At 45.4% G+C, this 70,503-nt stretch overlaps 2 protein-coding genes across 15 annotated transcripts; one reads left to right on the top strand and one right to left on the bottom strand.

Moving 5' to 3' along the window:
* Nucleotides 1–19,480: 19,480 nt before the first annotated feature.
* HNRNPF (heterogeneous nuclear ribonucleoprotein F) lies at nt 19,481–38,059 on the top strand. Of its 12 annotated transcripts, none has more exons than XM_025284581.3 (5): nt 19,551–19,575; nt 19,899–19,966; nt 21,623–21,679; nt 33,225–33,284; nt 36,124–38,059. In XM_025284581.3, the coding sequence occupies exon 5, from the start codon at nt 36,193–36,195 to the stop codon at nt 37,435–37,437; it is 1,245 nt and encodes a 414-aa protein (XP_025140366.1). In that variant the 5' UTR covers nt 19,551–19,575; nt 19,899–19,966; nt 21,623–21,679; nt 33,225–33,284; nt 36,124–36,192; the 3' UTR covers nt 37,438–38,059. The 12 variants fall into 12 exon arrangements, with proteins under 12 accessions (XP_006050793.1, XP_006050801.1, XP_006050800.1 ...); XM_006050732.4 differs by having other exon boundaries at nt 19,558–19,575; nt 36,142–38,059; XM_006050731.4 differs by lacking the exon at nt 19,899–19,966 and having other exon boundaries at nt 19,481–19,575; nt 36,142–38,059.
* Nucleotides 38,060–46,530: 8,471 nt separating this feature from the next.
* Nucleotides 46,531–52,202, bottom strand: FXYD4 (FXYD domain containing ion transport regulator 4). 3 transcript variants are annotated; one of them, XM_044942090.2, is made up of 9 exons: nt 52,159–52,202; nt 51,960–52,067; nt 48,952–49,018; nt 48,236–48,268; nt 48,099–48,122; nt 47,340–47,414; nt 47,199–47,235; nt 46,903–46,940; nt 46,531–46,721 (listed from the first exon to the last, which is right to left on the bottom strand). In XM_044942090.2, the coding sequence occupies exons 3-9, from the start codon at nt 48,989–48,991 to the stop codon at nt 46,702–46,704; spliced, it is 267 nt and encodes an 88-aa protein (XP_044798025.2). In that variant the 5' UTR covers nt 48,992–49,018; nt 51,960–52,067; nt 52,159–52,202; the 3' UTR covers nt 46,531–46,701. The 3 variants fall into 3 exon arrangements, with proteins under 3 accessions (XP_044798025.2, XP_025140364.2, XP_025140363.2); XM_025284579.3 differs by lacking the exons at nt 51,960–52,067; nt 52,159–52,202 and adding an exon at nt 50,672–50,797 and having other exon boundaries at nt 48,952–49,100; XM_025284578.3 differs by lacking the exons at nt 51,960–52,067; nt 52,159–52,202 and adding an exon at nt 50,672–50,791.
* Between the last annotated feature and the right edge of the window lie 18,301 nt (nt 52,203–70,503).

Genomic DNA, 70,503 nt, shown 5'->3' with positions numbered 1-70,503 from the left:
AGGGACTTGTTCAAAAGCATCAATTCTTTGGTGTTCAGCCTTCTTCACAGTCCAACTCTCACATCCATACATGACCACAGGAAAAACCATAGCCTTGACTAGACAAACCTTTGTTGGCAAAGTAATGTCTCTGCTTTTGAATATGCTATCTAGGTTGGTCATAACTTTCCTTCCAAGGAGTAAGCATCTTTTAATTTCATGGCTGCAGTCACCATCTGCAGAGATTTTGGAGCCCCAAAAAATAAAGTCTGACACTGTTTCCACTGTTTCCCCATCTATTTCCCATGAAGTGATGGGACCGAATGCCATGATCTTAGTTTTCTGAATGTTGAGCTTTAAGCCAACTTTTTCACTCTCCACTTTCACCTTCATCAAGAGGCTTTTGAGTTCCTCTTCACTCTGCCATAAGGGTGGTGTCATCTGCATATCTGAGGTTATTGATATTTCTCCCGGCAATCTTGATTCCAGCTTGTGTTTCTTCCAGTCCAGCGTTTCTCATGATATACTCTGCATATAAGTTAAATACGCAGGGTGACAATATACAGCCTTGACGAACTCCTTTTCCTATTTGGAACCAGTCTTTTGTTCCATGTCCAGTTCTAACTGTTGCTTCCTGACCTGCATACAGATTTCTCAAGAGGCAGATCAGGTGGTCTGGTATTCCCATCTCTTTCAGAATTTTCCACAGTTTATTGTGATCCACACAAGGGCTTTGGCATAGTCAATAAAGCAGAAATAGATGTTTTTCTGGAACTCTCTTGCTTTTTCCATGATCCAGCGGATGTTGGCAATTTGATCTCTGGTTCCTCTGCCTTTTCTAAAACCAGCTTGAACATCAGGAAGTTTACAGTTCACATATAGCTGAAGCCTGGCTTGGAGAATTTTGAGCATTACTTTACTAGCATGAGATGAGTGTAATTGTGCGGTAGTTTGAGCATTCTTTGGCATTGCCTTTCTTTGGGATAGGAATGAAGACTGACCTTTTCCAGTCCTGTGGCCACTGCTGAGTTTTCCAAATTTGCTGGCATATTGAGTGCAGCACTTTCACAGCATCAGAAACTGATAAAAATAATTTTTAGAGTATTGTACAAATTATTAAATGTTACTATCTCAATAAAAGACCACTAAAAGTTGAAAGTTTAAGCCAAAAGCAGATCAAAGGATTATGGCTCGTCAGTGAAATTTGTTGTAGCCAATATGCTTGTTCCCTAATTTTATGTATAGGCATACCTCATTTTATTGCACTTCATTTTATTATGCTTTGTAGATATTGAGGTTTGGGGGGGGTACTTTTTGTTTTCACTTTTACAGAATGAAGGTTTATGGCAACTCTGAATTGAGCAAGTCTGCTGGCACCATTTTTCTAACAGCATTTGCTCCCTCTGTGTCTCTATATCACATTCTGGTAATTCTCACAATATTTCAAACTCTCCACCAGCAAAAGGATTGTGACTTGCCAAAGGCTCAGATGATGGTTGGCATTCTTTTACAATAAAATGTTTTTCAATCAAGGTATGTACATTGGTTTTTCAGTCAGTGTATAACTAATATACTACAGCATGGTATAAGCATAACTTTTACATGCACTGGGAAATCAAAATTTATGAAACTTGTTTTACCGTAATATTTATTTTATTGTGGTTGTTGAGAACCAACCCAAAATATATCTAAGGTATACCAGTGGAGTCTCTACTTCTCTAGAGGAATTTATCCATGCACAGTAGGTGGCATTTGCATTCGTACAAATGCTAGGTAATCGAGAGCTACTCAATTATCCAAAATTACTTTGGCCAGTGAGTCAAGTAGTTGTTCTTGGGCTGCTGTTGTCTTAATGGTAGGATTGGCAAGTTTGCCATGAATAAGTGCTCTTCCAATGGAAGCAAATCTAGTCATGTATATTACCTCCTGGGAATTCCCATTTAAAGTGGCAATGTGGTTTAATGGAGAAGACAAATAACAAGACCAATGGGAGAATTCAGATTTATTGTGAACGTCCATGGGGACAGTTAGAAATCCTAGTAAGCACTGGCCTTCAATCCACCAGCTGTACAAACATTCATAAACTCATCAAGAGGCCCATTCATTACAGATATAAGAACAGGTGGTATACATAAGATACCTGCTGGGTTTGATTATTATTAGTGCCATTAATTGGAATTATTCTATTGGCCCTTTCAAGCCAAGGGTCAGTGGTGTCTGGTGAACAATTAGGGAGAAACCATCCTGTTATATGGACTTTGTTCTCAAAGGCCATACAGAAGGGAGTTGTTTTGCCATGACAAGCAGACCTAATCTACTGGTAAGAACTAGTATATATAGGCAGAATAGGTATGATTAGCTGGATTAAGAGTTACAACACAGGAGAGGTCAAAGCAAGGTACAGGAAAATCTGGTTGCAGAAGTTTGACTCGATAAATATCCAAAGGGGTGCAGCTACAACTAGCTGTAACAATGCTGCTGCTGCTGCTAAGTCGCTTCAGTCGTGTCCGACTCTGTGTGACCCCATAGACGGCAGCCCACCAGGCTCCCCCGTCCCTGGGATTCTCCAGGCAAGAACACTGGAGTGGGTTGCCATTTCCTTCTCCAATGCATGAAAGTGAAAAGTGAGAGTGAAGTCGCTCAGTCGTGTCTGACTCTTAGTGACCCCATGGACTGCAGCCCTCCAGGCTGCCCTGTCCATGGGATTCTCCAGGCTTAGCAGAGGTCAAACCACTGGGGATCATTCTGGGTTACAGATAGTCATGGGGATCTGGGTCACAGGGACTTCTAAGGTTTTCAGGCATGGTGTGGAAATTGTAATGTTCTTTGATATAATGTTGAGGTGTCTTGTGTGGTGCATGGATGAGGCAGGAGATCAATTATCAATTATCAGGAGGTCCTCAAAGGGAGGGGGGCTGCTGGGAATGGGCTTCAGGACAAACATGCGGCTATAAGATGATTCAGCCATCCATGGTTGAATCCCCAACCCCACCCCAGCTGAGGGGCCTGGATTTTCCTGAGCAAGATTGTCCGACCCTCAGCGACCTGACCCCATGGACTGCAGGCCATTAGGCTCCTCCATCCATGGGATTTTCCAAGCAAGAACACTGGAGTGGGGTGCCACTGCCTTCTCCGAGCTGTCACAACAGAGATGGCTAAAGGGTCATGGCTGTCATAGACAGATTAGGTTTTCTAATGACAGATCCAACAATCAGAAGTATCCAAGTTCCTCTAGACTATGATCCTTTGAGGGCAGCATTTTGTTTGTGGAGGGGAGGGGGAAGTGGGAAACGGGCCTGTGTTGTGTGGCATGTGGGATTTTAGTTCTTCGAACAAGGATCAAACCTTTGCTCCCTGCATTGGGAATGCAAAGTCTTAACCACGGGAGTGCCAGGGAAGTCCCAAAAGGGTAGCATTTTTTTGTAGAAATATCAACAAGGTAACTTCTTTTAGCTTCTAAAGAGTCGAGCTTAGTATGCCCCAGAACTTTAATAGCAAAGTAGCAAGTAAGAATATGGCATTTAATAATTCTTGAACAAAAAGGCTGTTTTTAATTTGATCTCTCCTGGAAGTAAGGAAGCCATGTTGTTTCCATCACATTCCAAAATCGTGAGCCATGCCAAAGACAAAGCTACTGTCAGTGTAAATGTTGTCCATTTTGCCCTTGACTAGGCTATAGGCCCACATGAGTACATATATTTGGCTTATTGGGCTAAAGTAGCCCAAGGCAAAATTGTCACTTCAGTTTCTTTTTTTTTTTTCACTTCACTTTCTTAAAGAAGAATGGACATTGCATGTCCAGCACAATAGTTACCATGTTCATCTTTCAAAGAAAAACCATCAGTGAACCATAAAAGGTCAATTATCTAAGGGCATTTCCTATAAGCAGTCATGGCGGTGTCGGGGGGGTGGTGCATGAGGGGCACAGTTCAACTGTGAGAGAAGAGTAGCAGGGTTAAAGTTATTACACTGGGCAAGAGTGATTTATGGGGCAGTTCATTAAGGAGAATTTCATAGAAAGTGAGGTGGCTTACTGCAAGATGTTGAGTATGATAAGGGTTAAGAGCCTCATCAGCATGTGGCACAAAATGGTTAAAGAAGATCCCATGACTATTCTTCAGTGATTTTTACAAGAAGGGCAGTTTCAGGTACAGCTTTGAGCTGGGGTTAAGATGTATCCCAGGCTCCAGGTTCTCGTTGACTATAAAACCCTATGGGTCAGTCGTGATCCACATACTCTTGGGTGAGTACCCCAAGGGAATTCCCTTCTTTTTCATGTACAAAAAGAAAAGGAATTGATAATTGGGGTGTTCAAGGGCAGGAGTGATTATAAAACTTTCCTTTAAGATTGTAAAAGTCATGTCACCTGAATATTCCAAAGTGATAAGAGATTTATTAGTTTTTAACAAGAATGTAAGGGTTGGGCCATTGGGGAAGTTTAAGGGATCTGGTTGAGAAAATAGCCTGCCAATCTAAGAAAACTTTGCAGCTTGCATTTGGTTTGGGGCTTTGAGAAGTTCAAGATGCCGTGAAGTCTGTCTGATCTAGGTGCATCCTTGTTCTGAGAACAGATGTGCTAAACAAACTTGAGTTTGAACAAATTGCAATTTTTCCTTAAAGACTTTATGCTCCTTTTTGGCTAGGAGTTTGAGTAAATGGAGACTCTCTTCTTGTGAGGAGGCTTAGGAAGCGGAGCAGAGAAGTAAGTCATCCACACATTCTATTAAAGTGGAGCCTCCAGGGATTTCCCTGGTGGTCCACTGGCTAAGACTGCACTCCCCATGTAGGGGGCCTGGGTTTGATCCTTGATCGGGGAACTAAATCCCACAAGCCACAACTAAGACTCGGTGCAGTCAAATAAATGACTTTTTCAAGGTGGAGCTTCCAGAGAACTGGATGTCTTCTAGATCAGCCTTCAAAGTTTATGAGGGGAATTTTCTAGTTTCCCAGTAATTAGAACCCTGTGCTTCCACTACAGCAGGTATGGGTTCAATCCCTGGTCAGGGAGCTAAAGTGCCACAAGACGAGAGGCCATAAATAAAGTTTGTGAGAAATAAGAAGGGCAGAGGTGACTGCAGTCATTCAATTAAAAGATGCTTGCTCCTTGGAAGAAAAGCTATGACAAATCTATAGTATAGTATATTATAGTGTAGTGAAGTTGCTCAGTCATGTCCAACTCTTTGCGACCCCATGGACTGTAGCCTACCAGGCTTCTCCGTCCATGGGATTCTTCAGGCAAGAATACTAGAGTGGGTTACCATTTCCTTCTCCAGGGGATCTTCCCAACCCAGGGATCAAACCCAGGTCTCCTGCATTGGAGGTAGACGCTTTAACCTCTGAGCCACAGCGTATTAAAATACATCACTTTGCTGACAAAGGTCTGTATAGTCAAAGCTATGGTTTTTCTAGTAGTCATATACAGATGTGAGTGCTGGTCCATAAAAAAGGCTGAGCACTGAAGAATCGACACTTTGAATTGTGATGCTGGAGAAGATTCTTGAGAGTCTCTTGGACTGCAAGGAGACCAAACCAACCAATCCTAAAGGAAGAATACTCATTGGAAGGACTGATGCTGAAGCTAAAGCTCCAAAACTTTGGCCACCTGATATGAAGAGCTGACACACTGGGAAAGACCCTGATGCTGGGAAAGACTGAAAACAAAAGGAGAAGTGGGTGGCAGAGGATGAGATAGTTAGATAGCACCACCAACCTAATGGACATGAATCTGAGAGATAGTAGAGGACAGAGTAGCCTGGCATGCTGCAATCTGTGGGGTCAGACATGACTGAGAACTGAGCAACAAAAGAAGAGCTTTCACTGGGGCATTACTATAAAGGAATATTGCTGACCTTCCCCAGTAAAGACAAAAAGATACTATATTGTCTTGCTTTATATTCTGGGAACTTCTAAAACACACACTACATAAATTAATTCACATCAAAAAACTTGCTTTCAGTTGGGATGGAGGCTAATGAAGTGTAGGGGCTGGGGTAACAGGTGACAATATTGTTTATGGCTCGAAGGTCCTGGACAAGTCTCCATCCACAACCATTTGGTTTCTTCACAGGTAAAATAGGAGTGCTGCACTAACTGGTGCAGAGGATAATGAGGCCCTGGGCCTTTGTTATTGGCTTAATGCCTTGAAGGCATTATTTGTAGGGTATTGATTAATCCTGAGGGAAGTTTTGAGGGTCATACTTGGATCTTAATAAGGGGTGCACATGGGTACTTCAGGTATCAGTTGAGGATTTTGCCCATAAGGAGAAAGTGAAAGTGTCCGTCGCTCATTCATGTCTGACTCTTTGCGACTCCCTGGACTGTAGCCTGTCAGGCTTCTCTGCGCATGGGACTCTCCAGGCAAGATTACTGGAGTGGGTTGCCATTCCCTTCTCCAGGGGATCTTCCCGACCCAGGGACTGACCCCGGGTCTCCTGCATTGCAGGCAGATTCTTTACCATCTGAGCCACAGGGAAGAGTGGTAGCTAATCCAATGGAGACAAATGATCAGTGTTCTCAGAATTAGCGCTTGTGCCATTAGAGATGGAGAAATTAGAAGATGCTGAAGGGCCATTTGATTTACCTAATTGGTTATTTTGGTTGCTACTGTCAGGTTCCAGAATTATTTCCCCCTTTTGGGAGAAAGAAATTCCAGTGGTTATTTTTCTAATGTATTTTAGCTCAATAAATAAATAGAAGTGGAGGAAGTAAGGAGAAAAGGATAAGTATGTCTTAGAGAGCCTAAGCAAAAGGGGACAGGTTTAGTGATAACCTGTTGAGGTTTACTAGAGATCCCCACCACTTGAATCATTTTAGTAGTCTGATGCAAGAGCTTTTTAATGGTAGTGGGGCTGAGCACCAAGAGTGTAGCTCTTACAAAAAGGACAAAAACAGATTTGTTTCCAGTCTAATGAGTAGTTTCTTCAAGTTTATTAAGAGAAAGGATTGGGGAAATTCTCTGTAATTCCTCAGAGTCCTGGACATTAGGAGGACATTAGTAAGGCTAGTTAGAGGACTAAAGGTGCTTGGAGTACTTAAGCTTATAGAAATTTTTCTTCCAGTGTTCTAGCTTTTAGAAATTTTGATGGAGACTAGGAAGGTTTGTTTAAAGGCTTCCTTTTTTGGAGTTGAAAATTAAGAATTTTAGTGGTCTTCATTTTAGTTGCATCATCGAGGGTATGGTTGAGATGGACATAATTTTCCATTATATTCTTTTAACTAGAAGAGAGATCTCAGTTCAGCCTGTTAATGTACATAGCTCAAAGGCAACTTGAGTGGATTCAGCATTCAAAGGAAGACCAAAATTTTCCTTAAGGACAATTTGGGGGAATTCCCTGGTGGTCCAGTGTTAAGACTCAGCACTTTCATTTCAAGGGCCCAGGTTCAATCCCTGGTCAGGGAAGAAAGATTCTGCAAGTCTCATGCCATACTAAAAAAAAGAAAACAAGTAAAGACAATTTGGAGCTGTCTTTACTTGCATGAGCTAATCAGTTTTCTGGATACAGGCATGAATCCTATTCCAATCAACTGACTTTAGAAACCCTTAGGTTTGCCAAATGGGTTACTTGGTGATTCCATTACTCTGAGTGTATAATAAGACAGCAAGGGTTTCTTCGTCCCCAGGATGTAATTCCAAAGACTTGTATTGATAGCTTACGGTGAACCATTTTGGATGCGTGATCTCTGAAGAAGATGATTTAGGACCAGACACCAGACTTGATCAGAGCTTTTGTGTGGCAGAAATTTTATTACAGTGAAAACGGACTGAGAAAGCTTCTGACATAGACATCAGAATCGGGACGGAGAATGGCCCACTTGCTAGTCTTATCAAGGCCTTATATACTTTTACCAGACCCACTTCCACAACACAAATCTTAAATTAACAAGATTCAGTTCAGTCGCTCAGTCATGTCCAAATCTTTGTGACCCCATGGATTGCATCATGCCAGGCCTCTCTGCCATCACCAACTCCCAGAGTTTACCCAAACTCATATCCATTGAGTCAGTGATGCCATCCAACCATCTCATCCTCTGTCATCCCCTCTCCTCCCGCCTTCAATCTTTCCCAGAATCAGGGTCTTTTCAAATGAGTCAGTTCTTCGCATCAGGGAGCCCAAGTATTGCAGTTTCAGCTTCAACATCAGTCCTTCCAATGAACACCCAGGACTGATCTCCTTTAGGATGGACTGGTTGGATCTCCTTGCTGTCCAGGGGACTCTCAAGAGTCTTCTCCAACACCACAGTTCAAAAGCATCAACTCTTCAGCGCTCAGCTTTCTTTATAGTCCAATTCTCACATCCATACATGACTACTGGAGAAACCATAGCCTTGACTAGATGGACCTTTGTTGACAAAGTAATGTCTCTGCTTTTTAATATGCTGTCAGAGAAGGCAATGGCAACCCACTCCAATATTCTTGCCTGGAAAATCCCATGGACGGAGGAGCCTGGTAGGCTGCAGTCCATGGGGTCGCTAAGAGTCGGACACGACTGAGCGACTTCACTTTCACTTTTCACTTTCATGCATTGGAGGAGGAAATGGCAACCCACTCCAGTGTTCTTGCCTGGAGAATCCCAGGGATGGGGGAGCCTGGTGGGCTGCCGTCTATGGGGTCACACAGACTCGGACACGACTGAAGCAACTTAGCAGCAGCAGCAGCAGCAGCTAGGTTGGTCATAACTTTTCTTCTGAGCAGTAAGCGTCTTTTAATTTCATGGCTGCAGTCACCATCTGCAGAGATTTTGGAGCCCCTCAAAATAAAGTCTGCTACTGTTTCTCCATCTATTTGCCATGAAGTGGTGGGACCAGATGCCATGATCTTTGTTTTCTGAATGTTGAGCTTTAAGACAACTTTTTTACTCTCCACTTTCACTTTCATCAAGAGGCTCTTTAGTTCTTCGCTTTCTGCCATAAGGGTGGTGTCATCTGCATATCTGAGGTTATTGATATTTCTCCCGGCAATCTTGATTCAAGCTTGTGCTTCATCCAGCCCAGTGTTTCTCATGATGTACTCTGCATATAAGTTAAATAAGCAGGGTGACAATATACAGCCCTGATGTACTCATTTTCCTATTTGGAACCAGTCTGTTGTTCCATGTCCAGTTCTAACTGTTGCTTCCTGACCTGCATACAGATTTCTCAAAAGGCAGGTCAGGTGGTCTTGTATTCCCATCTCTTGAAGAATTTTCCACAGTTTATTGTGATCCACACTGTCAAAGGTTTTGGCATAGTCAATAACGCAGAAATAAATGTTTTTCTGGAACTCGTTTGCTTTTTCAATGATCCAGCGGATGTTGGCAATTTGATTTCTGGTTCCTCTGCCTTTTCTAAAACCAGCTTGAACATCTGGACGTTCACAGTTCATGTATTGTTGAAGCTTGGCTTGGAGAATTTTGAGCATTACTTTACTAGCGTGTGAGATAAGTGTAATTGTGTGGTAGTTTGAGCATTCTTTGGCCTTGTCTTTCTTTGGGATTGGAATGAAAACTGACCTTTTCCAGTTCTGTGGCCACTGCTGAGTTTTCCAAATTTGTTGGCATATTGAGTGCAGCACTTTCACAGCATCATCTTTCAGGATTTGAAATAGCTCCACTGGAATTCCATCACCTCCACTAACTTTGTTCATAGTGATGTTTCCTAAGGCCCACTTGACTTCGCATTTCAGGATGTCTGGCTCTAGGTGAGAGATCATACAATCATGATTATCTGGGTCATGAAGATCTTTTTTGTACATTTCTTCTGTGTATTCTTGCCACCTCTTCTTAATCTCTTCTGCTTCTGTTAGGTCCATACCATTTCTGTCCTATACTGTGCCCATCTTTCCATGAAATGTTCCCTTGGTATCTCTAATTTTCTTGACGAGATCTCTAATCTTTCCCATTCTATTGTTTTTCTTTATTTTCTTTGCATTGATCACTGAGGAAGGCTTTTATATCTCTCCTTGCTATTCTTTGGAACTATGCATTCAAATGGGTATATCTTTCTTTTTCTCCTTTGCTTTTTGCTTGTCTTCTTTTCTCAGCTATTTGTAAGGCCTCCTCAGACAGCCATTTTGCTTTTTTGCATTTCTTTTTCTTGGGGATGGTCTTGCTTCCTGTCTCCTGTACAATGTCACAAACCTTAGGGGGACAGGTTTTAATAAATTCAGGAGAGAAGCAGAAATGGAGAGGTTCAGAGAAAAAGGAAAATTCAGTGAAAGGATGAGAATCAGGAAGTTGAGGGAATAGAGGAGATGGGGACAGTGCAGAAGAGAAAGAGGAAGCTGGCTGCAGAGACAGAGTGGGGAAGAGGGAAAAGAAGTCCCAGAAGCTTTTTATGGTCTTCTTTTTTTTTTCACCTTGGTTAATTTAGAAATGGTATTTTCTAAAGAGGCAATTTTGAATCTTGGATACATTTGGAAGTCTCCATGTACCAATTAAAATAGTTATTCCATCAATCTGTTTAATTTTAATCAATTAGTTTTTTTAGCCACAGCACTCAGCATGCAGAAAGTCCCTACCCAGGGATTGAACCCATGCTCCCTGCATTGAAAGTGCAGAGTCTTAAGCACTGGACCACCAAGGAAGTCCCACTCTTTTTAATTTTAGAGCCGCAGTCTTTTAATTTGGTTCTGAGAAAAATCTGTTTGGGGAGGTCAGAAATTTCTCTTAATGGCCACTGGAGTTCTAAATTATCTTTGATCTATTAAGTTAATATTGTGCAGAAGTAGGGGACCGTAGTTTTTTGTTTTTTTTGTTTGTTTGTTTGTTTGTTTGTTTAACATAAAACAGGCCAGGGGCCCCAGGAGTACCCTCCTGAGAGAATTTAGGGGATTACATCATACATACATCAAAATCAGAGGCTCGGAAACCAATGAGTGCTCACCAAAAGGAAGATATCTTTAAGAGAACAGATCCCAAGTAAAGTTAGAAAGCTCAACCAAAAGAAGGGAACTTGGATCTCAGAGGAGACTTACTGAACCAAAAGGGAGATAATAACTTATTAAATTGAAGGGCACAGGGGGCTTAAGTGAGTACCACATACAGATCTGGGGGTGTTTCATTACCTTCGATCCCACTTCTGACACCATGGTATGTCAATTTTTTTCAAAGAAAAAGGTAAGCAGTTTAGCCAGCAAAATCAAGTTAAGTCAGAAATAGCAAAGGAATTACAATTCAGGACAATCAAACTATGGGGAACCAAAGGCAAGTCTGGAGAACAAAAGAGGAGAGTGTTTTTTTATAGAAGAAAGGAGGGAGCTGGGAGAAGTTGGGGTTATTTTAAATACAAGTTCATTGGAGGAAAATGAGAGTTCAAAGTGGTGGTGGCTTCTCATTGGCTGCAGGCAATCAGTGTGGTAGCACTGGCTACAGGTGAGGGCAGCTTACTGTTGCTAGGTACCTGCAGCTCGCTATTGCAAGGCTGAGAGGAAGTCGTCCTTCTTCTTGCTCTATTATACACACTGAGATGAGTAATGTGTGTGAGAGCTCTCTCTTTGTGGCTTCCCAACTACAGATGTTTCCTTAAAATATTTTCACAGTGTATATATGTCAGTATAGATATATTGGTAAGTCATACGCATTAAAGATTACAAGGTAGATGTAAACTTATAGTCTTTATAAGCATTCCCCCCCACACCCTCTCCTATGAAATGGTTTTTCAGAAAGGAAATGTAACATTTCCTTTGATGAGATTGCTCCTCAGATTCTGTTTTTAGTCAATGAAATTACAGTTGAGACCTGTAAGAGCAAAGAGAGATAACTTGTTTCAGGAGTGCAGCCAGATACCTGCAAGTGAATTTGCTATAGTGAGGCACCATAAGCTTGGAGAAACATTAGAGAAAGGATGAAGGGGTAGAATAATAGAAATAGGCAGCTGTCCCAATATTCAGAAGAGAGGGAGAGTGGAGGAAACCACTGTTAACACATTTAGCTACATCCTTCTGGAACATTTTTTTTTTGGCTGCACTGGTTCTTCATTGTGGCACAAGGGCTTCTCTAGCTGCTTGGGTGCACTGGGGAATGTGGGATCTTAGTTTCCCAACCAGGGAACAAGCATGCCTTGGAAAGTGGATTCTTAACCACTGGACCACCAAGGAAGTCTCATAGAACTTCTTAATGTATATAAATATATTTTAATCACAACACCAGAATATACCATTTAAGGAAAGTATATACTGGACTCCTTTAAAAAAAAAAAAAAGAATCCAAGGTATCACATGTCAGAAAGACAGAATAGTTAACTGCCTGTCAGATCAGGTGATTTATATTTCCCATGTATGATAAGAAGGAACACTAAGAACTCAGCCACGTCACTAAGTACCAATATATTGTATGCTGCTGCTGCTGCTAAGTCGCTTCAGTCGTGTCCGACTCTGTGCGACCCCATAGACGGCAGCCTACCAGGCTCCCCCGTCCCTGGGATTCTCCAGGCAAGAAGACTGGAGTGGGGTGCCATTTCCTCCTCCAATGCATGAAAGTGAAAAGTGAAAGTGAAGTCGCTCAGTCGTGTCCAACTCTTAGCGACCCCATGGACTGCAGCCTACCAGGCTCCTCTGTCCCTGGGACTCTCCAGGCAAGAGTACTGGAGTGGGGTGCCATTGCCTTCTCCAAGTACAACTAAAAATTCCTTTATCTGTCAAGGTTCAAAGAGAAGAACAGAACCATCAGGAAACGTGCATATATAATTTGTTATATATGGGATTTGACAGTTATGCCACTGTGGGAGCTGGTTAAGCAGCCTCTGTCAGGAAGGGAAGATGGATGTAAAGAGGGGGATAGCAGGAACAAGCTGGAAGTCACATATCCAAGCTGGGGTTGAAATTCACTTCAGTTCTCTTTATGTTTCCTGCCTTGGAAGTGTGGGTGTTCAGTAGGAGACCCTTTACTGCCATGCTAAACTCATACCTGGCCCAGGAGTCAGTGAAGTTAAGGAAGATCTGGTAGGGGGATGGTCTAGTGGCTAAGACTCCTCACTTCCAATGCAGCAGGCCTGAGTTCAATCCCAGGGTTTGAATCCTATCTGCTGCAACTAAGAGCTTGCAAGCCACAACTAAAAAAAAAAAAAATTCCCACATGCTGCAATGAAGATTGAAGGTCCTGTGTCCACAACTAAGACCTGGAACAGTCAAATAAATATTAAGAGAGAGAGAGAAAAAGAGGATGCAGGGGAAATGGAGCAGCTGCAAGGCCAGCCACTGCCACCCACTGCCACCCACTAAGGAAGATAAGCTATGGCAGGTTCCACCCCCAGATCTCACAGAAGAATCTTATAGTCCCTTAGTCATTCAGAAAGACTCAGGGAAGGGAATTCTGAGCAATGTTTTGCTTAGAAGGTCGCTACAGCATGAAGCCACCCCCCTGGTTTCTTTATAGCACCCCACGTGGCCTGCCTCTTGGGATGCTCTGACAAGAGCAAGAGTTTAGGTAGCTTTAATGACTCCTGATATGAGGCTGTCTGTGATGCAGAAAAGTTTTGGTTTCTCCTTACACTTAAGAGGCATAAGTCCTATCCTTTCCTTCTGTGTCCACTCACCGCCCCCCCACCCCTGTCTCTCATTACCACTTACACACTAAACCACTCCAACTGATTCTTAACTTATAAACTCTAATCCCCCTTTTTCATCTGTTGTAGTTCAGAAACTTGCAAAGTCAACATTGTTAAGCACTCCTATTATGAGGATAAAGGTCTCAAATTTATTCCAATTTTCCAGGATAAAACTGGGGACTTATTTTTTATAAATGAAGTGGTCAAAATGAAAATGTTAGGACACATCACTGCTTAATAAATCCCAAGTGATAGAGAACTTCTGACAAAATCATGGATAATGAAAATGCTTAGGGACATTCCTGGTGGTCCAGTTGCTAAGGCTTTGCACTCCCAATGTAGGGGGCCCAGATTCCATCCCTGGTCAGAGAACTAGATTCCACATGCCACAGCTAAGATCAAGGGCAGCCAAGTAAATAATTATTTTTTTTTTAAGAGAAAGAAAATTTTAGCATGTAGTGAGCTCTCAAAAGGAGATGCAACCCACATGGCCTGGGCCCACACTTCTGTCTTGTCACTTCTTTGCCATATGAATTGAGGCTCAAAAATCGCTGGCCAATCCTGGCCTCCTAGCTCACTGGCCCATGGGGAGCACAAACTGCTATGAAGAACCAGAGACAGGAGTCTGCACCCAAGATGGAGCTAGTATGGATGCACGGAACTTACTGCCAGACTCTTTTCCACCTATCCAGTCATGATAGTTTTGAACTAGAAGCTGCAGTGGGAAGGAATTGTTTTAACCATATTATCTCGGCTCGGGTATCACCAAGTCTGATGCAGATCAACAGAGAAAAACCGGAAAGAATTTTACAGTGTTTTGTACTCACACCTCTTGGGGGAGAACACAGCATGCCACCCAGGGCTTCTTAGGGGAAGCACTAGGTCAGTCACACTGAAGAGCAAAGGGAAGTGTGGGCAAGCACTTTTATTGTGGTTTTGCTGGAGTGAAAGAGAGCAAACGGGTGTGGGGTTGGCTAATTTGAATAATTTCAGCAGGTTCTTCGGCACAGGGACTGTCCCTCGTTGTTTGATATCTGGCCCAGGGCAATTAGGGTGAGCATATGTTGGTTCCAGAGTGTGAGGGCCTGATAAGAGTGGTGTTTGATGATATGGACTTAATCATCTAAAGAAGAGAAACTGACCAGCTTCTAGTTAGGACCTCAAAACTGGATCAAGATAGCACACACCTACCCACTCAAACTGGGCTTCCCAGGTGGCTCAGTGGTAAAGAATGTGCCTGCCAATGAAGGAGACAAAAGGAGACTCGGATTTGATCCCTGGGTTGGGAAAATTCCCTGGAGAAGGAAATGGCAATTCACTCCAGTATTCTTGCCTGGAGAATCCAATGGACAGAGGAGCCTGGCTGGCTACAGTCCAGAGAGTCGCAAAGAGTTGAACAGGTCTGAGCATGCACACCCACATAAACTATACTATAGGAAGCAATATTCTTTAAAAAATTTTGTTATGCAAATGGAATACATATTTTGTTACCTTTCTGCTTTCAAAGCTTTAATATTCCCCACTGACTTTATGTACATATTATCTTCAATTTTTTTCTCAAATTTTGAAATATATCATCATCCAAAAATTGTATTCTAGTGGTTCCAAATAGGAAAAGGAGTTCGTCAAGGCTGTATATTGTCACCCTGTTTATTTAACTTATATGCAGAGTACATCATGAGAAACGCTGGACTGGAAGAAACACACGTTGGACTGGAAGAAACACAAGCTGGAGTCAAGATTGCCGGGAGAAATATCAATTAACCTCAGATATGCAGATGACACCACCCTTATGGCAGAAAGTGAAGAGGAACTCAAAAGCTTCTTGATGAAAGTGCAAGTGGAGAGTGAAAAAGTTGGCTTAAAGCTCAACATTCAGAAAACGAAGATCATGGCATCCGGTCCCACCACTTTATGGGAAATAGATGGGGAAACAGTGGAAACAGTGTCAGACTTTATTTTTCTGGGCTCCAAAATCACTACAGATGGTGACTGCAGCCATAAAATTAAAAGACGCTTACTCCTTGGAAGGAAAGTTATGACCAACCTAGATAGCATATTCAAAAGCAGAGACATTACTTTGCCAACAAAGGTCCGTCTAGTCAAGGCTATGGTTTTTCCAGTGGTCATGTATGGATGTGAGAGTTGGACTCTGAAGAAGGCTGAGTGCCAAACAATTGATGGCTTTGAACTGTGGTGTTGGAGAAGACTCTTAAGAGTCCCTTGGACTGCAAGGAGATCCAACCAGTCCATTTTGAAGGAGATCAGCCCTGGGATTTCTTTGGAGGGAATGATGCTAAGGCTGAAACTCCAGTACTTTGGCCACCTGATGCGAAGAGCTGACTCATTGGAAAAGACTCTGATGCTGGGAGGGATTGGGGGCAGGAGGAGAAGGGGACGACAGAGGATGAGATGGCCGGATGGCATCACTGACTCGATGGACGTGAGTCTCAGCGAACTCCGGGAGTTGGTGGTGGACAGGGAGGCCTGGCGTGCTGCAATTCATGGGGTCGCAAAGAGTTGGACATGACTGAGCGACTGATCTGATCTGATTTGCTTTTTAGAGTAATTACTTTTTGAAAAGCATCTCCGACACTGGTTTATCTGTAATTTTTGGTGTAAAAAACAATGAAAGGAAGTAGTATGTCAAAATCTCTTAGATTTTTACAATACCTATAATTTTCTGTATGTTTTAAATATTCCATAATTTCTAAAAAGTGGAGGTTACTGAGAGAGAAAGAGAAAAGCTGCAAGCTGCCCTGTATCCAGCAAATTTTTTTTCTAGTTATATTGAGATCTAATTGGCAGATAATAGCACATCTTGACACAGATGAAGTTTTCTGACTTCTGAGGCCCCACAGAAGTGAAAGAGTCTAACTGTACATATTTTAGGGTGGGGAAAAGACCATGATGAGGCTAAAGGGGGACAACACAGAATGGTGACAGAACTAGGGCCAGCTTAAGTTAGGCTTTGTTGATGGCCAGGCCTGCTGTGGAAACAAAGGGCAGCCACACAGCACTGCCCAGGACCACACAGCCCCACTGCAGTCTCTGGTGAGACAAAAAAATCAATTCAAGCAAGTAACCCTCAAGCTCATGGGGTGCCATAACCCCAATTTTACTATTTCACACAAAGTACTGTTTGAAATAACTGTAAACTATCCCCAAAGAACTGCAAATAACCTAGGGATCCAGTCTTCTGTGGTGGTACTGCTGCTTCAAAGATGCATTTTTTTCTATGTTGGTCAAAAAGATTAACCAGACAAGGCTGTGACTGCTGAGCCTGCTGGTGTCCCACCTGCGTTATCTTACCCTTCTTCTCTGACTACTACAGCAGCTGGGCTCAATGAAAAACATCCCATTTGGACTGGACCTATACTGTAGCTGGGCAGTTCAGTACTTTATTTCATTCTTTCCTTCCTTCACATGGGAAAGGGAGGCAGAGAAGGCACTTGGGAACTAACCCAGAAAGACCTATCTCTCACTGGGCTTGAGAGTGCAGTACTTAAGAGTGGAGACTCTGAAACCAGAGTGTCTAAGTGCTGCACTCTGAAACCAGAGTGCCTTAGTGCAATGCCCAGACCTGCTATCTACAAGCCAAGTAATTTTAGGAAAGTCACCTAACAATTCTATACCTCAGTTTCCTTCTACTAAGCAGTTATAGGAACATCCTGGTGAGTTGCTATGATGCTTAAATGAGATTAAGTACTCAAAATAGTGGAAAGCACAGTAAGGCTGCAATACATGCTTGCAAAGACTCTTCAGTCATGTCCGACTGTTTATGATCCTATGGACTGTAGCCTACCAGCCAGGCTTCTCTGTCCATGGGATTCTCCAGGCAAGAGTAATGGAGTGGGTTGCCATGCCCTCCTCCAGGTGATCTTCCTGATCCAGGGATCAAACCCTTGTCTCAGGCATCTAACTCCATTGACAGGTGGGTTCCTCACCAGTATCGCCACCTGGGAAGCCCAAAGATGCAATACAGGTCCACTGTTGCTATCACCACTGCCATTTGACAGATAATGTGACTGTGAGTAAGAACCTTCTCCGAATCTCCTTGATCCTGCCTATACAGATGCTCTCCTGGGAAAGAAGGGGCGAGAAGGTGTCAAAGCTTAATGGGTAAAGTGTTCTTTCAAGGGGTACCAACTGGAAAATTCTAGACAAAACTCTATACTATTTGCTAGTGGTTTCCAGACATGAGCTTATTTTAAACATTCAAAATAAAACTTATTAAAAAGTATTAAATTTGTGATAATAATCCACTTACATAAACATCAGGAAGTAAACAGGCAGGTCAGTTTGTAAGAGGATACATCTTGGGGTGATTTTCATTTGTGGTGAATTCAACTGTTTATAAATCAGATGGTAGAGGTGCACTTGTGCAGACACTCTCAAGAATCAAAAAAGATGTCTTTTGACTTCAGAGCCTGGGTGAAACACTTTCGTGGACACAAACGTGAAAAGAAAAGGTGGAGACCTCTAAGGCCCTACAGCTGAGGAGGCAGTCCATGTAGACTAGCCGTGGGCAAGCCTCTTCCAGTTAATGAGATGAGATGTACATCTGTTGAAAAGGTCTGGGATCTGTGGCACCAGTCTGAGCTTTCTGTGGAAGGAAATCCACACATGACTGTGCTGGTGCTCACCTGCAAAAGATATCGTAGTGGACACCTGCGATGACTCCCGAGGAGCAGGGGAGGCTCAGCATCAGGCCAAGGCCCCAGTCTTTCATTTACAGAAGGCCTCAAAGATTACTGCATCATGGATGAATGCTGGAGAACCGTCAAACTTGATGAGGGGATCAAAAAGCCCCCATGGCTCAGGGGCCTGCTTAGTGCTTTGTAGGAACATGTCTTATTGGACCTGATTTCAGTCTCTAAATTCTGAAGCTTTTGTGTGTGTGTGTGTGTGTGTGTAATTTGAATATTTGCCTCAGGTTAGGTACTTGGATTTTCTCTCCGGAGTCAGACTTTTCTATAGCCTGACCTGTGATGGAGTCATTGGATTTCTTACAAATAACTTATTTGATTTTTGAAGAACCTGTTTTCTGTAATTGTGCCTCATCAGTTTTCTCTTAATTTTCAAGTCCTCTTGTTTTTACTTTTCTTTTCCCCTTAGAATCAACTTCTGGTGACAAATTGTGCTCTTTCCTTTTCTATAGTAACTACTCATAATGGCAACCCACTACAGTATTCTTGCCTGGAGAATTCCAGGGACAGAAGATCCTGGCGGGCTATGGTCCACAGGGTCGCAGAGTTGGACACGACTGAACCACTAACACATCACTTTCACTCATAATCTGACCCTATTCCAAGCACCCCCTTATTAAGTGGTGGTTTTTAAAATAATCTTCTACTTAAGCAGTGATGAGTGCCTTTATATCTTCCTCTTTATGGAAGCTCCAAAAATAAAACAGTAATGATTATTAACCCCAGAACACATTAAAGAATCTGCTCCACTGCCTCAGGCAGGGTAGCCATTTCAGTTACCGTCTTGCCAGTCTGCTCAGGGGCTCTGACTGAAAACTAATTTTCCTCAGGGTCCTGAGGGCCACCTTTAGCAATCTTGGGGCTTCTCAGCCTGAGAGAGAATCAGTTGAGCAACCCCAGGTCAATTTGCTAATCCCTCTCTAAACCCTGCCCTCGGAGCCGCCTTTATAGGTTTCCGGTGTTCTCGGTTCCCTCTTTCTTCATTCTCAGCAGGAAATAACTGTTTTCTTCTGTTGCCCTGGCCTTCAATCCAGGCGTCCTTTGGGCTCAATATCTGGGGGACTCTCCCAGTCAGTATCTATTGCGGCTCAAAAGGGCCCCACTAACCATCCTAGAGAGCTCGCCCCCCGCTCGTAGCTCCCCTCCCAGCAGCGTCCCCGCTCTACGCGCCCACGCTCCGTACGCCCCTGCCCCGCCCTACTACTAGCTAGCCAATCCCCGGCTCCGCTCCGGGAGCGTCACAATGGCGCCCCCGCGGCTCCGCCCCCGGACGCCCGCCTTGGAGACCCCGCCCCTCCGCGGTCTTTGCGTCTTTCCGGCTCCGTCTTGGAAGTGAGACTGCGCCGCGTCTTGTTGGGAGAAGCAGGTGGGATTCTGTGGGGAAGCCGGCCAGCGGTTACACCGGGAGCCGGGAGCGGGGCGGGGGCGTGAGTTCCTGGGGCTTTTGTTCCTGGGTGCTTGGGCGTGGGGCCGAGGAGGGGTAGGGCACTCCGAGAGCTTTAGGGCTTCCGGAAGCGCCGAGTGCGCACAACGGGCGGGGGTTGTGGACTCGGGCCTGCCGCGTGCCTGAACCCGCCCCTCGGGGCCCCCTCCCGGGGCGCGCTGCCAGGGGTTTCCATGGTGATGGTAAACAAGCCTCAACTGCCTCAGCCACAACTGCCAAGTCCCTAGCGTTCCACCCTCCTCTAGGTGCTTAGAGGGACGACCAAGGTGCCGGATGTGAAGAAAAGCGGGGGCGTGGAGACTCGGAGCCCGAGGTGAGGGGTGGGACAGGCAGCGTCTGAGGCTCGCACACCAGGGACCGGCTGGGGACTGGGCCACTTGGCATTGAGGGCCGAGGAACTGAGATTTGGGGGTCACGGAGGCGGGATCTGGGGTGAAGGCCCTCACACCCGGGACCGACTGGGGTCTGGGCCTACGGGGGGAGTTGGGGACCGCGGGGCTGAGGTTTGGAGTCGGAGGAAATGGAATCTGAGGTCAGGGGCTGTGTATTCGGGGACGGACAGAGTACTGAAAGGGGACCCGGCCCACTGAGGGCGGGGACCGCGGGACTGAGATTTGGGCTTGGGGGAGGTGGATTTGAGGTCAGGGGCCTTATATTCCCGGCACTAGACCGCGGGGCTGAGGTTTGGACTTGGGGAAGTAGGGAGGGGGAAGGAGAGCCTCGTGCGGACTCCAGAGGGAGCAGAGCCCTAGCGCCCCTGGCAGGAGTAGGGTGGGAAGACCAGGCAACCGCTCGAGGAGGGTCATTTTAAAATGAAAGCGGTACTCGCACGTGGCTGAACGCGTCCGCGAGTTGAACTAGACAGGTTGGGACCTGACTCCTCCCCCCTCCCACGTTCCCGCTCGCCGAGCCTCGGCTTTGGAGCGTTGCGGCCTTTTCTTCCTCTCCGTGCGGCGTGTGTGCCCTAAGCCCCGTCTGCATTCGTCTCCTGCTCTTGAGGTATCCTGCCTGTATTTTGGTTGAAACTCTGGTTCTCGTTGTCTTGGCCTGGTGACCACACTTCTGCTGAGCTATCTTAATTTGGCCGTTTCTTTTTTTTGTTCTGTACTACTTTTATCTTTGAATGTACTTTGTGCCCGTTCTTGCCTGCGCCCGAGAAACTTCTGGACGCTGCTCGCGCTGCGCCTCCACCTCCATGTTCCCGCGTGGCTCACGGAAGGCGGCGCTGGGCGACCCGGGGCGGGGCTCCGCGAGTCGCGGGGACCCGACCGGCCTTGGACCCCGGTCTTTTACCTGAACGGTTGGAGGGGCCGTGGGCCTCTCCCCTTTAATATGTACTCTAAAGGGGCTCTCAGAGGCTCCCAACAAATAACCCCAGGCCCTGGAGAGCCGCCCTACCCCCCACATCGCCGGGCACCAGCGAGTCCCGTGTCCTTTGGGATGCCTTCGGCAGTTTTCTAACCCTGGAGGTCCTAAGACGAACCACCATGTTTCACAACTGTTTTCGAGGTTGCGGGGAGCGGGCCTGTCTGTCAGTGCGGAGGGTGCTCGGAGGGAGAGCGGCCCGCGAGCGGCCATACTCTGAGGGGGGCGGTGGGCCGCGGCGGCTTCCGGAAACCGCCGGCTGGGAGGCGGGGGGAGGGGCCCAGGCGGTCGGGGTTGGGGGCGGGCCTCGCGTGGTCCGACCCTTAAGGAACTCGAAGGGTTGAAGGCGGCAAATCTTTTAAAAACAAATTCGAAACTATTGATTTTACTATAATTGTCAGTATTTCAGTCACGTTTTTAAAAGTTGACTGTTTCTGAATTTCTAGTAAAAATGAAAATAATTTGGGGTTCTCCGGTCAGATAAAAACCTGTTAGGGCCTATCAGTGACAAGTGATGTTTTCAGTGCTAATTTTTAGGCAATTTTTCTTTTTTCATTTTAATTTCTGCACTTAATGAATATTGAGAGAGAATGTTTTATTACAGGTGTTAAGCAGATTCATCCTTTGCCTTGAGGATCTCATCTTCCTGTGTGCATTCTCTGTAAGTTGATTCGGTTTTTTATTTCCGTTTTACGGTGTCTCTGTTTTTTAATCGTTTATTTTAGTAACGTTCTTTTTGTATTATTTGCTTTTTGTTGCTTTTCTCTTTACCTGGCAAGTGACTGGTTTTCGCTTGAGTAGTGTTGTTACAGAGCTCCCTTTAAACATAAAATAACTGAAAAATGTGAGTTGATGTGAGGAGAGTTAGTCCTTGTTGTGACCGAAACTGAGGGAGAGTGTGGAGACAAGGGGTGCGTGCCCTTTGGAGACGGTGCCTGGAGAGACGACGGAAACGGGAGGGGGCCACCTTCCACAGAGCTGACTTTACCACCAACCTGCCGTCTCCAATCTGAGTTCTGGTTTTCAGATTCTTTATAGAAACACATTAAGTGACCCTTAACTGGATCCACACACAGAGCTAGATGTTTTTCCACATTTTCTAATCGCATGCTCATGACCAGTTTGCAGGAAAGTATTACTGTGTTGTCATCATAGAGATGTGTCTTAAGGGATATAGGTGGGACTGGGACGCAGGTCCGCCTGACGGCTTCAGTCTTCTAACCAGGGCCCCTGCCCCTAATTAGCTGCCACAGAGGTTCTTGAGGAGGACAGAAAACGGGGCAGAGGAGAGCCAGGCTCATCCAAGACCAGCCTGGCTTATTTTACAACAAATCCCGGGCCTAGTAAGATTTTTATTCATAACTTTGTATTTCTAAAGACTTTTAAAATATAACTGCAATACCATTATCACACCTAAAAAAATAATAATTCCTTGATATCATCTAATACTCAGTGTTCACATGTACCTGATTGTGTAATATTTTTATATAGCTGGTTGGTTTGATTTGGGATCCAAACAAGTTCATTATATATTTGTTAGATAACTATCCTTTGAGTTTATGTTTTTTTTTTAATTGTTTGGCTGTGCTGGGGTGCTGCATGCAGGATCTAGTTTTCTTACCAGTAATGGAACCTGGTCCCCCTGCATTGGTAGCACCACGTCTTAGCCACTGGACCACTAAGGAAGTTCCCTCTTAAGTTATATTTTAAGCTAGAACAGCACTGTCCAATAGAAATACAATGCAAGTCACATAATTTAACATTTTCTGATGAAAAGAAACATACAGTTCACTTTAGTAATTTAGTTTAATGTGATATATATGTACCTTAAATAAGAGATCCAAAATATCACTTCATCATGTAATAAATTTTCATGCTTTTTTCCTGGACTAAACTTTCAGAATCCAATGCGTGCTTATTTTATAGCACATCTCAATTTGCACCAGCCACAGTTCACTTGTGACAAAGAGGCTCCCTTATTAGTGAGGATCTAAAGGTTTTCTATTCTTAAAGTTTCTTCTTATGTAGAAGTCAGGTTTTGTGTCTCATGTAGAATTCTTTTCCCACACTCTGGGTTTTTCTGACTACATTCCCATGGAGGGAGTTGTTTGAGTCTCTGTCCTCTGCATTTCCTTTTAAAATGTTAGTTAACCTCTATATGCTGTTCTGATTCCCTTGAGATGTTTAAAAATATTGCATTGGAGGTGTTTTGTACTCCTGCCAGGGGCACATATTGGTTGGTGTCCCTTGTGATGTTAGCAGCTATTGATTGTTCTCTAGATGCATTGTTCTGTTAATTATTTCCATATCTGTGATATTTTAATTCAGTATTCCTCATTTATTAGCAGGAGTACTCCTATAAGGAAGAAATTTTCTTTATTATTTGATTACTCTAAGATGTACTTTTATAAAAGGTTAAGGTTTTGATTTCTTGTGTATATTTATCAATACTAGTGTAATGAACTGAATCTTTAGTATGTGCCAAAATCAGTAATTTTTCTGGTATCATTTTGAAGTCATGGATTTTATCATGATGTGTTTTAATCCGTTGTAGCTTTTATTCTCTGATGCTCACGTTATTCAGTTTTTGGCTAATGGGAGTGCACTTAAGATTGGTTCCTGACTTTCTTGACTCAACTTCATGGTCTTTGGCTTACTGAGTTTAAGATATAATACTTTCTTAAGTGGATCCATCAAAGTTCATTCAACTGGACCTCTGCTACTGCTAAGTCGCTTCAGTCATGTCAGACTCTCTGCAACCCCATAGACGGCAGCCCACTAGGCTGCTCTGTCCCTGGGATTCTCCAGGCAAGAATACTGGAGTGGGTTGCCTTTTCCTTCTCCAGTGCATGAAAGCGAAAAGTAAAAGTGAAGTCGCTCAGTCGTGTCCGACTCATAGCGACCCCATGGACTGCAGCCTACCAGGCTCCTCCATCCATGAGATTTTCAGGCAAGAGTACTGGAGTCGGGTGCCATTGCCTAGTGATGGGCAATTGGGTTGTTCTAGTCTTTTCCTATTAGAAATAGTGCTGCAATGCTTCATTTACAATTCTAATTTATCTTACATGGTGATGAGCATCTTTTCATGTTTAAGGGCATTTCTTTTTCTATCAATTGTCAATATCTCTAGCCTTTTAAAAATTTTTTTGGACCGTTAGACTTTGTTTCTCTTTTCAGAAGCTCTCTATATGTTTAAAGATATTAACACTTTGGGGAATAAATTGCAGATGTCTTTCCCATTTCATCAGTGGTATTTTTGCATAGCTTATGCTATTTTTAGCCATGCATAAGATGTTTAGGTTGGGTTGTTTGTTTGTTTTTTGATGTGTGTATATATGTAACCCTATATGTGATTCATAATCAGGCATGTTCTCTACTTCCAGTGTGAAGAGGAATTTTGTAATTTAGGATATTTCTTAGCATTTCTTAGAAATATGAAAAATTTTAGCTAACTCCTATTTTACCTTCATTAAGACGCTAATGTGACATCATCAGTGATTGACTTGGAAATGATGAATTACAGTGGGATTCTTGGAATAAATCCAACTTGATCATGACATATTAAGTAGCTTTGTGTATTGTTGGATTTGGTTGTCTTATGTTTATGTAGGAATTTTTCATGTGAGTTCTGGTGTGAAATTAGCATGTGCAACTGGATAAACTAATTCTAAAACTCTTGAAAAAATCAATTCCAAGTTTATTGTAGATTAAAATGTTTAAAAATGTAGATGAAAACAACAGAGCCTTTAAGTTTAAAAAATGTCCGTATGGCCTTGGGCCAGGAGAAAGATCTCTGAAATAACACAAAAATCGATATTCATTTAAGAGAAAAATGACAAGAATGAAAAAATTCTAAACTATTATGTTTCTCTTACAGTATGCCTTTTCAAAAGTCCTGACTATATAAATATTAGAAATTCCGACCACATTCTCTCCTTTTAAGTTTATCTGCATGCAGGGATGATCCACAATTCACACTTCCAGTCTTCATCTTCACCCTAACTGAGGTCTTTTCTGCTTTACTACAAATATTTGGTTAGAATAGTGCTGTCCAATAGAATTATGATATAAATGCTTTTTTTTTTCCCATTTTTATATAATTCACATACCATACAGTTCACCTTTTTAAAGAGTACAATTCAGAGGGTGTTTTTTTAATTTGCAAAGTTGTAAAAAGCCATCACCACTAATTCCAGTATATTTTTGTTTGGTTAAAGTATAGTTGATTTCTAATATGTTAATTTCAGGTGTAAGCACAGTGATTCAGTTATTCATGTGTATATTCTTTTTCCTTCAAGGTGATTACAAAATACTGAGTATAGTTCCCTGTGCTATGTAGTTAGGTCCTTGTTGTTTATCTATTTCATGTATGTGTATGTTAATTCCAACCTCCTAATTTACACCCCCTCCTTTTGCTATAAGTTTATTTTCTGTCTGTGAGCCTTCTTTCTGCTTTGTAAGTGTGTTTTGTTTTTAGTGTCTATCTATAAGCAGTATCATATTTGTCTTTGGTTTCACTTAGTATGATAGTCTCTAGGTCTATCTATGTGGCAGCAAATGGCCCGGTACATATTATGTTGAAACATTCTTGGAATAAATTCCACTTCATTATGGTGTATAACCCATTTTATAGGTTGCTAGATTCATTTTATTAGTATTTTGATGGAATTTTGCATTTATGCTCTTAGGGGTTATCTTGTGATATCTGTCTGGTTTTGCCATCTACAAGTGTATTAATTTGCTAGGGCTGCCATAAGAAAGTCCTACAGACTTGGTGGCTTAAACAGAAATTTATTGTGCCATAATACTGAAGGCTAGAAGTCCTGCATTATGATATCAGCAGGTTTGGTTCCTTCTTGAGAAGCTTGAAGGATATATGAAGGATATGTTCCAGACCTCTCTGGTTTTTAGGTGGGTGTCTTCCCTCTGCTTTCTGTGTCCAAATTGCCCCTTCTTCATTTTGGAATACAGACAACATTAATTATGTCATTTTTAATTTAGCTATCTCTATAAATATATCCAAGTCTGGTCACATGCTGAGGTACTGGGGGTATCTTTAACATAAGAATTTTGGGGGCATAATGTTCAGCCCATAACAGACGTAATTAATACTGGTCTTGTAGAATGAATTGAGAAATTTTTTAATAGTTTATTTTAGTATATTGATTAGTTCAAAACATCCAAAATATCACTTCAGTACATAATGAAAAAATTGAAAGTGAAGTTGTTCAGTCGTGTCAGACTCATTGTGACCCCATGGACTGTAGCCTGCCAGGCTCCTCTGTCCATGGGACTTTCCAGGCAAGAATACTGGAGTGGATTGCGGTTTGCTTCTCCAGGGGAATCTTCCCAACTCAGGGATCAAACCTGGGTCTCTCACATTGCAGAAATATGTAATAAGTATTTTAATTTTTTTTTTTCTTTTTTGGCTGCACTGCAAGACTTCTGAGATCTTAATTTTCCAACTAGTGATTGAACCCTCACCCTCAGCAAGTGAGCAAGCAAGTGGGATCCTAACCACTGGACCACCAGGGAATTCCCTGCAATTCTTTGTATATGTACAAAATTTTATCACTTGGGGCACATCTCAATTTGTTCTTGCCACATTTCAAGCTCTACGGGCTACTCTATTTTTATCCTTTGTACCTAACCTGTTTTTTTCAAAGCAGTTTTCCTTTGTACTTTAAATTTAGTTTACCAACATATGTTTGATTTGTGTGTTTTTAAAGTATCTGTGGGGAACTACACACAACAGTGTTTATCTTAAGCCAGGAAGGTTTCCTTCCATTCTTTATCTGTTCTCCTGCCTCCATTTTGTCTTTTTATTCTCGAATACCTATCATTCACATGTTTCTCCTGTCCTGTCTCTTATTATATGAGTCCTCTGAATTTCATCTCTTCCCCCTTGTTTTTTTTTTTTTCCTCCTTTGTTTTGAGCTTATTTCTTCTACTTGGTTTTCCAAGCCACTAACCTTTCTTTCATTATTAACTATAAATCAAAACTCAGTTTTTAGCACTGGAAAATGTTTCATTCTGTAATCAGGTCTGTTAAAATATTTACTAAAGTTTAGTGCAGTATTTCTTTTTCCTAGAAAACTGTTCTGTGCTGTTGTCCGGCTTGTATTACTGTTGCTAGAGCCCCTCTCAAGTACATAGTCCTGTTCCTTTGCTGCTCTTGGCTCTGTTCTCCACTCCCCTGGCATAGTGTGCTTGTGGTCCTGAGCAGTGAACAATGAGCACCAGGAGCTATAACTGCCTCCATTCCTATGGCAGCTGCAGGGGATCTGACAAGGTGTCAGCTTTCCACCTGGTCCCATTGAGGAAGTTCCAGGCCTCCTGAATGGACTGGGCATTTGTTAATACAGGTGACAGATACTTCCCTCTGTTGAGAACTGATTTTAGCACTAGAGATCTAGTGTTTCTTTTTTATGAACTGCCACACCTGATATTTTTTCTGTTCTAACTTTAGATATTGATTCTTGAGTCACCAACAAAATGCAGTCAATATCATGGAACGACTTCTTGGTTTATGTTGGCTAAAAAATTGTTCCTTGTGTTCATTTCAAAACAGACATTATAGATATCATTTCAACACAAACTTTACAGATATGATTTACCTAACAGTATATTACACTGTTTTTGCTTTTTAGTTAACACAGCTTTTGAGAAATGAACACTGGGGAAAACAGAGTATTATTCCCCCAGGCTTAGCTACAGTAAGGTAAAGAGCCTAATTGTCTAAAGATAATGGCCTTCCTGTTGCTTTCAAATTATGACATATCTTCTTTGACATATGAAAATATAATGGCAAACATTTAAAGTGTCAATGTATTTTAATCCTTCATCTATAGCTTTTCTCTTTTTTAATTGAAGTTAATTTACAATATTGTGTTAGTTTCTGGTGTATAGAAAAGTCACTCAGCTCTCTATATATACCTTTTCATATTCCTTCCCATTATAATTTATTACAGAATATTGAGTGTACTTCCTTGTGCTGTACAGTAGGACCTTATTATTTCATATTAGTTTGTATCTTAAACATTTTTCTTCTCATTTTTGAATTTAGTAAGAACTAAATATAGTGATTAAAAGGATTCACTACAAATTAAAAATATTTTTACAAAGCATATCCTAACAAATGACTACATTTTAAAATCTTACCTGTATACCAGGGTAAAAATGTTTTAACATTTCCACCCGTTCATACTTCTGATCGGTTTAAATGTCACTTCCTCAGAATCCCTATGTCACTTCCTCAGAATCCCTATATGAGTTAGCCCCAATTTTCTAATTTGGGGTTATTTCAGAATTTGTCATCACGTGTTTATTCTTTATTGATTCCTAGTCCACTGTTCTGTGGACTTAGCACAGTACCTGCATCTTGTTAGTGCACAATATTTCTGGGTTAATGAATGACTTGAGATTGAGTAAATTTTATCCTGCTGCATATCACTCAAATCCTTTGACACGCTTGAGTTTGCACCACAATGTTTTTGTTGCAGAGTATCATCAATTCTTCCAAAATTTGACTTATTTCTTCCCATCTAGTTTCCATGCATCTGTTCCCATCATTCATTTTCCAGAGAGCAGCTAGACTGTTCTGTTGGAAAGCAAAACTCGTTTCCATTGGTCTTAGAATAAATAAAGTCTAAAATACGGTATCAGGCCTTCAGGGCCTTGGGGGAATCTTGCTCTGCTTTCTTCATTGATCTCAGTCCTGGCTGCAGGTGTTTTTGGGTGTTTTCTGTCCCAATACTTTCCCCTGTGTATTCTGTACATGTTGTTCCTTCACTGGGCAGGAACCCTATCGTGACTGATCAATTATTAACACTAAGCTAGCCAGTGTCATCAACCAGTTAAGCCAAGAAAGCATATATAACGTTACTAAACTGAAACAAATACATTGAAAAAAGTGAGGAAATGGATGTCAGTCGTGTAAATTACCAAGAATATGTTTTGACAAGGTTTTTAGGAAGTGAGAAAAGTGAAATAAATGCTCAGGAAGCAGTCAGGGTACTCATTTCTGTAGATAACTCTTTACCAAAACAAGCCAATTTCATGGCTTAATTTTTCTTCAGAATATTCTTTCTTGAATGTATGAGTTTTTAGTGTCTTTGTCATTTCCGTGGGATAGCTGCATTTTAAATCCTATCACCCAGCTTCAATAGCTACCAGTTGTGGCCAATTTTTCTTTACATCTCCCATTTTTTGAAGCAGATCCCAGCCATCACACCAATTCACTCACAAATATTTAAAAATGTATCTCTAAAAATGCCTTTCGTTTTAGCATAACTAATTCTGTTACCTAAGTAAATATAATACTTTAATATCAAATTTCTAGTCAATGTTCAGGTATTTCCTAAATTGTCCTATAAATGTTTACCAATTTGTTTGAATCAAGATCCATATATTTCCCATGTATCATGAATCCCTGATAATTCTTGTTTCTTTTATTCATTAAGTGCTCCCTTGAAGTTATTTTGTTGAAGGACCGGCTATTGTGCTTGTCCAGTTTCCCAGGGTCTTTGCAGACTGCATTATTACATTCTCACTTAGTACAGTTCCTTTTCCCTATAAATTCTGTAATTAAGTAGATTCTTACAGACTTTTCAAGATAAAAACTTTATTACTAAAAGTATTAAACATACACAAAAGTAAAGACAACAGTATAAAACTCCATGTACACATCCCTCAGCTTCAATAATTACTAAATCATGGCCCATGTACTGACTCCCACCACTCAAGATTATTTAGAAACAGATTCTAGATAATACGAATCTCGAACGACTTAAAAAAAAACACAGCAACAAAGCTACAACTAAAATTTTATAGTTTCTTCATATGAATTCAAGTCACTGCTAATATTACTGCAATTGCCTTATAATTGTTTTCCAGTTCATTTGAATTAATATTCAGGTGTTCATAAAATGTAATTGCTTGCTAGGTTGTAAAGTTAAAGAATTGAGAGTTTTAAAATTAATCTTTTTAAACTGAAAAAAGTTATATGACTGCTCAAATCTACAAAACAAGGTACTGTATATACAAAGAGGATTCTACCTTTTGTACATTAGTTTTCATTCGGAATTCTTTCCTGCCTTAAAGAGTTTGTTGTTGTTTTTATTTTACGGTTTCTCCTTCCTTAAGAGTTGTGACGGCTAACTCCTCTCCTCCTCTCCTTCCGTACTCTGGACTTTTCTCTACCCTGGCACCTCTCCTGAGAGCTCACTCAGAACGATCTTCCTCGTTGCTTTCCTTCCCTCCTCCCACTTCCTGCCTTGGCCGACCGCGCGGGCCGCACCTGCAGGGCGCGTTTCCATTGGTGACATCTTGGCGGGCCCGCCAGTGGCACTTCCTCCTTTACACCCCGTGACCCACGTCCGGCTCGCCGCCCTCCCAGTCACGCGGCCTCTGCCTCCGGGACGCAGCCCCGTGCGCCGGCCTTCCGCACTCCAGGCCCCGGACCCGTCGTGGTGAGCCGCCGCGAGCGGACGACCCCCGCCCGCACTTCCCTCAGCCCCCGTGGGTCCCGGGAACTCCCCTACCTCCTCCCGCGCAGCCGCCCCCTACCCCCAGGAACTCTTTCTGCCCCTCTCGTGCCCCAGGAACTCCCCCTCCCCCACCTACCCTGCGTCCCCAGGAAGTCCCCCCGACCCGACCCGAGAGCTCCGCCCCCAGCCTCGGGAGCCGCCCGCCCCCCTCGGGTACCGGGAACTCTTCCTCGCGGCTCCACGGAGCCCCTCGGATTCGGGAGCTCCGCCTTCCCTCCCCCGCGGCTCCGGGAAGCCCGGGCCTGAGAACTCTTTCCCACTTCGCCGCGAACACTTTTCGCCTCTCTCCGCGGCCTGAAAACTCTGCCACCCTAGTGAGTCCCCGCTGCCCTGGGAGCCCCCCCGCCCCACCTCGGGCCCCGGGAGCCTACGTCTCGTGACCTTCCCCTCCCCCCAGCTCGCGCGGCCCGGGAAGCCTCTCCCTCCCCCCACCCGTAGTTCGCCCCGCCCCGGAAGCTCCCGCTGACCCCGCCCAGGCCCGTGGATGGGGCCCCCTGTCGTCGGGCCTTCCTGTAGGGCTTTGCCGACCGAAGGCTGTCGGATCGGCGGTTGGAGGCCGAGCGAACCCCTTCACGTCCCAGTGCCCCCGCCAGGAGCCTAGCGTCCGGGACTGATACCGCGCTTCCCGCCGAAATCGCTCAGACGCGCCCCTGGCGGCCCGCGGCCGCGAGCTTGAGAGCGCACTTTGAAGCCTGGTACGAAGCGTTTGCCCCCAGCCAGTTGAGTTTCAATTTCAGGTTGATAACAAAAGGAGGTGCACCTGGCCTTTCCGCGGAATCTTCTGCGTTTTTAAGCTTCGGGTGGAGTTGGGGGTCCTTTGGCTGTAAACTGCGCTTGCTGGTTGAAAATAGAAATCGGTCCTGCTCTCTTCAGCGGTAAGTTTTAGGGCAGAGTCAACTGCGTAATCCTGAGGCGGCGTCTCCCGTGGACTGGGATTTAAGAGGTAGAACTTTCTGATTAATTAAGACAACCTACCAGTCTGTGCGTGCTGCCAGCTGTAGGTTAAAATTCATTTACAAGTAAGGGCGAAAATGCTTTTCAGGCCCCATTGGGACGCGGATAAAGCAGGGTGAAGCCAGGGAGCTGCTGAGTTCCAGTCCCTGAGTAGAAACGGTGGGGGCGCAGTTTGAGCCGCCCTGTGTACTTCGTAGATAAACCTAATCAGTCGGGCGCTGGAGGTGCGCTCTTTTTATCTCGATGGGTCTACCTAGATCTGAACTAAATCTTGCCTAACCAGAATAGTAGAGTGAGGTCGAACTCACTCCTGGGAGCAGTTAGATATGTTGAATCTCGGCCCCGGCCCAGATCTATTGTTTTAGAATCTGCCTTTTAACAAGATTCTTGGGTGGTCCGTGTGCTCACTTACGTCATAGACCAGTTGCGGGCAGAGGGGTGGAGTTGTGCAAAATGAGTCTCCAGGTGCTGGACCCAAGAGGAGTGTTTTGTAACACTTGGCCCCAGTGGTGTCGACGGGCTGTCAGGGAGCCGGGTGGGAGACCAGTGTATATCCCTAACGCTTGAACATGTGTGCGCCATAGTTCAGCCACGTGGGAATCGGTTTCCTCGTGTCTGACCGCCCTTGGGTTTGCGTGTCCGAGCAGGGGCTTTTGGTCTGCGGAACACACCGGAATGAGCAGGTAGCAGGGTGATAAACCCAGGCCAAGAATTCGGACCACTAAGATGACGGGGCTCTCTACCCTTTAGATTCTACTCTTTTCTGAGGGTAGAGGAGAGGGACAGTTGATGAAGCTTCTTGAAAACCCTCGTCTAGAGAATTTGAAACTGTTAACTTCTTAAATTGTAGTACTTTATATAGGTTTTCCTCCCCAAAGTAGTATTTCATGTAATAGAGGGTGCTAATAAGGCAAGACAGGTACTGTGTCTACGGCAACAGGCTCAGAGAAACTGACTTTCTTCAATTCTGTGGTTCTAAAACTAAGAATGTGCTTTAGTTCTCAAACGAATTCGCTGGACATACCAAAGTCTAATGCGACAGCTTTATTCTGTGGCTGTGGTTGATGGTAGATTGATGTTTTTCCTATTTTAAAACGTTTCAACACTACCTTCCCTCATTCTCAGTTAAAAGAGCAATGTTATATAAATACAAGTCTCAAGAAATGAAATTATTAAAAACAGGGAAGGAAAATCTTTTTTAATATCTCCACCCAGAGCTCCAGGGGATGTTTGCAAATTGTAAATACTGTTACGACAGTTTATAGCAAACTACTTTTGCCTGGAGCACAGGCCTCCTCTCCCCCCTGTTCGGCCCGCCTTCTGCTTCCGGGAACCGCTCCTCGCCCCAGCCCCGCCCAAAAGGTGCGCCTCCACTCTAGATATTTAAATTTTCTTAACCACAGTTAGGGTTTTCTTTCCAGAACGCGCCTTCTGAGTAAATCTTTCAGGGCAAGTGGGATGGTTCCAGGCTGTTATTTTCTGTATTACCCTATGAAAAAGGTAAACCTTTCCAAAGCAGTTGGGGTGGGGCGGGCGTGTACTTTCTTTAAGGAAACCCGGTGCTTAAAAACGGCTTGCCACGGCCTCGGCTCTGACTTTTCCGGAGAGGAGCTCAGAGCCGGTCCCAGCCAGGGGATTGCTGCCTTTTCTCGCTCCGGGAGTGCTGGGACATTAAGGTAAAATTTCCTTGTCGCTCTTTTTTAGGACGATTCGTTACCTACGTGGAGTGTCTTCGACTGTGGGCATCCCCCGGTGTTCTTTAAGGTGAGCTATTTTAAGAAAATTAATTTCTCAGTTTATAATTGATTTCTTGATGCAGATAACTTCCTGAGTGAAGATTTTTTTTTTCACTAGCTGTAAATCTAACGTTGAACAGAAAGCCATCTTATTTTCACAAGTTTTAGTTAATGTACTGAAAGTCTGCGAAGAATCCAAATGTAGAGGATTCTGAGGTCAACAGTAAGGATATTGCTCTATGTATTAGAAGTATATATGTGTTTTGGGAAAGTGCTTTTTTTCGCTTTATAATTTCTGTTTTGGGCACTTTAAATAATTCTTACATGACATATTTGTGTTTTTATGCTTCCTGTTTCCCCCCACCCCCCTTCTGCTTGTCTTTTTTAACCTAACCAGAAGGTGGTGTTGGCCCCACATGGTCGGCAGTTAATCTCTTGCTAATCTTGGGCCTGCTGTGCTGGGGGTGGGACTACAGTGACCTACAGAACAGATAAGTCTGTTGCTACTAGCCTCTCAACGCAGTTGCAAAGAGTTTTAAACAAATTATGAATTGTTTTCCCTAGAATGCTCTGGGATCATAGAACTATAGATTTAATTTGTGGGGGGGAGAAAGTCTTGTGGAAAAGTTGGTAAATTTAAGCTGAGACCATAAGGATTAGTGGGATTTAGCTAGACAGAGATTGGGTGGGCTATCTTCAGACAGATAATTACTACGTGTGTCAATTCCAGTGGAACAGAAAGCCTGCCACATTTCGGCACAGAGAAATACGGGAATAAAGGTTTGTTTGCTTTCTAATGCAAGTGTGTTTCAGGTCAAAGTTTCAAGGCCTGAGCACCCCCTTGGCCCTATGATATGTGTTCCAGACAGTGGGGAGCCACTGAGGTGTTGAAACAGTTAGAGTGACATAAAATTACTCTTAAAGCAGCTACAGGTTGGGCTGGTAGCAAGGATTGGAGAAGTTGTAGATGTGAATGTCTTGGAAAGGGCTTGTTGGTACTGGAAGTAGAAAGGGATGAAGGCGATGCACAAAGATGATGATGATTTGATATTCAAATCATAACGTCAAGCAGTGTGCTGAGGACCAAAGTAAGGTATGAGAAACCTCTATACTTGTTGGAGTCCAGAGTTACTGAATAGAATTTAGGCATGGATTAGGAATAGGATTAGGGTGGAGAAGGGGATCACCCCCCAAAGAAATGATGAGCTCATTAGATTTAAGGGCTTATAAGTTGTTCAAAGATTGCTTCAGTTTCATTCTAGAGCCTTTGGATGACAGGTAAGGCCATTTATGCTGCACCCAGGGTACTGTAGAAAAGTTTCAGAAAAAAGCAGTGTAACCTATGAAATGGAGTTTGTCTAGGCCAGTCTTGCCCTCGGGGAGTCTAAGTCTAGGAACCTGTGTGTCCTGAACCCAGAATTGGCCCTGGACATACAAGGATCAGGTAAGGTTGCCTGAAAAAAGGGGACCAGTGATTATGGTTAAACCTTGGGGAAGGACTCAAAGAGGCAGAGTACCTAAGGAATTAACAGGAAAACCAAGAGCCAAGAGGAGAAAGGATTTCCAGAGAGAATGGTTAAATCCTGTGGGCACAGAAGAGATGGAGATAAGAAAATGTTTCTTTTCTTGCCACAGAGATCCTTGGCAGAGTGAGATGTGCCCTAGTTTAATGGTGGGGTAGGGTAGGGCGTGTAAGAAGTCTTTTTGAAGATGAGATTTCACTGAAAGGGAAAACAAAACCAAGTAGCTGGAGGCAAAGTTGGTATCAGAAAAGACTTAGGGGATGATTAGAAATGAGAAAATCTCCTTAATTGATGAGGAAAAGTGTTCAGTGACGTTTGTGTGAAGATGGAGATTCCTTGGGGTGGGTGGAGTTGACCAGGGCAGAGCCATAGATAAGAGCTCAGCTACAGAAGAAGCAACTCCCTTGTTTATAAAGTTGTAAAACTTGTTCTGATTTGCTTCACCAGGTCTCTGTTAAACCGATTTACTTTTCTTTTCTTACCATTCATGCTTTCTAGTTTTAATTGTGGGGTTTTTAGAAATCTGTCCATGTTTTGCTCTAATTGTGTAAATATGCCATGCCATTTTAGATAGTTTTAGGATTCATCTGAGGTAAGATTCTGTTTTATCTTTTTCTGTGTGATAATGTGCCTAAATTTTTTTGAAAAGGCATCTTTTACCACTGACTTAATAGCTACATCTGTTAACACTTGTTATCAAATGTCAATTCCATAAAACTTCTGTATACTTGTGCCTGTTCTGAATATATTTTTGGCCCTATCTGTATTTTTATTGTCCGTGTTATTCGTGTATTGGTGTCTGACTCAGCTCCCGCTCTTCAGAATGCTGCCCTTCGACATGGATTTAACCTTTACTCTTTTTTCAGCTTGCACTCTGGGTGTCAGATGCCACTTGCACTTCATGGCACTTTGTCAGGAGGGGCACCTGTCATGCCTCTTGTACAATGAAGAGTCTATTCCATTTCTAGTCCCTCAGTGAAACACAGTGATGTGTGTGTTACATTGAACAACATAATGTGTTTTGTTTTGTTTTGGGGGGTGGGGGTGATGGTCATGCTGTGCTGCTTACGGGACTAGGGATTGAACCCAAGCCATGGCAGTGTGAAACTGAGAGGCATATAATTTGATTTCTATGTTTGCATCTCATATAACTGATACTCTACTGATGTACTTATCTGTTTGTTTAGATATGTCTTAATTGACCTTGCACTTGATTGGGGTTTTGAATAGACAGTAGGACTTCCCACCTATATTCTTGTGTTTTAGTGATGCAGTAATACAATCTGTTTTCCTTTAGTTTCATATTCTTGTTATACATATGAAATGAAAATTTATGTAAAGTAGTTTTTGCTTTCTTTTCAGCCACACAAAGCTGCACCTGAGCTTGTTTGACGTCTGCTCTGTCGAGTGTCCATGATGTTGGGCCCTGAGGGAGGTGAAGGCTTTGTGGTCAAGCTCCGTGGCCTGCCCTGGTCCTGCTCTGTTGAGGATGTGCAGAATTTCCTCTCCGACTGCACGATCCATGACGGGGTCGCAGGTGTTCACTTTATCTACACTAGAGAAGGCAGGCAGAGTGGTGAGGCTTTTGTCGAACTTGAATCAGAAGATGACGTAAAATTGGCCCTTAAAAAAGACAGGGAAAGCATGGGACATCGGTACATTGAAGTGTTCAAGTCCCACAGAACCGAGATGGATTGGGTGTTGAAGCACAGTGGTCCAAACAGTGCTGACACTGCCAATGATGGTTTCGTGCGACTTCGAGGACTCCCGTTTGGATGCACCAAGGAAGAGATCATTCAGTTTTTCTCAGGGTTGGAAATCGTGCCAAACGGGATCACATTGCCTGTGGACCCCGAGGGCAAGATTACAGGGGAAGCCTTTGTGCAGTTTGCCTCACAGGAGTTAGCAGAGAAGGCTCTAGGGAAGCACAAGGAGAGAATAGGGCACAGGTATATTGAGGTGTTCAAGAGCAGTCAGGAAGAAGTGAGGTCATACTCGGATCCTCCACTGAAGTTCATGTCAGTGCAGCGGCCAGGGCCCTATGACCGCCCTGGTACAGCCAGGAGGTATATTGGCATCGTCAAGCAGGCAGGCCTGGAGAGGATGAGGTCTGGTGCCTACAGTGCAGGCTATGGGGGGTATGAGGAGTACAGCGGCCTAAGTGATGGCTACGGCTTCACCACCGACCTGTTTGGGAGAGACCTCAGTTACTGTCTCTCTGGAATGTACGACCACAGGTATGGAGATGGCGAGTTCACTGTCCAGAGCACCACTGGACACTGCGTCCACATGAGAGGTCTGCCCTACAAAGCCACAGAGAACGACATTTACAACTTCTTCTCCCCGCTCAACCCTGTGAGAGTCCACATTGAGATCGGCCCTGATGGAAGAGTAACCGGCGAAGCTGATGTTGAGTTTGCCACTCACGAAGAAGCCGTGGCGGCCATGTCCAAAGACAGGGCCAATATGCAACATCGATACATAGAACTTTTCTTGAATTCCACAACAGGGGCCAGCAACGGGGCATATAGCAGCCAGATGATGCAAGGCATGGGGGTGTCAACCCAGTCCACTTACAGTGGCCTTGAGAGCCAGTCTGTGAGCGGCTGTTACGGGGCTGGCTATGGTGGCCAGAACAGCATGGGTGGATATGACTAGTTTTGTTAGTAGCTTTTGAGTTATTTCAGTCAAATTTTCACAGGCAGCCAACAAGCAGTGAAAAGCAGTTATTACTCTAGAGGAAGCTATGGGACCCAATTTGCACCATGAGTTTGTGAAATCTGGATTAAAAAATTACCTCTTCAGTGTTTTCTCATGCAAACTTTCTTCTAGCATGTGATATTGAGTAAACTAAAACTATTTTCAGCTTTTCTCAATTAACATTTTGGTAGTGTACTTCTGGAGTGATGTTATCTGAGTTTAAAGTAGTTTTAAGTATGTTAAATGTGGATCTTTTACACCACATCATCGTGAATACATTGGGGAGGCGTGCTTTTTTGGAAAACTCAAGGTGCTAGATCCCTAATTCAAAGAGGACATTTCTCATGTTTGTTCATTCTAGTTTATTTTCATTTAAAATCTCTTAGGTTAAGTTTAAGCTTTTTAAAAGTTAGTTTTGAAAATTGAGACACATTACTAATACTGTAGGAATTGGTGAGGCCTTGACTTAAAAACTTTCTTTGTACTGTGATTTCCTTTCGGGTGTATTTTGCTAAGTGAAACTTGTTAAATTTTTTTGTTAACTAAATTTTTTTCTTAAAATAAAAAGACTTTTTCACAATGACTGGCACAGACTATATACTCACCAACAAATAGCAAAATGACTTGGGTGGTAGAATTTAATACTGCTGTGTTAAACAGTGTGAATTTTAAATTTAGCACTATGATTTCCCTTGTGTTCTTATAACAAGGCTAAATTAAAAATTTAAAAACATTAAACACACGAGTGGAAATGGTGACTAGAAACTAGATAGAAACATAGAGTTCCAGTTTTCCTGTGACTTTTTTTCTATTCATCAGCCATTTGTAATATCCTGATGTTCCCTTTATACCAGGGTGGCACCTATTCATAGTTAGAGGTCTTTAGTCTTTTGTGCTACATACATTGAGTCATTACCCACAATTTATGGTTTTATATAAGATGTGCTGTTTGGAACAGTCTCCCATATTTATTATTTTGATAGGACACACTCAGGTTACAGTTATTGGTTATTGCAGGGTATGCATATTCTGAAGTTTGAGACCTACATCCAAATTGTTGGTAGAAAATTGTTGATCTAGCAGTGGGAACAGCATTAAAATCACATTAAACACTATCAAGACTTGAACATGAGAGAATTTCACTTCGTGGGTGTTCATTTTCCCACTTTAGAGTCCAATCAGTGTAGCCCAGATCTAACAAGTTTATAGGTAGACTGGAGGGAGTCTTGGGCCTTTCCTAACTGTTGGACTTCATGGCCCCACCCTGTCATTCTTCCCACCAGTGGTCTGCAGGCTCAGATGGCAAAGATACAGTGGCAACATCACCCAGGAATGCCAGAGCTAGGGTGCAATGAAAAGGCTTAGGTTTAATTAGAGCAGTGAAGTTTCAGGGAGTATATCTATTCCCTGTAGATCTTGGCAAATTTAAAAGTTCAAATATGGAAGGAGTGGGCTTCCCTGGTGGCTCAGATGGTAAAGAATCCACCTGCAATGTGGGAGACCTGGGTTTGATCTCTGGGTTGGGAAGGCCCCCTAGAGGAGGGCATGGCAACTCACCTTACCTGGAGAATTCCCATGGAGTGTGCTCTCAGAACCTGGGGTAGGAAATCAGGAATGTGCTGGATGACTAAATCCCACTGCAGCTGCAGTGGTTACCTGCCTCTTCCTAGACTTGGTCACCTCACCTGAGGTATGTGGTTGATAACGAAGAAAATCTGTGTATCAAAGTCTGCTCCAGGAATGAGGTAAAATGCTGGTAAGCCAAATCCAGCCTGCCCTGAAAATGGTTTCCATTTTGATGAATTGGTTTGATGGCAGGGGACCCAAGTTATGTCTCAAAATCTATTGCTAATAGACCTGCAGTACAAAAGACTGCACTTGTTTTCTAGTTCTGTCAAAAATTGTGAAAACTTCAAATGGGCCTTGGCGTTCAGATTTTTATTACACAACCCCGTGAAGGAAACTACACAAGCATTAGGACTGAGTGTATAAGTTGTAAGCACTTTTGGAGCCCTTTTAATACAGAATTGAAGCTTGGAGACTGACCTATAGGAGGGAGAGATCCTGAGTGTTCAGAAGGATGGATATGCAATTCCGGAAGAGGAGAGGAAGTGGAAGCAATTGGATGAATGGGCAGCAAATCCTGAAAGGCAGTTAAGGAGCCTGGACCCTGCCACATTTGTGGTGAGGCTAACACCTATGTTTGTCAGGGTCCTGCAGGTGCAGTCCTGAGGTATCTGTCAGCTTTTGCTCCCAGCATTTGCTTCTCTTTGATTATGTGAGCAAAAAGCAGATTGAAAAATCAGTCTATTTTCAGAACAGAGCCAGGTCTCAGGCCCAGAGACCATCAAATGAAGTGGGGGAAGGGCCTGGCAGCATTGCGACAATGTGTGTGTAGTAAAGATTAAATCTCTTACATGATGTTGCATTAATAGTCTGAGTTAATACTGATCCCAGGCATCCAAAATGCCAACTTCTCTTAGAGTGGGAGCATAAGAAGGCCAGGTGATACGGATTCACAGGCCCAAGTTCATGTCACTGGATTAAACAGGTGAAGACACCTTAGGTTCTCTCCATGAGTGAGTAGGAAGGGGTATCTTTGGCAACTAATAGGTTTTCCCCCACCCGGAAACATGGTTGGGTCCTTGAAAGTCTTGGTGGTAGGTAAGGCCAAGAGGAACCTCTCAGAAAGCACTCCCCATCCAAGACAGTGAACAGAGATTGTGATGTCTGCAACATGTGGGGTTAGAGCCATACTCCAAGGCTTAAAGAGGTTAAGCCTAGCCCTTTTCATTTGCATGTCTGGTCCCCAGAAAGCAGATGGATTCTGGCAGATGAAAGCAAACAAGGAACTGAACCATTCATTAGCAAACAACCAGGAACTTAACCACACGGTTGCCCCAGTTGCGGCTCAGTGCTTAATGTGATGTGTTTGCTGGAAAGGTAAAGCCTCTGGAACTTGGGAAGCCCCTGACCTAGTGAATACATTCTGAGTTAGCATCAAGCAAAAGATTTTTTTTTAATGACCTCGTAACTGGACATTCTTGTCTGTCGTCTTCTGGCTGGTAACTCCTGCCCTCTGGAGACTGATCACCTTGCCAAATCCACTGTATTGATGATATGCTCATTGGTCTCGGTGAGGAGGAAGGAGTGAGTACTTGGAATGACTTAGAAAGACACCTGTGTGCTAGCGGGTGGAAGAGTTCAGGGCTCTGCTGTGTCAAGGACATTTTTAGGGTCTAGTATAATAGTCCTGGGCAGCAACTGGCAAACTAGGGCCCATGGGCCAAATCTGGACCTGTTTTGTAAATAGTTGTTTTACTGGTACACAGCCATCTGCATTCATTTATTTTGTATAGGCTGCTCTTGTGTTACTCTGCCAAGAGAGTAGTTTCATCAGACCATGTGGCCCACAAAGCCTAGCAGATTTTACTCTGAGCCTTTATAGTAAATTATTTGCTGACTCCAGGCCTTGGGCAAAACGGACATTTCCTCCAATGGAAAAGTAAAGACACTGCCTCACCAAGAAGCATAGTTTTTGGCAGGACCTTTTGGATTTTGAAGAAATCCTACTTGAAAACAATGCTGCTACCCAACTACCAGGTGACTAGCAGGCTGCAGGGACAGCCTTTGCCCTGCTGCAAAGGACAGAGCAGGCGTCACCATCCAGGAGTCACTGTTCTAGATGGTTTTGTGTGCTACCTCTGATGTCTCACTACATGGTGACTGCTCAGCCACCTGCGTGATGGGAATGAACACTTCCTCTGTAGCAGGGAGCCGTTTACCATTCAAAAAGCTACTGGAGCTACTGTGCTCCCCCTGCACTAATATCCCCCTCTTGCTGAGTGTTGGCAGACGCATCAAATCCTGAGGCTCTTTTAATGGTTTTGTTTTTAGACTTTGTGTAAAAATTCTTGGACATATTTTGTTACACTTATTTCTAGGTATTTTATTATATTTTAAATGGTGCCTTTTTCTTTTGCTGAAAGTTTTGTTCCTGGGTTTAGAAATAGCAGGATTAAAAATATATATATATATATTTTTTTTTTAATGTTTACTTTTGTGGTCTTGCTAAAATCACTTAATGCTGATTTAAATGTAGGTTCTTTGGATATTCTCCTTTTCTTTATTTGGTTGTGAAGGGTCTTAGTTGCAGCATGTGGGATCTAGTTCTCTGACCAGGAATCCAGCCCAGGCCCTTGCATTGTTAGTACGGAGTCTTTGCCACTGGATCACTACAGAGGTCCTGATTCTTTGAATTTTCTATGTACAAAGTCCTGCCATTTACAAATAATGGCAGTTTGATTAATTTCTTTCTAATCCTTAGGTACTTTTTTTCTTTTCTTAGCCTTGTTGCTTACTTAGGTATGTTCATTTTTCATCATTAGAAAACATGGTGATGAACAAAGTTGGGGTCAGGGGGCATCTTACTCCCAATTTCAGAGAAAGCTTTCAATAATATTTCTCTATTAAAAGATTGATTTTTGTTGTTGGATACTCTTTATTAGAATTTGCAGTTACTTCAGGTTTAGTATCAATTTATTCTTTAATCACTGGTAAATTGGATTTTAATACTCTTTCCTTATATGTCTATTCCTTTTATCTATCTTCCAATCATTCTCTTCAGCTAAGTCTAATTGGCTGTTAAACATCAGTTACTGTGAGTTGTAAAGTTTCCATGTAACTTTTTTACATAATGTAGAAAAATTAATTTTTTCACAGTTTCGGTGGTGAGAAGTAGGAATTAAGGCGTTGGCGAAGCCCTTCTCACTCTGAGGAAGAATCCTTGCCTCTTCCAGCCTAGGTGACTGCTGGCAGTCCTTGGTGTTCCTTGGCTTCTTTGTTCTTCCCTCTCTCCGTGTCCAAATTTTCCTCAAACTCATGTCTGTCGCATCGATGATGCCATCTAACTATCTCATCCTCTGTCATTCCCATCTCCTGCCTTCAATCTTTCCCAGCATCAGTCTTTTCCAGTGACTCAGTTCTTTGCATCAGGTGGCCAAAGTATTGGAGCTTCAGCTGAAGGGGTTTTCTGTAAGATAATACTCCTTTGATGGCTGGGTTGAGACTTGAGTGATAAATCCCTTTATAGGATCTGGCAGAGGATCTAACCATTGGCCAACCAAGATAATGGGATCATGCTCCCTCATGTTAGCTGTTAGCCCTCACTTCTTACCCTGAGCTTTATAGTATTTACATGTAGCTCAGATTGTAAAGAATCTTCCTGCAATGGAAGAGACAGGTTCAGTCCCTGGATTGGGAAGATCCCCTAGAGAAGGGAATAGCAACCCACTCCAGTATTCGTACCTGGAAAATTCCATGGGCAGAGGAGCCTATTGGGCTACAGTCCATGGAGTTGCAGATTCAGACACAATTGAAGGACTAACACACACAGAAATTGAGGTTAAAAGACTGCTACCTTCTGTGGAACAGAAATACCAGTGTTTTCAAATGACTAGTCTTAGAATAAACCATATTAATTCTCTTTAAGTTAGTAGGCCCTCCCTTATTTTAAGAGGACTGCCTGGGACTACTCAGCAATACAAAGTAATGACCTACTGGTTCATGCAACAACCTGGAGCTCCAGAGAATTATAGAATACTGTCATATATCAGAACATATCCTTTATTATTTCTGAGTGCTGAGTAAGAAATTGGTTTCTCTTCTGAGCTATCTCTGTACTATTCAGTTTTCTGGATAATCATGAAAAATGCTTGCAATCAGAAAATCAGATTGTTTAAAAGTGTGTGTGTGTATATGTATAATATATATATTCCCCCAGCAGGTACAGAACCTGGATTCTCTATCAGATAGTGAATACCAGAAAGGCAGTGTAACCTAGTCCTTCAGAAACGGCTCAGTGAGTAAGATGACCTGTGAGAACCTTGGTCTCCTCTTAAGCACAGAGGGCGTAATATGAAATCCCCATCATATAGGTTGTTAGGAAGTGTTTATAACAGTGCCCATAATGACCCAAGTGTTCAGTTAAGTGGAAATTACCCTTTGCTTTCTCTGGTTCTTTCCTGGGCAGCCCTCATCTAGGAGATGACAAAAGGCAGGAATGGTGACATAAACCCAGCCTCCTCCCAATCCCCAACCCCTTGTTGCCTCGGTGGGTGGGTGGGCGGGGGGTGGGGTTGGGGGGGTTGTGTGGAACGGGCTTGAGGGAGAGGTCTCTAAGGCACAGCGAGTAATTCCACACAGTGAAGCCTGGGCAGGGAGGGACTCCTCTCGTCCTATGACTGACTGACCTTCGCCACTTCCTACTCCCTCCTTCCTACTGGGAGGGAAAAAGGAGAGCTAGCTTCTCTTGGCAATCAGCACCAGGCGCCAGCCACACCAGGCTAATATCAACTCTATCCTGCATGGCCCTCTCCCCCAACCTTCCAATCGCAGTCAGTGACTTTTACCACCCACTATCAACCCAGGCTCCCAGATGTTCTCCATGAACCCTGTGCCTCAGCCTTGGACAGGTAGAATCAACCTAAACCACCAGGTGGGACCCTGTAATTGGTCAAAGCCAGGTTCACTGACTCGGCCATGAGGGAGCTGCACAGCAAGGGTGTATGGGGATATAGTGCCTTTCAGTGGATTATGGGGCGTGAGAAAAACTGGAGTTTGTTTAGGTGAAATTAGGCTGTTTGGCTGGGTGAAAGCAGATTAAAACTGTGTAACTGGCCTCCACCGCGAATCGGAGCTGGGGAATCAAAACGTTAAGATGGTAGTGGAACACTGCGTCCAGAAACGCCTCTTCCGGAGCTGGGCGCCCCGGTGGCAATCGAGGTTGAATCTCTTGCCAGAGTGACTCAGGTTCCCCTGGCAGCGATGGGCTTTCCTTCATAATGACTGAATTTCAGACAGAAGAACACCTCACCCCTTGCGATGGTAGAGACCTAATTTTCTCAGAGAACGGTTGCCGGTCACCCAGAAGAGGGCGTTCTGACAATACTGCGTCCGCGTCTGCCACTCTAGCCCCATGTGAGGCCACAGACTCGCTTTTTTTTATTTTTAGGCGGAGCTAATTTTACTCTCCAATGCAGTTATTCACATCAGCAGCCTCCCGCGTTCAGGGAGCAGCCCCCTCCCCAAGACGGAAAGGCGGGGCCGGAAACCGCCTTTGGGCAGATGATGCTGCGTGTTGCGTCAGGGCTGCGCCCTCCCCTGGGCGCGCCTGTTCCCTGCCTTCTTCCTGGTCTCGCTCCCTGCGCAGCTGCCGGTCTCTTATAATTCCTACTCAGGATTTGGCGGGGGTTCTCGTCTATGTACCAGTCACGGTGACTTTCCTCTGGTCCTCAAAAAAGCAAAAGGCCAAAGTTCCTTCTACCAGGAAAGATGTTTGCGCGACTGGCCCCTCTCCACTTTGACCTTTGAGGATACATCTCAGATGTCATGTCACTTCATGACCATATCACCCATCGCTAACCAGGCACTCGCGCCGCTGCAGCACACTCATTTTACTTTTTTCATGATACCTATCCGACTCCTAATGCTGGGGCCTTAACACCTAAGAGGATCTTGTCTGGGTGGGTGATGAGCTTGGCATAGCCGTCCACGCCCATAGCACTCTGCTAGGGCTCCCCTACTCACCTTGGACAGTGAATGGCTCCAATTTCAGCCAGGTATTCCGAGTTCCACTCAGGTTCTTGGAGTAATGGCTGTAGCTCTGGGCCAGCCTTCGAACCATCCCCTCACCCTGCTTATGTATCCTGATCAAGGGCCCTAAACAGATCTATGACCCTCATTTTTAGACCTCACGACCTGGGAGGGCTGAAGACCAGAAGGCAGGCTCCTCAGCCTCTAGAATCTCTTGTGCTGGCCTCCTAACCCCAGCCCACAGGTCTTGGACACAGTATACTTTCCAGAGGATCTGGTACCAACACCCTGGAAATGGATGGAAGGTTTGGAGCAGGACACCAGTAGAGGTGGGGCTTCCCAGGTGGTTCAGTGCCTGCCAAAGCAAGAGCCACAAGAGACTTGGGCTGGATCACCGGGTTGGCAAGATCCCCACGAGGAGGAAATGGTAACCCACTCCAGATATTCTTGCCCAAAAAATCCCTTGGACAGAGGAGCCTGGCGGGCTACAGTCCACTTCAGACACAATAGCATATGCTCCACGCCGCCAGTAGAGGTGGCTTGAAGCAACATTAAGGCAGGTGGCTGCCCCATCAGCCCAGATTCAGACCCAAGTTGTGAGCCACTGCCTGGCAGGGACAGGGCAGACCACTGCTGCCCTGACCTGTCTCCACCCCAGGGTCTCTGCCAGGAGCAGGGGCTGGGCAGGGTAGGCCTCAGCTCCTTCCACCTTAGGGTATGGAGGTCGGCAAGAGGGGTGAGGCTCCAGACAAACAGGCTGCCAAGTGGAAGAGCCATTTCCACAGACCTATGCCATGCATGCTAGGGCCTCTCGATGAGGTATTCCAGGAATGGACTTAGGACGTCCTGAGACCCAGAGTGGCATGTATGGTTTTGGGTTCTGAAATGCACTCTGCAGGGCTTCTTGGGATGTTGCTCATAGTAGGGTCTCACAGGACATTACCTGGAGTAAGAGGAAGGGTTCATGGGTTGCTCTAAAGGTTACAATAGTTTTACTGGGCTGAGTCCGTGAAGGAAGAACTGCATCTCCTGGATTGTGTGAACACTCACTGGGTGAGCTGGGGTCTTAGCAGAGGGCAAACCACTGGGGATCATTCTGGCTTACAGGAAGTCATGGGGATCTGGGTCACAGGGACTTCTAAAGTCTTCAGGAAAGGTGTGGAAATTGTAATGTTCTTTGATATAATGTTGAGGTGTCTTGTGTGGTGCATGGATGAGGCAGGAGATCAATTATCAATTATCAGGAGGTCCTCAAAGGGAGGGGGGTGCTGGAAATGGGCTTCAGGACAAACATGCAGCCACAAGGTGCATCAGCATGGATGCATCCATGCATGGATGCATGGGACATCCCCCACCCCACCCCGGCTGAGGGGCCTGGACTTTCCTGAGCAAAATTTTATCGTCTCGTCCCAAACTACCCATCCCCAACCAGACCCACAGAAGGTCATAAGTCCATCAGAGGGGGAGATAAATTTAATTTAGAAATAATCTCTGGATAGCCTTTTGATCAGAAGAGAGCCTCAGGGCCCACCAACAGAGAGAAAAGCCATCCTGAGGGGGTAAGGGCCCCACGGGGAAGGGGACAACATGGGAGCCAGTGCAGGGAGGGTCATGAAACCAATCCTGTGCTCAGCAGGTACTGGCAGAGCCTGTGGAGAGAATGTGGGGTCAGGTCCTCACAAACTCCATATACACATCCTCAGCCTCAGGCATCCCCAAGGCTGACTGGTTCAGGACAGTCCTGCCTTACACACAGCACAACATGTATTAATCCTCAAATTATATGGCTCTACTGCCTGAGTGCCAGGAAGGCTCTCAAGTCCATCTCACCTGGAGTGAGCAGTGGAACAGCTTTCTCAGGTAAGGAGCTGCGAAAGGAACATACCAGATTAGCATCCTCGAACTTTCTGTCCTTTTCCCCCACCAAGATTCCTGGTACCAATTTAAACAATACAAAGGGTCAGAGGTTTCTCTGACAGAGGCCCCCTCAGGGTTGATTATCTGTGAATAACAAATTCTACTGCAAACCCAGGGACAGCCAGGACTCTGTCCTCCTTTTCCAAATTGTAGGACATTATGCCCCAATTGCTCTGCTCAGCTCAAAGGACACACAATAGGAGTCTCACCCGTGCTTCTGCTTGTTCTTGCATTTGCATTTGCCACCTGTGAAGGAAGACACAGCCAGTGCAAAGAGCCCGGAAAGCCTGGGCCACCCTCCTCCCACCCGCTCCCCACCTCCACCCGACCCTGCTAGTCCCACTGCTCACTCAGGGCGAACAAGAGTCCAGCGATGCACATGAGGCCCGCACAGATCATCCCACCCAGCTGCAGGCCTTCCCAGTCTAAAGGAATGGAGAGTGGGCTAGCATCAGCCTGGCTCCACCCCACTCATTCAACAGATAGTTATGCTCACCTGCTTATACAGACGCACTTACATTACAGGCAACAAGCAGGACAAACTCATAAATACATCATGTCATATCTGATGGGAACAAGTACTAGGAAGAAAAATCAAGCAGAAATGCACAGAAAAAGAAGAGGCTTTGAAGAATGATCAAGGAAGGCTTTGCTGAAAGGTGACATTTGAGCTGAGACCCAGGGAAGATGAGGGTGTGTGGGGGACAGTGGCAGGCAGAAGGAGAGGACACCTCCTTGCAGGGGTTGTAGGGCAGCAAGGAGCTGGTCCTGTGGAAGGCAAGAGAAGAGAGAGTGAATGGAAGAAAGGAGATCAGCCAGCTGCCTCCAGCCACTTTCCCAGGAGTCTTCCTAAACATTCTGCAGGCCCCTTACCTCCTTGCTGGAGGGAAGTTCTCCCAAAGATGATGTTACATGTTGGCCTGTCGTTCTTCTGATCCACCATGCTGATTCTTTAATTCCCAGTCTCATCCTCATTCTGCTTCTCCTTGCCCACTCCCTCAAGCCCCCGTCTGTCTACACTGGGCTCCACATCACCCCTTACCAACTCTAGCAAAGGGGTCTAGCATAGGCAAGGGTAGGGGTCAGGGGCAAGGGATATCAGCTCTTACCATAGTAGAAGGGATTGTCTTTATCTGCAGGAAAGGAAGAAAAAAAAAATAACAACCAGAACCAGAAGGCAAGATGTGGGGTCTTAGAGAGAGAACTTGGGGGCAGGGCCAGCAGAGCAGTTTAGGGCCTCACTCACCAATCACGTCATTGGCTTCCAAGACAGGCAGTCCTGGGTGAGAGAAGCAGAGGGACTGTGTGTTAATTCATGATACTGGTCTCAAAATGAATCAGCAGGCAGGACACCAGCCCAGAGGCAAAAGATCAACCAGCCTTGCTTGGGGCACCAGAGTGGGGGGTGGAGGGGGACCCTGAGGTCACTGGTTCCCCTCCTCATACCTTCCCCAACCCAAACAGACGTAGGATTTTGTCTCCTATTTTCTGGCCTTTGTGCCCCGCTCCCCATCCCAGCCCTTCCTGCTATTTCTCAGGCTTCTTGTTATTCTTTCTTATATTCAAAATGGGATGATGTGTTGGTATCTTTACCCTCCTGAAAAGCTTCCTACCTAGATCCTGGCTAATGGTCTGCTTCCTAAAGAAGTTGGGAACACTGGTCTCTTCTTGCTAACAGGTGATTACAGTTTCCCAAAGTTCCATGATTCAGGATAATGTTGGGAACGTCTACCTTACTGTAATCAGGTTGGCCAAAAGGTTCGTTCAGGTTCTAAGATCTACGGAAAACCTGAACAAACCTTTTGGCCAACTCAATACTTCCTTTATGTTTATCTTTAAGTTAGCAGTCTAAATGAAAACCCATTTATTCAACATCAGGCGCCCTTTATGAGATGCTGTCCTGGTTTTCGCAGCCTTGGTAGGTGAGTGAGTGGCAGCACGGTCGCCTCTGGGAGGACTCACCGGCCAACAGGAGGAGAAGGGCCCAGGTCACTCCCTCCATGACACAGCGGCACGCAGGACTGCAGGTCTGCAGGAGAAGAGGGCAGGCTGGGGTCAGACAGTCCCGACCAGCTCCATGCTCACAGAGGCCAGTGGCACAAATCTCAAGGCTGCTTGTGGGGTAGACATGAGAAAGTTACTAATTTCTGTGTCTTTTCTAGAGTTAATAATAGTAGTACCTCTAATACTTACAGCGATGCCTGCACATATTGGGTTGCCCAAGAAATTTGTTCAGGTTTTTCTGTATCATCTGATGGAAAAACTCGAACAAACTTTCTGGCCAACCCAATAGTAAGCGCCATATGAGGTTTTGTTAAAATCTGGTAATCAGATGCCTGACACCTTCAGGAGGAGGGCTACTGCTCTAACTCAGGCTTTAGTGCCTGCCTTCCTGACCCCCAGCTCAAAGGACTTGAGGTATTGTTTCCAAAGATCTGGGCCTGGGGCACTACCAGGCTGAAGTCCAAGACAGCCTCCAGCTAGGGCATGCCCAGACTTCCCAGGGAGAGCAGTGGTAAAGAACCCTCCTGCCAATGCAGAAGATGTGGATTTGATCCCTTGGTTGGGAAGATCTCCTGGAGAAGGCAATGGCAATCCACTCCAGTATTCTTGCCTGAGAAATCCCATGGACAGAGGAACCTGGGAAGCTACAGTCCATGTGGTCGCAAAGAGTCAGACACGACTGAGTGCGCACACACAGGGCAAGCCCAGAACTCCTCTGAGTGAGCAGTGGGACAGGGGAAGCGGAAGAGTTGGGGCCAGATGCTGGGTGCAGGCAAATGCCTCCCACCCCAGCCCCGGCCAAGGACCATGCTCCAGGTAGCCTCGAATTCCACTCTCAGAGTACAGACTGCTGTTAGCAGAAAAGTGCCTGGTGGCTGGGACATGGCCCATTCTTTCTCCTTAGGTTGGGAACTATTTCTGTCTTCATTTATTAGTCCCTAGGGTGGCTGTGTCCTTGAGATAAGACGCTCCCAGCTTTCTGCCTATTATTAGCCTCAGGCAGGCATAGGGATTGTCAGTGTTCCAAATTGCAACCCCAGTTATTACGTATTGGACCCAGCTAGCCGGAGAATTCCTCTCTCAGCACTTAATAGCTGTGTGACTCAGCTAGGTTACTTAACCTGTCTGTGCTTCAGTGCCCTGTAAAAATGAGGATAATTATAAGAACAACCTCCTAAGCTTGTGTTTGAATTGAATGAGTTACTATATGTTGAGCCTAAGAATACTGCCAAGCACATAATAAGTACTGAAACATGTTAGAGTAAGTAAATGCACAAGTACATGGATCCTCTTGCAGTAGGAAGTCAGAACTATTAAGCTGCTCCTTCAGAACATGGGGGTCTTTTGGCTTTGAGCAATTTGTAAACCCGGCCCTCCATTGGCCTCTGTTTCTCCCTGCCCCTTCTATCACCCTGGAACTCCTGGATCATGAGGGGCGCAACTCCCCATTATTCTTTAGCCAAAGACTGCTTCCTGTTTCCTCCAGCCCCCAATCCACCTTCCGCATGATGGTGCTCACAGGGCAGGCAGCTTCCAGTCCTCCAAACCCCTAAACACATCTGTTACTGGGAATACTTAGGCAGGTACCATACCCTTCCTCAGACTGGTACCCCAGACCACCCCTCCACCTCCACCCCTCTGCCTAGGAGTCCTGAAGTCCTAGCAGAAACCTGCTCACCTGAGAGGCTTCTCCTGAGCTCACCCGAGAGCCGGCTGGGTGCAGAGAGCTGGTTTGAGGAGGCTTCTAGGGCTGCGTCCAGCCCAGGTGGGTTCCGGTTTTTTAAGCCCGCGGCCCCGCCTGCCCAGGGCAACAATACTATCAGGCAGAAGGAACTGGTCAGATTCCTTGAGAATCTGGAAGGATTCCTGCAGCTCCCTCTCCCCAGTGTGCTCTTAAAGGAGACTGCCACACCCGGCAGACAGTGGAGTGAGAGACCCAGGCCCGCTCAGAGTCTAAGGCAATGGTGCCCAGACCCTTCTCATGAGGAGAAGGTGGGCTTTCTGCTTCTTTAGCTCACCTGGACCCTAAAAGAGAGGTCCAGAAAGGTGCTGGAGGGAACCAGGATGTTTCTGGGTACTTATACCAAAAGTAGGGGTTCCAGGACTTCTGTAGGGGAGTGTCCCAGAAACATGGTGTCAACGAGAGTCAGGGTCTGGCCTTGAGGCTCCATTTGCTCAGTGGTCTCATTGCTTTTCCTTGGACTGGTTTCATCGAGGCGAAGAAATGGGGCTGATGGGCACCCCTTAAGATGGCCCACCCTCTGACCAGCCCTGAGAACCACTTAGCTGCGGGTGGAGGTGGGCAGGTCCTCAGTTCCTGCCTACTGCCTGGGGGCAGGGGTGTAAGATAGAGTGGTGGGGCCAGGTGGGGGGCAGGAGGAGGACAACCAGCCCCAAGATGAGGAGTGGGCCACCTCCCTCTGTGGACCCTATGCCTGGCCAAATTCTCTTCCTGTCCCTCACCCACCACGTGCCTTCTACCTGTGCTCTTGACCTTGGATGACTCCAGGCCTGTCTATTATCCTGTCCCCCCTCCCTAATTCCTCTCTCTTCACCCTCTTCTCCAATGCATGGTGACCAACTGAAACAGGACTGTTGCCTCCCTATTCCCTCCCAATGCCCAGTCATGGATACTGATAGATTTTGATTGAATTGTTGAGTCATTGAGGACAGGAAGCCATCAGTGGATCACAGTGCTAAGGGTCAGAGGGCAGGACAGAGCCCTGAAAGACAGGGGTGGGAAGGATTCAGAGAGGACCTTCCTAGTGCAAACATGTGGCACCTCCTCATGAAAACCTTCCATGGTGCTTCCTATTCTTGATTCAGTTTGTACAGAGTTTAAATTAGGGCCTCTGGGGCCAGAGCTGGCCCCAGCTTGCCAGTAGCTCACTGAGTGATCTCAATCAGCTCCTTCATTCCAAGCCTCAGTTCCCTCTCCTCTAAACTGCAGAAACAACAGGACTTACCTGAGGTTTGGGGTGGAGGTGTTGCAGGGGCAAGGGGCTGACCCATGGCTGGTCCTCAATTTGTGGAATGAATGCCTCCCAGGACCCATGTAAGGAGAATCTGTGAAACTAAAGATTCAGAAAAATCATTAATAGCGCATGCCTTGAATTCAACCCCAGGCTCTGTTAGTTACTTGCTATATGCACTTGAAAAACTCACCTCTTCCAGCCTGTTTGCTCACCCATGAAGTGGGAACTATGACTGAGCTGACTCTGAGTATGTGCTGTGATGATGACATCTGATTATGCTGCTCAGTTCACAGGAGCTATTTGTGTAGCTGGGAATGGCCCTTGTATACACACAGTGAGCCCTGCAGCATGAGAGAAACTGTGGTCCAGAGAAGATAAAAGTCTTGCTCAAGGTCACACTGCATGCCATGGTAGCAGAGGGGAAACTCAGCTCAAGTTTTCCCACTCCACATGTGAGAAATAAACAGCAAGAAAGCAAGCATTTGTAGGAAGAGGACTGTTTAAGTCCCAAATGCTTGGAAAGATCTCCAGGAAGTATGAAAAAGACCTCAGATCCACTTCTCCAGAAGGTTCTAGCACTTTTACTCCATCCTGAAGCTGCTGCCCACTTGAAGGATCCTCCATTCCCATCCCTATCACCATGAGATATTATCACCTTTAACAGGTAGAAGGAAAACTTCACCTGTGTCAGGTGTTATTGCCACTGGTTGAAGGTAGAGGACAGGTTGAGCCCAGGACAGATGCAGGGAGAGGGAGCCCAGCTACCTGTGTGTAACTTCTGTGAGCACACAGTGAGTTACCACCTCATCTCCCACTTTTGCCAGAGTTCAGTGTAGGTGCATTAAGACTGAGTGTTGCTTCTGTCCCCTCCGAGAGGCCCCAAAGGCTGGCCACACACTCAGTAGCGGGCAATAATGCTTTCCACACTGGAAGCAGCATAAATCAGTTCCCAAGCTAATGAATTTAGCTTCTTAGATATATTAAACTCAGTGCTTATAAGTTATCACGAAGGTGCATGTAGAAAACTTCACAAGCTTTGTATATTATTAAGAATTGTCTCGGGGCACTTCCCTGGTGGTCCACTGGCTAAGATTCCAAGCTCCCAATGCAAGGGGCCCAGGTTCGATCCCTGGTTGGGGAACTAAGATCTCCCAGTTCAGTTCAGTTCAGTTCAGTCACTCAGTCATGTCCGACTCTTTGTAACGCCATGAATTGCAGCACGCCAGGCCTACCTGTCCATCACCAACTCCCGGAGTTCACTCAAACTCACATCCATCGAGTCAGTGATGCCATCCAGCCATCTCATCCTCTGTCGTCCCCTTCTCCTCCTGCCCCCAATCCCTCCCAGCATCAGAGTCTTTTCCAATGAGTCAACTCCTCGCATGAGGTGGCCAAAGTACTGGAGTTTCAGCTTTAGCATCATTCCTTCCAAAGAACACCCAGGACCAATCTCCTTTAGAATGGACTGGTTGGATCTCCTTGCAGTCCAAGGGACTCTCAAGAGTCTTCTCCAGCATCACAGTTCAAAAGCATCAATTCTTTGGCACTCAGCTTTCTTCACAGTCCAACTCTCACATCCATACATGACCACTGGAAAAACCATAGCCTTGACTAGATGGACCTTTGTTGGCAAAGTAATGTCTCTGCTTTTGAATATGCTATCTAGGTTGGTCATAACTTTCTTTCCAAGGAGTAAACATCTTTTAATTTCATGGCTGCAATCACCATCTGCAGTGATTTTGGAGCCCCCCAAAACAAAGTCTGACACTGTTTCCCCATCTATTTCCCATGAAGTGATGGGACCAGATGCCATGATCTTCATTTTCTGAATGTTGAGCTTTAAGCCAACTTTTTTACTCTCCACTTTCACTTTCATCAAGAGGCTTTTGAGTTCCTCTTCACTTTCTGCCATAAGGGTGGTGTCATCTGCATATCTGAGGTTATTGATATTTCTCCAGGCAATCTTGATTCCAGCTTGTGCTTCTTCCAGCCCAGCGTTTCTCATGATGTACTCTGGATATAAGTTAAATAAGCAGGGTGACAATATACAGCCTTGATGTACTCCTTTTCCTATTTGGAACCAGTCTGTTGTTCCGTGTCCAGTTCTAACTGTTGCTTCCTGACCTGGTTATAGGTTTCTCAAGAGGCAGGTCAGGTGGTCTGGTATTCCCATCTCTTTCAGAATTTTCTACAGTTTATTGTGATCCACACAGTCAAAGGCTTTGGCACAGTCAATAAAGCAGAAACAGATGTTTTTCTGGAACTCTCTTGCTTTTTTGATGATCCACCGTATGTTGGCAATTTGATCTCTGGTTCCTCTGCCTTTTCTAAAACCAGCTTGAACATCTGGAAGTTCACGGTTCATGTATTGCTGAAGCCTGGCTTGGAGAATTTTGAGCATTACTTTACTAGCATGTGAGATGAGTGCAATTGTGCGGTAGTTTGAGCATTCTTTGGCATTGCCTTTCTTTGGGATTAGAATGAAAACTGACCTTTTCCAGTCCTGTGGCCAGGTCCAAACAAATGAGACACCTTTTTTTTTTTTTTTTGCATGAGGTTTGGTAGATCTTTTCCAAATTTCTCCCAAACCTCATGAAAAAAAAAAGAAAGGTGTCTCATTTGTTTGGAGTATTTAGGATGAACAATTGCTCTCTCAAGATGTGATTCCTGAGGGGCTGGACTGGCAGTGAAGGCTGTTTTCAGGAAGTCATTTTCAAGGAGATCTGGCCACTTGCCCAGCTTCTTGGGCATGCATTCCTTATCAGAATTTCTGGAATCATCCATTTGGGCCTGATTTCTTATCTACCAGATGGGGAGCTTGGTGAGAGGAACTGAGACCTACAGGGAAATCAAACCTCTGATGATGAAAGGTTCAGAGGAGTAGGTGATGGAGAGCCAGCCTCAGTCAGATGGATGCAGATGAGAGCCTAGAGGTATCAAAAGTCAAAAGAGAGAATGCAGCAAGATCCAGCTCTGAACTCTCACTTCCCCTTCAGGACTTCAGTGCTGCAAATGATACAAAGGACCTTGTGTGAAACAAAGGAAGTCTGTTGCCAAGGGTGGCCACCTGAAAATCAGCACTCACACCAGGACTCTCTCTTCTGCTCATGTCAATCACTGCCAAAGCTCTTCATACTCCCAACTTATACTTTTCCCCTTCCCAAAGCATTACCTGTTAGTTACTCTGTGGAGAACATAGATGCATCCTCAAAGTCATTAATTTTTCTGAAGAAAGATACTAAAACAGGAATTAGCTAAGGTTGGCCAGAGATAAAAGGGAAGTGGCTAGTATTAATGCCTGGCGCAGAGTGGAAGTGTTTTTTCCTGCCTTCGAAGATAGACTGAATGTCACAGGCGTCAGTAGAAAGCTGAGATTGTCTATTTTGATGAATCTGGTAGAGGAGAGAAGAGACCTCATTCATGAGAGAACAAGGACAAAGGAAATCTCTGAGGCTTCTCCTAGTTGTTAGAAATACTGAACTCCCACCTGGACCCCTTGTGTGCTATCTCCCTCAGGAGTCCCCCTGTTTTTATTCCTGTCTCTTTCGCATCTGGGTATGTATTTAACTTCATTGGCTGACATGTTCAGCAGGTCCCTTTCTGTGTGCTCAGGGTGCTGGGCTCCTTGCCCACAGACCTGGGTCTCACTTTCTTTGAGGACCGCGTGGAGGGAGGAAGCCTGACTTCGCTCGCCCGCCTACCAGTGCGAGAGCAGGAGGCGAATGGGTGTAAGACAAGGAGGTGAATGAGTGCAGGGAAAGCCATTTGAAAGGTAGCGGCAGTTTGAGGGCTTTTCCCTGGATCTCGGTCTAGGCTGACTCCTGCGCATTTGGGAGGCGTTAGGATGGGCCCGTCACGTTGCGCGATCTAAGAGCGTTCCAGACGAGGGGATACTGAGACGATGTGGGGGAGTGTCTCAAGAATGGGGATATGGAGGTCTCTGCGACAGTCAGTGACTGCCTGGCTGTCTTCGGGCAACTTCGGCCAAAAAGACGTCATTGACTTTTAGGATGTCCTTCCAAGAAGCCATCCGTACCCACTACACCTGGTGCAGGGGGCCGAGAAACAACCATCCGGAGCGGGACTATGATGACTTCCAGCCAATCGGCACCAAGGAAAGGGAGTTGAGGCGGGGCCTTGGGCAAAGCCGCTTGTGAGGCGCAGGCGCGGGCCCAGGCCGTGTGGGCGGGGCTTTTCTGGCGTGGAAGCGGTCCCGCTCATCCCGGTGCAGATTGGCTCTACGTGGGTTCTCGCGAGTGGCTGTCAAGCAGCCGTCCTATTACTCATGCGCAGTTTTCCTTTCACCTCTGCGTCAGCCTGTAACGGTCGGGGTTCTGGTTGTTTCTGGGGCCTTTGTTCACCCGTTTATCCCTTCCTGCCGCGAGATGGCCGTAGTCTTCCGGACTTGGGTCCTTAGAGCCTGTGAGGGATAGCTGAGGTGAAGAGACAGAGCATCGGATGAGCTCAGGAGGCCTAGGAGGAGGGGGACGAGCCGTGGAGGCGGACCGCAGGGAGTGAGGCCAGAAAGCCGGCAGTGGACCTTGGGAGGGAGGGCTTCAAGCAGGGGAGAGACATTGTTAGATTTGCATTTGAGAAGGCCCTTCGAAGAGTGAGGATGAAAACCTGTGCGAGAGGAGAGAAGCGCAAGGGTTCCCAAAACAGATACCGGGAGATGTCATTTTTCATCGACCCTTCATTCCGCTTCTGTTAGAGCTCTTCCAGGGGTCTCTCGTCCAACTGCTGCTCATGTCTCACAACCATACTCCTCAGCCCTCGACCTTATTATTGAAGTACCTCCTGGACACACTGCCCAGTCAACCACTTCTGAAATAAACCTTTCCATTGTGTCACCTCCCCCATAGCCAACCCTGTCTCATTTCAGAATTCCCTGAAAAGTCACTCCTTTATCCACCTGGTCACACAGGCCACCACTGAGCACATCATAATGGGGATTATCTATTGATGTGTGTCACCCCCCTCAGATGATGACCTTCGTAAGGGTAAGGGAACTAGCACCCCTCACTCTGGGTGTATCCACGGTGGCAGCCTTGGTGAGTGCTTGCTACCTGGCAGGCTACTTTCCTCATGTTAATTCATGTCATCATCGCAACCTTTCCAGAGAAGGCTCTCACCTTGTTTCAGGATGAGGAAACTAGGTGAAGAGAGATTAAGAGAAGCATGCTGGGAAGTTGCTGTATAACAGAGACCTCAGCGCTCTGACAACCTAGAGGGGTGGGCTGGGGTCAGGGGTGGGAGAGAAGTTCACAGGGGAGGGGGCGTATGTATACCTATGGCTGATTGAAGTTGTTTATGGCAGAAGCCAACACAATATTATAAAGCAATTATTTTCCAATTAAAAATAAATTAAAAAAAAATAAAAAGCATCCAACCTCACAACTGGAAATGACAGCTCCAGAACCAGTTCTTTTAACCACCACTCTCCACGTTAAACTGCATGTGATTTTATTTTGAATGTAATTTAAAAAACAGCTTTAATTTCACATACCAAACAATTCTCCCATTTAAATTGTACAATTTCAGTGTTTTTTAGATTGTATATTGGAGATATATATATGTGTGTGTGAGTGTGTGTATTTCTCTTTGGTGTACATGCATATGTGAATTTTAGGCTGATGCCTATCTGTTTAGATATTTTGTGTCCATAAATATGTATTTTCACTAACATGCCAGTTGTTGGAAAGTTGGTATTACTATATATGTACTGGGCTTCCCAGGTGTCACTAGTGGTAAAGAATCCGTCTGCCAATGCAGGAGATGTGGGTTAGATCCCTGGGTTGGGAAAATCCCCCAGAGGAGGGCATGGCATCCACTCCAGTATTCTTGCCTGGAGAATCCCGTGGACAGAGTAGTCTGCCGAGCTATAGTCCATAGGGTCGCAAAGAGTTTCAGACATGACTGAAGCAACTTAGCATGCATGTACATACATGTACTATGTGTATTGTGCTTTTTTAAAAAATTGAAGTATGTACTTATTTATGTATTTATTTTTGGCCTCGCCACAAAGCATGTGGGATCTTAGTCCCCCAACCAAGGATTGATCCAGTGTTCCTTGCATTGGAAAGGTAGTCTTAACCACACTGGATAACCAGGGAAGTCCCTACGATGTTTTTTAAATTTAATGTTATAATTTGATCTTACATTTTTCAAAGTATTTTCATTCTAATATAATTACTTGATATGTATTCATTGATTCAATGTCTGTCTTGAATTTAACTACTGTTCTGGCACTTTTTCCAGGAACTGAGGGTTCCAACTGGGTAACGCAAAGCTTCTGCCTTGAACAGCTGACATGATGAGGATGAGTAGGAAAGAGGAAAAAGCTGGTATAATATTTCAAGTATTGATTGATATTGATGAGTGTGGTGAAGACACATAAAGCAGCTGAGTTATATAGTGATGGAGGAGAGAGACTGCCTTCTTAGAAGGTTAGAGTTGGCCAGTGTTCGAAATACAGGTTTAAAAATATTTGTGTTGACATAGTCGTAAATTTCCCTTGGCCCATTTCACCCTTGTTAAACTGGGCCAAAGAGGTCAAATACATACCCAGATTTCAGATTAGAGCATAATTTATGAAAAGGGTCTCTTATCTAGATCAAGTTGCTCTCATTCCAAAAAATGTCTCTCCTTCAAACTTGTTTATCCACATCTTTGTATAAGTTAGTTATAATAAGATTAAGTGTCTGATAAAGAGCATTACTTACTTATTTGGCAATAATAGAATAAAAGAATGTTTTTACTGGCGTTGAATGTTACCGTTGAAAAGCTGAAAACATTAGCTCAACAGACCAAAGACACTAGGCTTGGAAGGGGTCTTAACTCTGTGTTTGTTAGCATTGAATATGACTATGAATGTCAGTAGTTTCTAGAACCTTGCCTGGAGGATAAAGAATGCATTGAATTTGTGGCCACCTGAAATATGGATTCAAAAGCAATCAAAGCTTGACAAAGTCTTTGTTGTCTCCACTACAGTAGCTCATCTAAAAGTCCCCTAATGTTTTGCAGTTATATGTTAGGCAGTGTTACCAATAAACAAAGAGAGCTACTGTTCTGTTCTACTCCAATCAGACGACATAACAGGATGACAAGTTCCTCCCAGAAATGTTTACCAAATTAAAATGACTACTGAAGTTGAAGATTAGTAAACAATGGGAAATCATATTTTAAAAGTTGTGTAGCACTTTTTCCTCCTGTAGAAAGTCTTGTAGTTTCATGGATAAAGTCTTTAAGTTCTTAATAAACTAGTAAAATATTAATATATTAACTTCTAATGATCAACAGTGGCATTTTCCATAGTGAGGGTCTGAAGCCATCCCTGCTCCCTGCTCCACTCTTTCATTGCACGCAGCACTTGGAGAATCAGTTTTGCCACTAGAACTGGGTGGAGTTTGCTGTATTCTACTTTTTCATCCATGGTGACTAAGACCTTCAAAGCTCCTAGGCTTGGGCAGAGTGGGGTGCACAGGATCTCAGTTTGATTTCTAAATTGGCATACCTGCCTTGGGAAACAAGAGTCATTGCTTCTGAAAACTGGAATAGTGCAAGCGTGGTGCCTAGCAGCAATGCCCCATGTAAGGCCCTCAGAGCACAAACATACCAGCCCCAGAAGAGAGGCAAGGGCAGATCTTGGAAGTGGGAGCTGAAACGGGCTCAGTGCTGAAAGTTCTAGGAAAAAGAACACAAAGTATAAACATAATATGTTTGTGCGAAAGTTCATATGTATTCAGAATAACAGAACAATTGCTTTTTTTTCTTTTTTCTTTTTTATTGCATGGCTGTGGGATCTTATTTCTTGGACTAGGGATTGAACCTGGGCCCAGGGCAGTGAAAGCACTGAGTCTTAACCACTGGACTTCCAGGGTTAATATTGCAAAGTGTGTGCCTATTTTACAGATTAGAAATGGAAGTTTGGAAGGATTAAATGAATTCTCCAAGGCCAGACTAACTCCAAATTCCCAAGTTTTAACTCTGTTCAGTGCCACACTTTGCAGTATTAACCCAATCCTCACGACAATGTTATGAAGGGGACCCTATTAGTATTCTGTCTTATATTTGGGGAAGTGGAAGCAAGGAGAGCCAGATGGTAAGTGGTAGGATCAGAATTAGAATCTAGGGGACTTCCCTGGCAGTCCTGCGGTTAAGATTCTGCGCTTTCATTGCAGGGGGGTGCAAGTTCCACCACTGACTGAGAAACTAAAATCCTGTGTGCTGTGTGGCATGGCCAAAAAAGTTAAAAAGAAAGAATTAGAATCCAGAAGGTCATAATCTAGGCCTCTAGGCCACAGACAGTGGCCTCAGGGTGAGACTAGTTGGGGAAGGTGAGAGGAGAATGCAGGAGAACTGAAGTTGGAGTTGACATTTCCTACCTTCCCAAGTCCCTCCGCTGTTAACTCACCCCACGTTCTCCAGGAGCTTGCTAAGTGCCAGCAAGGAGGTGGTCCTGGAACACAACACAAAAATTAGCAGACTGCATGGGGCAGATGAAGCCACGAGGTGTCCACAGTGGGTTAAAACATCCTGTTTTCCATCAGCCAGTCAGGGGTCTTTAGCAAGCCAGGAGAGATCCCTGGACCCTCCAAATTCACAGCTCTTTATGCCTCAGCAAAACAGAGTCAGTTGGGAGGAAACCCATAGTCAGTTTTGTTTTCTCCAGGCAAAGTGCTACAGAATTTTTTTTTTTTTTAACTTTTCAGCCCAACCACACAGCTTGTGGAATCTTAGTTTCCTGACCGAGGATGGAACCTGTGCCCCCTGCAGTGGAAGCACAGATCCTTAAGCACTGGACTGCCAGGGAAGTCCCTACCGGCCTTTTAAAAATATTTTATTTATTTGGCTGTTCTGGGTCTTGGTTGTGGCATGCGGGACCTTCAGTTGTAGTATATGGGATTTAGTTCCCTGGTCCCCAGGCCCCCTGTGCTGGGAGCATGGAGTTTTAGTCACTGGACCATCAGGGAAGTCCCTACAGAGGTTTTTATGTATAAGAAAATATACATTATGTATATGAAGGAGACCTGGGAAATACACTCATCAGGAGAAAGAGAGGGGCAAAGAGACAATGGCTGCCGGGTTTCTGAAGCTGTAAATCTGGACCTGCCACAGCAGAGGTGGCACCTCAGCCTGTCCCAGGGAAAGCCCTGAAATAAGCTAATTTGTACCAATGAGTCTCAGAAAGGACTAGGAATTAGAGTGCCAGGACCTTCTGAAAGGTGTATTTGGATGGGGCTGGAGGACTACCTGGAAATCCATGGGAACAACAGGGCTTTTCCCGTTTGGCAGGTCCTCCCACCTGCCGGCAGCCTTCTGTGAGTCTGGTCTCCTAATGTTGCTTGGTGTTGCTTTCTGAATTTGTCTGAGACTTTCTTTCTGTCTCTCTCTCTCATCCCTCTGGGTCTCTTAAGTTGTTGGCATCTTTATTTCTATATCTTTGCTATATCCACGTATCTCTCAATGCCTCCCTGCCTTAGTTTCTCTGTGACATTTCTGTCCCTCCAGGCCAGGCCCAGAAACTGCCCCCTCAGGCCACAGCCCCACCAGGCATGAAGCCAGTGGTCAGGTCCTCATTTCACTTACCCAGGGCCTTTTCTGTGGCCTGGCCTCTGAGTCAGGCAAGAAAGGGTGTGGGATCCCAAGGTGGTTTTCATTTGGGGAGACAGGGAGGAGTCCACCCCCAATAGCCACTAGGTGGCAGTCAAGGACTGCTTCAGCATTGGTTCTTCCCCTATGGGTCAGTGCTCCCACTGGTACTCTTGATACGGGACTTGACAGGACTGTCCTTGGCTTGACCTGGCTGAAGTTTTTAGTGGGAAAAGCTTGTCTTCATAACATTCAGGTGCCTTAACAACTACACTTAACTAACCATTAAGTATCTGATTATATGTTTATTGAATCACTCTATACACCTTGTTTATCAAGAAATGTGAAAAATATATTTTCCTATGTATATAGTGTCAACTTAGACATTATACTTATCTAACTACTGGATATGCAAATGGCTATCTTTACCAATCTACAGAGATAAATCTGTATATTTACTATGCATGGGCTTCCCTGGTGGCACAGTGGTAAAGAATCCACCTGTCAATGCAGGAGACATAAGGGATGTGGGTTCAATACCTGGGTTGGGAAGATCCCCTGGAGGAGGAAATAGCAACCCACTTCAGTATACTTGCCTAGGGAATCCCACGGACAGAGGAGCCTGGCGGGCTACAGTCCATGGGGTTGCAAAGAGTCAAACATGACTGAATGACTGAGCATGCACATACTGTGCATATGTATACCATTTCTCCATTTAGAATTAATTTAAGCACTATTCTACACTTTTTCTTCATTTTAAAAATATTTATGTAACCAATATATTTGTCTAACCACATAATTTTTATTACAGTAGTCTTCATTTCTGTCCATAGGGAGATAGATGTAATACATTTCTTATATAGATGGCAGATTCTTTCTCTGTTTTATGAAATGTTTTATATACTGCATGCTTCATATTGCTGACATGTGTGTGCATTTCCAGTGCTCTTCATGAGAACCTATTCCATCCAGGCTGTTGTTGATCATTATGAACCTGAGTCTTTGAGGCCTTCAAAGCCCTGGCAGTCCAGTGGCTAAGACTGCGCACTCCCAATGCAGCCTAAATTATCATCGTATATCACATGTCTTTATTTAGCACTTATGTATGCATGTCCCCATTGTGTTCCATGTTCTTACGAAAGGTCCCTGTCCTCTCTGCCCTTCTCATGCAGGATAGACTCTTAGGTGATGTGGCCTTTGGTGGTAGCAGCTCAGCAGGCCAGCGTATCATCTGCATGGCTCATGGCAGCTCCAAGGACACCACATGCACTCGAATAACACCCCCTTCCAAAGCTTACCTGTACTTCTCACTTTTCCCTGCCCTATCCTTTTCTTTGGGAAGGTTTTCTCTCATGGTGGGAGGAGGAGCGGTGTCCCAAGGCAGGTTACAAAGGTCACACATCATCCGGGGGCTGTAGGAGAACATAATTCACCACTCCAAAACGTCTCTCTGGTATGTAGATTATTTCCAGCTGAAAATAGTCAAGGACTGAAAGACTCCGGAAGAAACTTTGGCCCTGCCCTTCACCTTCCCAGTCCACATTCAGCCTGTTCTAGCATGAACAGGGATTCAGGGTGAGGTAGACCAACAGAAATGAGAGTTCATGGGGAACAGGTCAATAACCATCTCAGGACTTCCCTGGCAGTCCAGTGGCTAAGACTCCACACTCCCAATGCAGGGAGCCTGGGTTAGATTCCTGCATATGGAACTAGATCCCACATGCTGCAACTAAAGATCCTGCGTGCCTGTATTCACCTCACAGTTATGGGGGTCAGGAGTCCGTGTGTGCCAGGCAGCGTTCTCTGGCAGGGTCCCAGGGGCCAAGTCAAGGTGTGGGCCAGCTGGTTTCTTATCTGGAGGCTCTGAGCAGGAATATTTCTAAGCCCAGTTGAGTTATTGGCAGAATCCAGTTCTTTGGGGTTATAGGACTTGCAACGCAGGGGCGGGGAGAGGCCCTTGAGGGTAGTGGTCAGTGGAGCCCCAGAACCCATCTCTCTCCCAGGGGCCTCAGCCCCTAAGCCCCACCCACACACAGCAGACCACCGTGGTCTCCGTGGTAAACAAACCCCAGCTTTCATCTGGCTACCCTTTTCATCTCTCAAGTATAACCCAGGGAGATGGAATTGGACGTGAGATGAGGTCTGGTGCCCAGGGCAGCAGGCACTGGGAGGACAGGGTGGGGCTAAGAGCCTAGATGGAAATGGAGGGATATGGGGAGGGGGCCTTGAGGGTCCTGGGTCCCAGAGCAGAGTTTAGAGCTCAGATCAGTACACCCTGGTCCTTCACTGATGTCACTGCCTGCATCCACCTTGGCCTCCTTCCTTCTCTGGGTCTTTGTTCGTTACGTTCTGCCCCCTAGTATTCCATGCCTGTCCATGGATTAATAGCCCAGGGAGAGGGACCTCCACAACCACCCTGATGATTTACACATGACTGAGCTTGGAACTGACCTTGGCACTGCCTTTCACGCTCCTACTCCATGTGTGTTAGTTGTTCAGTCGTGTCCAACTCTTCTGGACCCCATGGACTGTAGCCTGCCAAGCCCTCCAGACTCCCCTGGCCATGGAACTTTTCAGGCAAGAATACTGGAGTGGGTTGCCATTTCTGCTGTTGGCCAATTCACTCTCCCAAGACATCCTCCTTGCCCTGACTCTCCGTGAAAACTTGGTTTCATTTTGACTAACTTGACAGAAGCAGTCAGGAGGGAACCTCTGGGCTGCCCTCCAGGGTGAACTCTTCTGCTCCTCCAAGTGACCTCATTGCCTCTCCTTGCTCAAGGACATGTTCCTCCACTCCTGCACTTCCTCTGTCCTCCTCCACTGAAACATTCCCATCAGTAGGAAAGCATGACCCCACTGGTCTTTCTTGACCTAGCAGATATTTCATGGAAGATAATTTCTTTCTCTTTCAAGTATTCATAGTTTTTTCCTTGGCCTCCAGCACCACTGTCCCATGGTTCTCTTACCTGACTGGCTGGTCCTTCTCGAACTCCTTTGCTGGTTGCTGCTCACCATCCTGACCTTTTAAAGTTGAAATGCCCAGGGATCAGTCTTTGGAATTCTTCTCTAAAACATCCAGTGCCTGGGAGTCCTTATCCTTCCTCACTGAAAGATCATGATTCCAAATTTCTCTTCTTGGACCAGGGATAAAATCCATGTTCCCTGCATTGGCAGGCAGATTCTTATCCAGTGGGCCACCAGGGAAGTCCCACACACAGCTCTTTGTGGAGCTCATTGCCCCCTCTTCCCCTCCAGCCTCCACTGGCCTCTTCAGCATGGCCTCTCTCCCAGCTCCTGTAACAGAGTCTATTAGACACTGCCAGGCCCTCAAGCTGTGACTGGGATTCTTCTTCCCTTTCTGAAAAATGTCCTAGGCATGTCTGTTCCCACCACACCACTCCCTTTCTGTCCGCCCCCAGCCCCAGCGTTCCTGGGAGCCACTTTGTCAAGGCTGTTCCTGGCCCTTTCATCTCTCTTTTTTTTGGCTGCACAACGAAGTTTGCAGGATTAGTTCCCTGACCAGGGATCAAACTTAGGGCCCCTGTAGTAGAAGGTTGGAGTCCTAACCACTGTACTACCAGGGAAGTCCTGGCCTTCTTCGTTCTTGACCTCCTGAAGCCTCACAATGGGCAGAGTAGCTTGGCATCTAGGGTCATGGGTTCAGGTGCCAACTTGGGTTCAGGTCCTGACCCAAGCACTTCTAAGCTTCATTGTTTTGGGCCCGTTACTTCCCCTGGGAGGAGATTCCCTTCCTGAGAAAGGGAGATGAGGGCACGTCACCCCCCTCAGGATGAGCTGAGGTGGAGGTGCCTGGCAGCTGGCACTCAATACGTGAGTGTTTTACTGGAGGACTTTGTCTCCTGCCTGACAGCCTCACTGCTGGGCCTCCGATGGCCTGACTTTGGCTTAGTCCCAGAATTTCTGGTGGCTCCTTCTCTGAGAAAATACAGCAGGATCTATTTTTTTTTAAGTATTTATTTGTCTTGGGTCTTAGTTGAGGCATGCAAACTCTTAATTGCAGCGTGTGGGATTTAGTTCCTTGTTCAGTCGCTAAGTTGTGTCCGATTCTTTGCAACCCCATGAACTGCAGTACACCAGGCTTCCCTGTCTTTCACTGTCACCCAGAGTTTGCTCAAATTCATGTCCATTCAGTTGGTGATGCCATCCAACCATCTCATCCTGTGTTATCGCCTTCTCCTCCTGCCCTCAATCTTTCCCAGCATCAGGGGCCTTTACAATGAGTCTGCTTTTCCTATCAGGTGGCCAAAGTATTGGAGCTTCAGCTTCAGCTTCAGCATCAGTCCTTCCAGTGAATATTCAGGTTCTTTGACTAGGGATTGAACCTGGGTTCCCTGCATTTAGAATGCAGAGTCTTAGCCACTGGACCACCAGGGAAGCCCCTAGTAGGAGCTATTTTTGTACCTTTGCTCAGACAGTAAAGAAACCGCCTGCAATGCAGGAGCCGCAGGACACACGGGTTCGATCCATGGGTAAGGAAGATCCCCTGGTGGAGGGCATGGCAACCCATTCCATTATTCTTGCCTGGAGAATTCCAGGAACAGAGGAGCCTGGCGGGCTTCAGTCCATGGGGTTGCAAAGAGTCGTGTGTGACTGAAGTGATTAACATTAATACACTGATCAGTGGAGGCACTGAGAGCCCAGGGCCATGGCCAGGGACACACAGCTTGATTTCAGATACACACAGCAGTAGGTGGCAGCTTGTGGCAAGCAGCATGAGCAGTAGCAGGGAGCAAGATCTTAGTTCCCAGCCTGGGAACTAAAAGGCTTTTACAACCACTAGACCACAGGACCAGTGATGAGGGCCTAGACCCCTAGTTCTTGCCTGCCTTGTCAAGAAAGAATTCAGGCAAGGAGGCAGAAAGTAAAGAGAAAAATAAGTTTATTAGAAAAGAAAAGTATATATGCAACAATGCACGGGGAAGCTCAGAGAGAGAGAGTTGCACCTTTGGGAAGTTTAAATTCTTTATAAGAGAGAAGTTTTTCAGGTCTTTGTCTTCCTTCAGGCCAATCATTTCATTTTGCTCCCCCTGACTAGTTAATCTCAGGACCCTCCCCTTAGCTGTGCATGCACCCCCTCAGCCAAGATGGATCTTGATGTGAAGGCATCTGGGAAAAGTAAGACTCATTATGGCCTGACATTGTCCCCTGACTCTTGACCTTCAAGGACCCTTTCTTCGAATTTGTAGTGTCTCCCTTGTCTTGAGGGGGTAGGGAGGGGAGATCCCTTAATCCGTTACTCAAACAGGGTTTTGTTCTTCATTCTCACCATGACTGTTATCTTAAGGTGTTTGCAAGAGACAAAGCTTGGCTATTTACCCTGTTTCTACTGTTACTTCCATTTCAGAGGGCAAATAGAAGGTTGATTGTAAATGCCTTACCTGGAATCCACCTATCTCCTGTCTCAGGAAATGCAAACAGGAGGCCAGTTGTAAATGTCTAACCTGAAGCCTGTCTCCTGCCTCAAGCTGACAGCAGTAGATCCTGTATCAAAAACTGACCCCTTGATTCAAGGGCACCGCTCCTCTGCTCTGCTTCAGACTCAATCCAGGTGCACAGCCCTCTCTCCAGCCCTCATCTAGCATCTAGGAGCTGTGTAGACATAGCCCGGGCTCCACCCTGCCCCCTGGGTCTGGGCCTTCAGGACACATTCGTCCAAAGCCCTGTGGGTGCCCTCCACCAGCCCTGCCTTGGCCTCCCCAGGTGCTGCTCCTCTTACATTCCTTTCTCCCTTGTGCATTCTGGCTTCCTCATTCTGATGCTCCTGGAGGTTGTGAAAGCAGTCCTTTGGGCACCTTGCACAGCCCCAGGAAATTCGTGCTTCTACCCACCTCTGATCCGCCTCCTGCCCTTGCTCTTCTGGTCTTTCTGGCTGAACTGGGTGTAAAACTACTGCTGCCTCACCCCCACTCTCCGTCCAGTTTCCAGGCTGGCTGCCACCAGTTGTCTCTCAGATCCCTCTGTCCCCTCGTTGCCCTGGGGACTTACCCTCCTCCCACACCTTATCCTTTCCCAGACTTGCTTGGCCGCTCTTCCCTCCACATCAGATGGAGTTTTCTCAAGCGTTGCTCTAACCACACCTGGTCCCTGCTGGAAACCTCCCGGGGCTTCCTCCTTCCTCCCCAATCACGCCCAGCTCCTCAGCTCCAGCTTCAGCATCTCCCTGCCGGCTTGATTACTCCCTGCCTATTCCACCCCCTCTCCAGCTTCTCCCCAACCCCCAGTGTTTGCTCCAGGCTGTCAGATGCCTCTTCAGACTCACCGTATGCTCAGGCTGACTGTCTGTCCCCTTCTGTCGTCCACATCTCCAGTGCTGGCAGTCGGCCTGGCCCTCCTGGCATTGGGAATTGGAGGTGTGTCCACCTCCAATTGTGCAGTCCAGGGTGGAATGTGCTGGAAGGGACATTCACAGGCATTTGGTATGCTGGACCATGGAGCACTGCAGGGCAGGATTGAGGCAGGAGATAGATGGGCTCCAGGCTGGGTATTTACAACTAGCCTCCTGGTTACATTTCCAGGGAGAAGAGGCAAGCGGGCTCCAGGGTAGATATTTATGACCAGCCTTCTGCCTACACTTAGAGATAAAACTAGCAAGAACAGGGTAAATAGCTGGATTTTGTTTCCTGTGGATTCTTTAAGTTAACAGGCAGGGACGTGCATGCGTGCTCAGTTACTCAGTCGTGTCCTACTCTGGGAATGCATGGACTGTAGCCTGTCAGGTTTCTCTGTCCATGGTATTTTCCAGGTAAGAATCCTGGAATGGGTTGCCATTTCCTACTCTAGGGATCTTCCTGACCCAGGGATTGAACCCATGTCTGACAGAGAGGGGCTAAACCCTGTTTGACTAAAAGATCAGGAGGTTACATATTCCCCATCACTGGGGCAAGAGATATACTACACATGTGCGGAAAAGTCTCCTGCAGGGGTGTGTCAAAAGGCAGAGGGCGACAGACCATAATGAGTCATGTCAACCTCCTCCTTCCCCAAGCCCTTGGGCTAAAATCCATCTTGGCTGAAAGGTGTGCGTTCATATAGGAGAGGGTCCTGAGGCAAATCAGCCATGGGGTCAAAGCAAGACAACTGGTCAGAAGGAAAGCAAAGATTTGGAAAATTGCCCCCTTTTATTTAAAGCTCCCAACGTCTCAACTCTCACGCTGACTCACCAGTGCGTCTGCATGTACTCTGCTTTTCTACTAAACACTTAACTTGCACACTGCGGCACGCTTTCCTCTCTATCTTCCGTCTCCTTGTCAGAATTTTTTCTTTTCAAGGCAGACAAGAACCAGGACCCAAACTCTAGCAACTGGCTCTCATGGTCTAGTGGTTAGAATTTGACACTCTCACCACCACAACGAGGGTTTTTTTTTTTTTAAAACTATTTATTTTTGGCTATGCTGGATCTTCATTGCTGTGCGTGGCCTTTCTCCTGTTGCAGTGAGCAGGGGCTACTCTCTCGTTGTGGTGTGTGTGTTTCTCATTGAGGTGGCTTCCCTTGTTGTGGAGCATGGGCTCTAGTGTGCAGGCCTCAGTAGCTCTGGCTCCCGAGCTCTAGAATACACACTCAGTAGTGGTGGTACATGCGCTTAGTTGCTCTGGGGCATGTGGGATCTTCCCCTACTAGCAGTCAAAACTGTCCCCTGTATTGGCAGGTAGATTCCTAACCACTGCACCGCCTGGGAAGTCCTGCAACCAGGGTTTGATCCTTAGTCAGGGAACTAAGGTCTCTCTTCAAGTTGCTGCTCACTGCTAGCTACCATTCAAGTAGTGGCTGCTGTTGACTCCCAGCTGAGTCCTGCTCCAGGAACTGCCTTTGGCCCAAGGTCACATCCCCTCCCTGGGGGCAGTCCACCTCCAGTGACACGGCAAGGCAATGCACAGGCAAAAAAGCTCCTCTGCCTCAAGGCAGGACATCCCTGACCAGCCAGCCAGGCTCCAGAGCGTCTTTGTGGGCTTGAATGAGGCCTCTGGTGTCCTGGGTCACTCCTCCTCTGCCCATCCTGCTTTAAGCCATGTCTCATGGGTATTGTTCCCAAGGACACTTGCCAATAAACTTCCTTCATGCACATGGCCAGATCAGTCTACTGGCCAGTTCAGTCTTCTGGCCAGGGATCGTGACCTAAGGCAGTAGGTTCCAGGGTGGGTCAAGGTAGGTGGGACCCTAAATGGGATTATGGAGTTTCATTGCTGAGTGGTTGCCTAGTGAAAACCTCCTGCCCCGATCACTGATGGTGGGTATGTGTTGATGCCCATGGCATGCTGAGAATAGGTGAAATTGTTAATACTTTTGCTGCTGGTAAATTGGAATGGGAAAAAAAAAATGCACTGGGAACACAGTATCTCAGGCTTCTGAGAGGTAACAGGGCAGGACTAATTATAAGGTCTGGAACTGGATGGCTGCTATTGAGACCACTGACTAGGAAAAGACAGTGAGAAACTAAGTATGACTCATCACCAACAGGTAGTGAAATGTCAGAGTCAGAGGCTTTCCACGCTGTGTTTAAAGAGACACTTTTTTCCTGCTGCTAGAGCACTGAAAACGCTGAGAATTGGGCCCAGGGCTTAATTAGACCTGGAGCAAATGAGGAACTCTCAGCCTTAGCAAGTTTCCCTTCCTGCGTTGGGACAGAAGTTCCCTGAGGCTTAGCACAGGGACATCTGAGCAGACAGTTGTACTGTGAGATTTCCAGGAACCCTCTGCACCTGCAGAAGTGCCTTCCCTCCCTCTCAGGATCCCCCCACCTCTAACCTGGTAATAACACCAAGTACTTGGGCTTCTCTGATAGCTCAGTTGGTAAAGAATCTGCCTGCAATGCAGGAGACCCTGGTTCAATTCCTGGGTCAGGAAGATCTGCTGGAGAAGGGGTAGGCTACCTACTCCAGTATTCTTGGGCTTCCCTTGTGGCTCAGCTGGTAAAGAATCCGCCTG

The sequence above is a fragment of the Bubalus bubalis genome, chromosome 4 (genome assembly GCF_019923935.1).
Source record: "Bubalus bubalis isolate 160015118507 breed Murrah chromosome 4, NDDB_SH_1, whole genome shotgun sequence".
NCBI lineage: Eukaryota > Metazoa > Chordata > Mammalia > Artiodactyla > Bovidae > Bubalus > Bubalus bubalis.
Note: the sequence above shows the minus strand (reverse complement) of the source record. Positions and strands in the feature narration are given on the sequence as shown.

What these genes read in the sequence shown, in the direction of transcription:
- HNRNPF (XM_006050731.4), top strand. Translation starts at nt 36,193, where the DNA reads ATGATGTTGGGCCCTGAGGGAGGTGAAGGCTTTGTGGTCAAGCTCCGT.
- FXYD4 (XM_044942090.2), bottom strand. Translation starts at nt 48,991, where the DNA reads ATGGAGGGAGTGACCTGGGCCCTTCTCCTCCTGTTGGCCG. An exon ending in TGGACTCTTGTTCGCCCTGA is followed by an intron (nt 47,236 to 47,339) that starts GTGAGCAGTGGG and finishes CTTCCTTCACAG; the next exon opens with GTGGCAAATGCAAATGCAAG. An exon ending in TGTTCCACTGCTCACTCCAG is followed by an intron (nt 46,722 to 46,902) that starts GTGAGATGGACT and finishes TTCTCTCCACAG; the next exon opens with GCTCTGCCAGTACCTGCTGA.